This window comes from Henckelia pumila, chromosome 1, assembly GCF_033568475.1.
Source record: "Henckelia pumila isolate YLH828 chromosome 1, ASM3356847v2, whole genome shotgun sequence".
NCBI classification, from domain to species: domain Eukaryota; kingdom Viridiplantae; phylum Streptophyta; class Magnoliopsida; order Lamiales; family Gesneriaceae; genus Henckelia; species Henckelia pumila.
The window spans coordinates 145,502,353-145,574,441 of NC_133120.1; the positions used below are offsets into that span (position 1 = coordinate 145,502,353).

Consider the following 72,089-nt stretch of genomic DNA (forward strand, 5'->3'; position numbering starts at 1 on the left):
CGTGTTTTTCAGAAATATCTTGATGACTTCGTGATAATTTTTATTGATGATATCCTGATTTATTTAAAGAATCTGATTGATCATTCAGAGCACTTGAGAACTGTGTTAAAGACTATGAGAGCCGAGAAACTGTATGCTAAACTGTCGAAATGTGAGTTTTGGCTGAAACAAGTAGTCTTTCTTGGACATATTATATCCAGAGATGGTATATCTGTTGATCCAAGTAAAGTCGAGGCAGTGATCAATCGGTCTAGACCCACATCTGTTCCTGAGATACGTAGTTTTATGGGTTTGGCTGGGTATTACCGCCGATTCAATAAAGATATTTCTAGTATTGCAAAGACGATTACTCAGTTAACTCAGAAGAATGCTCCATTTATCTGGTCTGAAGCTTGTGAATCCAGTTTTCTTGAGTTGAAGAAACGATTGACCAGTGCACCAGTCTTGATGATTCCTTCAGGTACTGGTGGTTTCACTGTGTATTGTGATGCATCTCATCGAGGCTTGGGATGTGTATTGATGAAACGAGGGCATGTGATTGCTTATGCCTCGAGACAGTTGAAGCCTCACGAGACCAGATATCCAATTCATGATCTTGAATTGGCCGCCATTGTATTTGCTTTGAAAATTTGGCGACATTATTTGTATGGAGAACAGTTTGAGATTTATTCTGATCACAAGAGTATGAAATATTTATTTTCACAGTCAGAATTGAATATGAGGCAACGCAAATGGCTTGATTTGCTTAAAGATTTTGATTGTGAGATTAAATACAACCCGAGAAAATCGAATGCAGCTGCTGATGCACTGAGTCGAAAGGTATTTTCTTTATCTTTATCGACGATTGGTGTATCAAATTTGATTGAAGAATGTTGTTTTTCTGGATTAGTATTTGACAAGAATTGTCAGCCTCTTCGACTTTATAAAATTCAAGTTGAATCAGCATTATTTTTGCGAATTAAAGAAGCTCAGAAACTTGATCAGAATGTGCAGAATTCGATTGAAAAAGTTCGATCAGGGCATGTATCTGAATACCAGGTTCGAGATAATATTTTATATGTTCACAATCTCCTTGTAGTGCCTGATATTTCTGATGTGCGACAACAACTACTGAAAGAGGCACATTGTAGTCGTTACAGCATTCATCCTGGTGGTAGGAAGATGTACAATGATTTAAAGACTCAATATTGGTGGAAACAAATGAAATCAGATATCACTGATTTTGTGTCTCGGTGTCTTAATTGCCAACAGGTGAAGGCTGAAAGAAAGAAAACGCCTGGTTTGTTACAGAGTTTATCAGTGCCTGAATGGAAATGGGATCATATTTTTATGGACTTTGTGACGAAGTTGCCTCGATCTTCTAGAGGTTGCGATGCTATCTTGGTGATTATTGACAGATTGATGAAATCAGCGTGTTTTATTCCTTATCGCATGACATATAGACACGACCAGATGGCAGAGATTTATGTTCGAGAAGTTGTCAGATTGCATGGAGTGCCGAAGTCTATTGTATCAGATCGTGATCCTCGATTTACATCTCACTTCGAATCATGTCAGTGAATCTTGCCAACTAGTTGGCAAGATTCACTGACATGATTCGAAGTATGACTGAACAAGTGAAAATTATTCAGAAAAGAATGAAGACAGCTCAGGATAGAAAAGCGAAGTATGCCAATGTTCGACGTCGACCATTGTCCTTTGAACAGGGGGATAAGGTATTTCTGAAGATTTCTCCATTCAGAGGCACTGTACGATTTGGCAAACGAGGGAAGTTGTCTCCACGCTATATTGGTCCGTATGAAATTCTTGAGAAAATAGGAAATCTTGCCTATCAATTAGCTCTTCCTCCGTCCTTATCTGGAATACATGATGTTTTTCATGTATCGATACTTTGGAAATATATTTCTGATGAATCTCATGTGCTTCAATCTGATGAAGCTGAACTCGACGAAACCTTGAGTTATTTTGAAAAGCCAATTCAGATTCTTGTTCGTAAGGAGAAGCAACTTCGAACAAAGACTATTCCGCTTGTGAAGGTTCAGTGGAGTCGTTATGGTATTGAATAAGCAACCTGGGAGACGGAATCAGACATGAGACAACGATTTCCAGAGATGTTTCAATGATGTGAGTTCTCCTTTAGTCTTTCGGTTATATGTTTTATATGATATGCTGATAGTACTTGAGATTTCGAGGACGAAATCGTGTCTTAGTGGGGGAGAATTGTAACGCCTGGAATTATTTAATTCTAATCCGAGAATATTTAATTTGGAAATATTTGGATTTTTGATTTAAATTCTAATATTCTAAAATTATTTAGGATTGGAATTGAATTAGATGATTGGCCGAGGACTGAATTGCAAAGAAGCAAGAATTGGAGGGCTAAATTGCAAATAATCATGAAGTTATCAGAATTTTTAATTCCTTGTCATCATGTTTGCGTGTAAGTGTTAGAGAAAGTTCAGAAATTTGAGAGGAATTGAACAGAGCAAGTCGAGCTCCCTCCTTTTCTTTGCAATCTTCATTTTCAAATTGTCATATCTTTTGATCCGGTTATCCGAATTCGATTCCGAAAGTGTTCTGGAATCCTTGCAGTGAGACATTCGATTTGTTGTAAGTTTTTGTATCTTTCATCATGGTTTAAGAATTCGAAAATGGCAGAGATCAGATGTGATTATGAATTGATGTTGTTTAACTTCTATGTTGTGTTATATTGAAGTCGGGTTGAGGAACGGATGTCGTATCAGTTTTTTATGAATTTCCAGCAATTATTTCGAAAGCTCTATCTTATGTTATGTGGGTTTTGAGTAATATACAGCTGGTATATGATGTATATGGTGATAGACTTGGCATAGTTGAGTTCGGATTGCCGAATTATGCCGATATGCCGTCGAACTTTTGATTTGAAGTTATTTTGCTTGCTTATATGTGAGCTGCCATTGACATGGATTAGAACTGATATTTCCTTGGCAATTATGCTGTGATTTCAGTTTATAAACAGGGGACATCAACTCGGAAATTCCGACTTCAAGACCGGTAGAAGAAAGAAGAAGGTTTGTAGTATTTTGCCTTGAAGTTGGGCTATAACTTGAGCAGAATTTTAATATAAGATGGTGTGGTTATTTATTCAGATTTGGATAGCTTTGAAGACACCTTGAAACCTCACAATCGAAAGGTAAAAGCGGACTATTATTTGAATGGAATTACAACTCGAGATGGTTTGTATCGAGTTCCTTAAATCACATACTTATTTGTTTATTCGCTCTTATGTGAATCATTGAATGAATTTATGATGTTAATGGATGCTATATTGATGTTATATGTGCATTCATCTTGTGAGACTTATTTCTTGAATTTTGAAATGAACGGAAACATTCGATTAGACGATTTGAGGAACTATATATGTATGGCCTAGGTGGTTGAGTTAGCCTAGCGTCTGATTTGTATATATAGTGGCTTCAAAGTCTAGAGAAGTAAGGTAAGTAGCCCCACCTCGATCGGGAGAGTCGGTGGTTTAGCTACGATATCTTCTTCTCAGGATCCCAACTGATGAAATGAGAAAATTCTTTAGCGAACCCTGTTTTAAAGCATGCATTGTATTTTATTTTATATCATGAGTTTGATATATATAATTTGATATGCATGTTAGTTGCTTTTACTAGGAAAATATGTTTCTCACCGGAGTTATCCGGCTATTGTTGTGTTGTATTTGTCATGGCAATAGGCGGGAGTGGAACAGGGCAGAAGCGAGCTTGAAGAACAGAGAATGAGGGATTAGCGTGATGATCCGGTATAGATGTTGAGTTGCTGCCACTTGTTTGATAAGATCAAGAGCTATGTTGTATAGTTATTAGACTTGAATCTTGTCTACTTTACAATATAAGTTGATCCTATGTTAGAGTTGAAATTGTACACTTGATAGACTTGAGTTTATTTCTAGAGTGTTTACTACTTGAATATAGAATTATACTTGATCTTTTAATCACATTGGAACTAGATGTGTTACTTTGGTATTGAGATGTTAATGTATATGTTGTTGCCTTGTTAATGTTTCTTAGAATATGGTGATGTGTTTTTGGACTTGATTCAACATGTCTAGAACTTGATCTTTATTTTTGTGCATGTTTTTGTATCAAAGAATCAAGTTGGGAAGCAATTTTTAGAACAAGAATGAGCTGCAATTCTTGGGCAAGAATCTGCCCAGGGCAGCGCCCGAGCTGCAGAAAACAGCAGCCCGAGCGCACCCCAGGGCAGAGGGTTCTGTTTTGAAGCAAACAGGGCGCGCCCGAGCGGCGCTTTTCAGCCGCTCGAGCGCGGCCCAAGTTTAAAAAAAAAATATCTTTGCAGCTTCGGATGCTTGTTGATTGCTTATATTTAATTCATGATCTTGGATTAATTTTATGATTTGAGAGATTAAGAACCGGGTCGTCACATTTGTGAATAACGGAAAGACTTTGATTTTGAAGGAATTAGGATAAATCTTGTAAAAATGATAATCATTGATGAGCTGCCATTTAGAATTGTGGATGGTGAAGGATTTAAATTGTTTTGTGAAGCTATGGAACCAAGATTTGAAGTACCATCTAGGCATACTATTGCCAGAGATTGCATGAAAGTTTTTATCGATGAAAAAAGAAATTGAAAAGGATTTTGAAAACCCAAAGAGTATGCTTGACTACTGATACATTGACATCAATACAAAATTTGAATTACATGTGTCTCACTACACATTGGATATCTAGTGATTGGAAATTGAAAAAGAGAATAATAAACTTTTGCATCGTTGAGAATCATAAGGGAGAAACAATTGCGAAACAGATTGAAGAATGCTTGATTCATTTGGGTATTGATAAAGTTTTTACAATTACCGTGGACAATGCTACCTCGAATGATAAAGAAATTAATCACTTGAAAAGGAAATGCAAATGGAAAGATACTATCTTAAATAATGATTATATGTGTAGTACCTAAAATCCAATCTACTAATTCGCATATATTAAATTAAATAAATATTATGGTTATTATTTTTAAGTTTAATTGATTTAAATTCTTTATTTGAATTATGTTTTAATAAAATATTAATTATTTATTCAAATGATTTTATTGTGCAAGTTAATCGTTTTAAAGATTTTAAAGATTTAAAATTTGTTTATTTAAATGATTTTTAAACGTTTAAGATTTACCTATTTAAATTATTTGAATTGTCCAGTTTATTTATTTAAAATAATTTAAGTTTATCCATTAGTTATTTAAATTATTTTAAATGTCTAGATTATTTATTTAAAATCTTTTATCTGTCCAAATTATTTTAAGGTCTTTACTTATGCTCGTGTATTTATTTAAATGACTTTTAATCGTTCGTCAAGTTTGTTTAAATTATTTTAATCGCATTGTTATTATTTAAATTTTTATTATATCGATGTGACATCAAAATATTTATGTATTCATTTTTATTTCTTGGAGTTAGTTGCTTTATAATTCCTTTAAAGTTTAAGTTGCTCAAATATTTAAGTTATTTATTTTGATGATTCTTGAGTTCAGTGACTTCATGTTCCGGCATACGGCGACGGAGGATTTCGACGATAAATTCCAAGATTTTATTTCAAGAGTTATAAGTTGAGAGAAATGAGGAAGTTAGATGAAAGTTTGATTTTAGAAGTTTTCGGGTGTCAAAAATTATTTTTATCGCGTTCTTGAGCTTATTCTTTAAATTTTTTAAAAGTTAGAATTTTTTTAAACCCGGATTAGTAAAACCCAATTTAATACTTTAATTTGGGGTTTTTAAACTTAGGTATTTTATAAGTGTAAGTTTAGCAAACAAAAATTGTAGTATTTTGAGTTGTACTTTTAAAGCAACACACACCTACTTTTGCATACTTACACCTATAGATACACACACATTGACACCTAACACTCAACTTATATCACAAAACAAAACAAAACTTAAACCCTAGCACACAACACATCAATGAGCCGCCTCTTTTCTTTTCATTTCCTCTCATTTATTCTCCAAGCTTTGGCCGCCGCCTTTTCTTGCAAATTCCGGCCGCCGCCGTCCTCCTCCCACCGCCGTCGTTGCCGAAAGTCCGCCATGGAAGGTCACCTCTAGCTGCTGGACGAGTTTCAGCTTGTGTTCATCTCATTTCTTTAGGTTTTTGGTTTAGCAAGACAAGTATAGCTTTTCTTTGGCCCCAAGCTAGCTATTTATTCTTTTGTGCTATTGCCCTTGATTATTTTCGAAATGCTCATGATTTTTGGCAAGTTAGGATCGGTTTTTACAAATTTCAGCAAGGTTTTATGAGTAAATTCGAGCTATGATTATGGTTTGAAGTTTAAAGAGTTGTATGATGAATTTTGATATGAGATATGAAGAGTTTTGAATGTATATTGATTTTTCATAAATTTCAGAAGTAATTCATGCCAAAATTCGAGATTTACAAGGTGTGCTGATTGTGTTTGAAGTTGCGTTATGAGGAATTTTTGAATGCCAATGGTCCTTTTGATTGCTCAAGTGTTTATTGCATTTTTGTTGAGTGATTTTGGCATTTTCGAAAATGAGGCTTGTTGCGTGGTTAGGGGCTGCCCTAGTGCTTGTATTAAGTCCCTAAGGATGGTATAAAGTGGTTTTATGGGCTGGAAAGGGTTGGAGACAAGGGAAAAAGGGTGAAAGTGTAGGTGAAGTTGGTTGATTAAGCTTTTGCATGTGGGCTGTTGGATTTTTGGGCAGGGGAGCTTTCATACCAGGTCTGGTCGAGTTGAGGCTTAGTACAAGGTCGAGTTTAAGGTGTTTTGGTCGTGTCGGTTCAAATTGGGCTCGATTCGGTTAAGTTTCGGATAGGATAAGGGTCTTTTAATTTAGAGGGTTGGAGCAGAATTTTTAAGTGCAATGTGTGAGCTGTTGGATAGTTGATTAAACTGAACGTTTTGACCAACTATGGATGGTGAGGGCTGTTCCTAAGTCAAGTTTAGGATGTTGTGGTCGTGTCGGTTCAATTTAGGAGCAAATAGAGTTAGTTTTGGTCAAGTTAAGAATTTCTCAAGTCGGGGTGTCTAGTGCAGAATTTTGATAAGTTTAAGGGCTGCCCGGAAATCCGTTTTGATCGGTTTGCTCGGTTCGTCTTTGGAGGTCATAACCTAGTCCTTGGGTTAGTTTGAAATGTGTGGAGAGTGTCGGTTCAAGCGCGATTTAATTTGGTTAAGGTAAGATCAAGTTAAGGGCATTTTGATTTGATTTCTCGGGTTAAGACACGTTGAGGAAAAATAGAGTCTAAGTTGGGCAACCAACTTAGGGGCCGCCACTTACCCACCTAACATCCTCATTTTGAGTTGAGTTTTCATTCCCTAAAGTTGCATTTTCGTGTGTGTGAGTTTTGCCTTCGAGTTGAGTAAAGTTTAAGCAAGTTTAAGCATTTCTTTTGCATCTCAAGTAAAATTAAAGTTTCAAGTCAAGTAAGTAAAAAGTTTTGAATAAAGTGAGTTGATTTATGACACAGAGGGGTTTGGAGGAGTTGGGAGAAATCCTAATTTCCCTTGCCAACAGAGGGGTTTGGTGGAGTTGGGAGAAATCCTGATTTTCCTTGCCAACAGAGGGGTTTGGAGGAGTTGGGAGAATTCCTGATTTTCCTTACCAACTAAGGGGCAATGTGGCGTCGGGAGTAATCTCAGTGTCCTTGCTGGCATAGTATACTGCAGCCATGATCGATCAAAATCAAAGAAAACGTCATAATCAATGAGCTAAATTCACAGAAAAGAAAAGTAAAGTTTAAGAAAGTTCCAAGTTCATAGTGTGAGTTCATTGCATACATTTAGTCTCATTCTCTTTTATCATACAACTTCTCAGTTCAAGTTTTAAAGTATTATATGTACATTACTTTAAGTATTGTCGCAGTTATTTTTAACCCTTGTTATTACAAAATTTATACTTGTTGAGTCATTAGACTCACTATGCTTGCTTGGTGCAGGTTAGATTATCGTTGAGATCGAGGGGCAGGACCATCGAGTGGACTACGATGCGGGCACGGCACATCCCTCCGACCTATGCTAGACTTCCGCAAAAGTTTACTTTAATTCTTTAAAGTCTTTCATTTTTGTTGATTGGATAAATGTAAGCTTGATGATTTATAGAATTGTTTGTGGGCATGTAAAAGTCAAATTGTTGGAACTTTTGGATGTTGTATTTTCGAAAGATTATGATTATTGTATTTTTTTTTCCTTCTTAGCGTCTATTCTATTTTTGAACTGCTGAGTTGAGACAGATGAGATTTTGTATTTTCAAACAAGTCATGACAAAATTTTTAAAAATCCGTATTTTTTTATTAATTAATTTAAAACAGAGGTTAGGGTCGTTTCAATATGCATGTAAGATGTTGTGCTCATATTGTTAATTTGATTGTGAAAGAGGGATTGGAAGAGAAAAATGAAGTAATTATGAGGATTAGAAATGCTGTTAAATATGTAAGATCATCTCCAGCAATGCTAAAGACTTTCAAGAGGTGCGTGGAAAAAGAAAAAATTGATTGTAAGAGTCTTGTTTGTTTAGATGTTGAAACATGGTGGAATTCAACTTATATGATGCTTGAGGATGCTGAGAAATTTGAAAAGGCTTTTGCAAGATTGGGAGATGAAGATCAAAACTACATGAACTACATTGATTGTTATGAACTGAATCAAGATGAGAATATGGATGGGAAAAAAAAAATATAAAGGGAATGTAATTGGTCCTCCAGTGGAGATTGATTGAATTGTTGCTAGAAACTTTGTCAAGTTTCTGAAAATTTTCTATCATGTGACTTTAAAGTTATTTGGTTCATCATATATCACTTCAAATATTTTTTTCCGTGAGCTTGAAACTGTGCATGTTGGTCTGTCCAATATGATTAATAAGGGAGGTTATCATATGACTTCTCTGACAATTCGAATGAAAGAGAAACTTAATAAGTATTGGGGAAGTATTGATAAAATCAATTGTTGTTTGTTTCTATTGTTTTGGATCCAAGATATAAGTTGAAGTATGCTAATTTTGTCCTTTCAATAATTTATGAGAAAGATGGTCGTTTTAGTATGAAAATGGTAGATAAGATAGAAGAAATGTTAAATTTGTTGTACAAGCAGTATGCAAGCTCAAATTATCAGCAAGGTGGCAAAGATGGAAATACTCAATGCTATAACTATATGTTGGACAATGAAAAAGATGACATAAGTGAGCTACTAGAATCTCAATTTGCTAAGCATTTTGGAAGAAGAGCAATGTGTTGAGAGTAAATCTGAATTAGCAATGTATATACTTGATGGGTGTGAAAAGTCAAGTAAAGATTTTGATATTTTGAATTGGTGGAAGGTGAACATTCCAAAATATACAGTTCTTTCTAATATTGCAAGGGATGTGCTAGCTATGCCAGTGTATGCAATTGCTTCAGAATCCGCTTTTTTTTTTAATACAAGTGGTCGTGTGATTGATCCATTTAGGAGTTCTTTATCTCCAAAAATGGTAGATGCTCTTATATACAGTCAAGATTGGCTACATGACACAACTTCTTTAGCTGATCTTCGCACAAAAATAGAGGATGATTCCGAATTATTTGAAAAACTACAACAAGGTGAGTGTTTTATGTTTTTATTTTTATTTTTCAAGTAACTGTTTTATTACCAATGTTTTATTTATTTTTAGAATTGGAAGGATCGAGTAGTTGTGAAACATAAGAAGATGATTGATTTGAAAGAAGCATTAGGTAAAATTTCTTAAATTTATTGTTAATAGGCAATATACATTATTATTTTACTTTAATTATGCTTATATTTTTATTACTTATACAGTTGGATGTTTTGATTCTTTTCTCCAGCAGATGAAGGAGTTTTAGAGCAAGATCACATATCTAGTAATTAAAGTTTGAAAGTGACAAATGATGGGGATGTTTCGAACTAACTTTGTAATTTTTTTTGAGGAAATACTATGTTCAATGTTCATTTGTTATGGTTGCATGGTTAAATAGAAAGACCATATGAAGGGTCCGAGGCTTGATAAAAAAAACAGCAAACCGATCGCAACCGCAAAAAACCGCCAAAACGATTTTACATATAAAACCGTAAGTAAAAAATATATATATAACCGAACCAAAATTGGCAATTCGGTTTTAATTTTTTCTAAAAACCACCAAATCGCACCGTGATCACCCCTAATGCTTAGATCGGACGCTCCGAAGGATTAGATCGGATGCTCCAATCATATTACGTAAGCAGTGACGTCACAGCCAGGACACATGTTTGGAGGGGGTTGACTGGGGAGTTCGAACGGTCTGATCTTGGGGTTTGGAGGGTCCAAACTGCGCCTATAAATAGAGGCCGAATTCCTCATTCAGAACTCGCACCTTCCTCTCTTTTCTCTACAATTCTAGTAGTCTTTTCGACTTTTAGGGGTTTCTAGGCGTCCTACTAAAGGGCCGGTAGTAGCGAAGAACTACGAAGTAGTAGCGGAGCTGTGCCTAAGTTTTGAGGCAGCCACCATCAGTGGGCTGACGACAGACGCAAGTATAACTTTGGATCCCTATAGAGATTAGAGAGTATATGATATCTTAGTGAAGGATTTAGAGCACATTAAGTGATATAGTGATTATTACTTATAGGCATGGATTTTGAGTACTGGACTGCAAGAGTTGCTAGGTTTCTTGGGTTTTCTCAATAAAGGTACATATGTATTATCCGAGATACCAGGTTGAATATACATGTATTATGTTTGCATGTTTTGTGTGGCATTATTATGTGCATTGATATTATGTGGCATGCATGTACACGTTGAGCTTTATGCATTGATTTGCATAGCCTATAGTAGGGGTTGCACAGCCCCGTATTTTAGTGGATGGATTTTCATGGATTTGGATCCGATTATATCCACGAGTTTTTATGGTATGGGAGTCATCTCCTGATGCGATGGTACAACGTGCTACATACCATGCCGCCTTGACTGAGCAGTATTATGGATAGGTTTTCCAGTACCCTTCATATTGCATGTGCATGCATGGTATATGTATATTCGTAATTCTGTACTGAGCGTTTATGCTCACGTACAAGTGTTTTGTATTGGAAACCCTATTCAATGGGGCAGGACTTAGGTTGGATGGACCCGGTGGCAGTAGTCGTTGGGCTGCAGTGGTTGCGTGGTGATCGTATTTCCGTTCAGGTTGTTAGATTGGACTTTTAGTACCTTCCATTAGATGGGGTTGTATAATATTTTATTTAGCCCGATTGTTCTTCTGGTGTATGTTGTATTTATGGTTTTAAGTTTCCACTAGAGTTTTGTTAATTTCAAGTTAAGACTTAATTATATGCTTAATATCTGATTAGTTAGTGATTCCGATTTGGGTCACTACATTTATTCGAATCAGAACATGCATTAATTTTTGAATCTAGTAAACCATTTTGGGATAACCTCTATTACCTTTGAGCAAATGGCCGATTACGATGAGAGTCATGGGAGTGGTGGTGGACGTTGGGGCGACGATGACGATCGCGAGCATTGTCGGGACCACCATCATCGTCGTGATGATCGCAGAAGTTTCAGTATGCATATTTTTATGCAGATGGGTCCTAATCCATTGGTTGGAGGATAATCACCGGAGGATACGGAGAATTGGCTGGAACTCATGAAGGTTTGCTTTCGTGAATTTCGGTGCACTGAGGAGCAAAAAAATGGAGACTCTTGACTTTCTTGTAGAGGGGAGTGCGTGGAAGTGGTGGAAGTCCACATCTTCACCTTTTGTTGTTGCGCGAGGCACCGCTACTTGGACAAATTTCCACACAGCTTTCCAGATGCTGTATTTTTCTCCTACACTTCGACAGGCGAAGGCCAGTAAGTTGCTGAGTTTACGTCAGGACACGATGACTATTGACGAGTATCAGCAGAATTTTTTTGAGCTATTGTCGTGTTGTCCAGAGATCTCTTCCAATACTGAGATGAAGTATAATTTGTTCCTCCAGGGTCTCAATCCAAAAATTCATGATCGTGTTGCGGTTGGTGATGACATGACGTACGAGGTTTTGGTGAGCCGATGTCATCAAGCAGAGGACAGTCTTCGGCGTAACAGGTCCTTTCTCTATTCTTCTAGACCCGCTAGTTCTTTGGGCCCGAAAGCTCAATATTTCAAGAAACAGGGTGTGTCTTCTTCTTCTTCTGGCTCCGGTTCACGTGGAGTTCACCAATTTGGGAAAAAGAAAGGTCAGGGACAGTGTGCTAATTGTGGAGGCCATCACCCAACTGAGAAAAATTTCAGGTCAGGGGCTTGCTTTCGATATGGTGAAATTGTACACATGAAGAGGGATTGCCCCTAGGCTACTGGAGGATCAACGTCTGGCTCTGGTTCTCACCCTTCCGTTCCTCAAAGGTCACAGGGACAGTCTATGGAAGCACCAATCATAGACCTCGTATTTTCGAACAGCTGTTTTCTCTTAGTCAGGATCAGATCCAGCAGGAGTACGAGGAGGTTATTGAAGGTACATTTCTTATGTGTGGTATTCTTGCATTCGTTCTCATTGATACCGGTGCATCACATTCTTTCATTTCTGCACGGTATGTTAAGCGTCATAGATTACCGTACGTGTCTCTTGATGTAGTAGTTTCTATATCTACCCCAACTGGTCATTATGCTCTGGCTAAGCGATTAGTTTTGGGTTGTTCCTTTGTATTCGAGGGCTTTGAGTTAGCAGCGAATCTTATGATCTTAGCGATGGAAGATTTTGATTGTATCTTGGGTACAGATCTTCTGAAGAGCTACTATGGATTGCTATCAAAAGATAGTGCAGTTTTTTCCAGTGGGAGGCGATCCCTGTTTTTTCTATGGTGAGGGAGCGTGACCCCCTATTCCTTTGGTGTCAGCTTTGAGAGCTCGCCGGGATTTGGAGACAGGTGGGGAAGGCTACCTCATTTATGCTATAGATGCATCCACGGGGGTTAGATCTATCGAGTAATTGCCAGTTGTTTGCGATTACCCAGATGTTTTTCCAGATGATATCCCAGGTTTTCCTCTAGTTCGAGAAGTTGAGTTCGAGATTGAACTCATGTCGAGGACGACACCAATTTCTCGCGCACCGTATCGTCTGGCTCCATCAAAGATGAGAGATTTACAGCAGAAGCTACAGGATTTGTTAGATAAAGGATACATTCGTCTAAGCGTTTCACTCTAGGGAGCGCCAGTGTTGTTCGTCAAGAAGAAAGATGGTTCCATGCGTCTTTGTAAAGATTACAGGTAGTTGAACCGAGTGACGATCAAGAACAAGTATCCTCTACCGCGCATTGATGATCTATTTGATCAGCTACAGGATACTTCAGTGTATTCTAAAATTGATCTAAGGTCAAGATATCACCAGCTGCGAGTTCGTGATGAGGATATTTTTAAGACTGCATTTCGTACGAGGTATGATCACTATGAGTTCTTAGTAATGTCTTTCGGCTTGACGAACGCACCTGCAGTGTTCATGGATCTGATGAACAGAGTTTTTTGGGATTATTTGGATAGGTTCGTTGTGGTATTCATTGACAACATTCTGGTTTATTCTCGCAGCCTGAAGGAGCACACTCAACACTTAAGACTTGTACTGCATGTTCTTCGAGAGAGGCAATTGTATGCCAAGTTTAGCAAGTGAGAGTTCTGGATTGATCGAGTAGTATTTCTTGGTCATGTCATTTCTCGAGATGGTGTTGCAGTGGATCCAAGCAAGACAGAAGCTATTTTGAATTGGTCGTGTCTGACAATAGCCTCAGAGATTCGTAGTTTCTTGGGACTAGCAGGATACTACAGGTGATTCATTGAAAATTTCTCACGGATTGCTCGACCTTTGACACAGCTGACGAGGAAAGATGTTCCGTTCGTCTGGTCGGCAGAGTGTGAGCAGATTTTTGATGAGTTGAGGGGACGTCTGACCAGTGCACCTGCACTTTCTTTGCCTTCTGGATCCGATGGTTATGTAGTCTACACCGATGCATCTCTCCAGGGCTTGGGATGTGTGTTGACACAGAATGAGCATGTGATTTTCTATGCGTCCCTACAGTTGAAGACCCATGAAGGGAATTATCCCGTTCATGAATTAGAGCTTGCAATGATTGTTTTCGCACTCAAGATCTAGTGGCATTACCTGTACGGTGAACGTTTTGAGATCTATTCTGACCACAAGAGCTTAAAGTATTTGTTTACTAAGGCTGAGTTAAACATGAGACAACACCGTTGGATGGATCTTCTCAAGGACTACGATTGTGAAATCAAGTATTATCTGGGTTCCGCTAACCTATCCGCAGATGTGCTCAGCCGTAAGGTATGTGTCAGTTCCATCCATACTAGTGTTGTGTCTAGCACCATTTTGGAATGGTGTTCGTTGGGTTTTAATTTTCACCACAAGATAGAGCAACAGGGGATTCGAGTATTTTCAGTGTTAGCTGAGCCAACGTTATTTGCTCGTATCCAGGAGATCCAAATTTCTGACCCGAAGATGCAAAAGTTAGCTAGGCTTGCTCAGGGTGACAATACATCTGGTTTCCATTTTCAGTCTGATGAATTGTTGTGTTTTTCTGGTAGAGCAGTTGTGCCTAATGATTCATCTTTACAGGAAGAAATTTTATCTCAATCTCATCGTATTAGGTTCACCGTACACCCAGGTAGTGCTAAGATGTACAAGGATCTACGTACGAGATTCTGGTGAAAAGAGATGAAACATATTGTTTACCAGTATGTTTCCCGTTGCCTTGTGTGCCAACAGGTGAAGGCGGAGCATCGTCGACCAGGCGGTCTGATGCTTAGTTTGGAAATTCTAGAGTGGAAGTGAGAGCATGTGACAATGGATTTTGTCACTCACTTTACGATGTATTCTAGACAGTGTGATGCCATTTGGGTAGTAGTGGACATGTTGTCCAAGTCTGCACATTTCCTCCCATACAATCGCGAGTTCAGTTTTGATCGCATGGCAAGATTGTACATTCAAGAGATTGTGTGTTTGCATGGAGTGCCGTTGAGCATTGTCAATGATAGAGATCCGAGGTTCACCTCACGTTTTTGGGGTAATTTCCAGCGAGCCTTGGGTACTACCTTGAGTCTTAGCACAGCGTTTCATCCAAAGACTGATGGTCAGTCCGAGAGGACTATTCGGACATTGGAGGACATATTGAGGACTTCAGTGATGGACTTTAGATTATCATGGCAGGAACATTTGCCGATGATATAGTTCGCATATAACAATAGATACCATCGAAACATTGGCATGGCACCGTTTGAGGCTCTTTATGGTCGCCATTGTCGAACAGCCTTATTCTGGGATGAAATAGGGGAGAGACAAGTTGAGGGATCGGAGTTGATTCAGAAGATTGTGGATAAGGTTGAATTGATCAAGAAGAGGATCAAGACTGCACAGGATAGACAGGCCAGTTATGCCAACACCAAGCGCAGACCTTTGCATTTTGAGACAAGGGAACATGCCTTCTTGCGAGTTTCACCTTTCAGGAAGGTGATGAGGTTTGGTCTCAACGAAAAGCAAGCTCCGAGATTCATTGGTCCGTTCAAGATCTTGGAGAAAGTCGGGGATGTGGCCTATCATTTGGCGTTACCGCCGTATCTATCTGGTTTACCGTCGTATCTATCCGGTATTCATAAAGTGTTCCACGTGTCACTACTTCGTCAGTACATGGCAGATGAGTCGCACATTCTGCATCCGACGGAGGTTCAACTGGATCCTGATTTTTCATATGTGGAGAGACCACTCAGAATTCTTCACAGGAAAGAAAAATTGCTTTGAAATAAGCGCATCCCTCTAGTCATGGTTTAGTGGTAGCGTCGAGGTACCGAGGAAGCTACTTGGGAGCTCGAGAGTCGCATGCATCCTGAACATCCAGAGTTTTTTTGATTATATTTTATTTCCGCAGTTAAGTTGTAATTGTAACTGCAATATTGTAATAAGATGTTTCAGCATTGTGTTATGTTATCCTATTTTTATTTCAAGGACGAAATTTTTTAAGTGAAGGAGAATGTAGTAACCAGTCACCAAATTAAGTTAGTCAAGCGTCTAATTATGATTAATTAGCTAAAACATGGTTATAGGATCCTCGAATGGGTTTAAGAGTTGGGAAACAAATTCAGAAGGATTGGTAAGGGCCTAGAAGAGTTTTGGATTTCGGGTAGTTCGGATGGTCCGAACCAAGTTCGGACGCTCCGAACAGATCGGAGCCTTTGGGTCAAAGTTTGGAGGCCCCGTGCAAATCGGACGCTCCAAAGATAGATCGGACGATCCGATCTCACCCAGATAAGTGGATATTGATTTGATTGGACATGATGCTAAGATCGAACGCTCCAAAGGCTTAGATCGGATGCTCGGATCATATTACGTAAGCAGTGACGTCATAGCCAGGAAACGTGTTCGGAGGGGGTTGACTGGGGAGTTCGGATGGTCCGATCTCGGGGTTCGGACGATCTGAACTGCTCCTATAAAAAGAGGACAAATGCCTCATTCAGAACTCGCACCTTTCTCTCTTTTCTCTTCAATTCTAGTAGTCTTTTTGACTTTTAGGGGTTTCTAGGCATTCTACTGAAGGGCGGTGTAGTGACCCGCACCGTGATCACCTACTAATCAGAAGCTTAAACATGCATTTAACTTAATCAAATAAAATATCAGAAATAACAGCGAAAACTTAAACAATAATAAAAATATTGTTTACAATCATATCGGAAAAAAAACCAGTGTATTAACCCAAATACAACTGAAACAAAAGCTTAGACAATAACCCTGCTGGTCCTCCATCGCCTAAGATCTCCTGGAACCACCCGCATTGTCCAGCCGCAGACCTGCCCCATGGAATAGGGTGTCCAAATACAACAAAGTACGGGACGTGAGCATGATAAGCTCAGTACGAGAGTATGAGTATACGGTGTTATGTGTGCATGTATGCAAGTGAACTGGGTACCAAGACTCTCAGGTCAAGAAGCAAGCTCATAGACCGGGCCCAGAGCATATAGCACGCTGCGCCGTCGCATCAGGAGGTGGCTTATATACCCAGTGGATAATGGTGACCTGATACTAGTACATGTGTCCAACCATAAGGTGACCTGACACAATACTTACGTATCCAACCATCCACAAACTCGTAGGGTGAGCGCCCTACTACATGATACCTCTAAGGTAAAAGCTCAATATGATCATGTATGCAACATACAGTCATGACATGCTGTATATATAAAGGCATATAAAACATGCAATCACATAATCCATGCAAACACATAATACATGCATACTCAATCTGGATATCTCGAATCATACTTCCGTACCTCATACACTAGGCAAGCTAGACCAGCACTATGTCCAAGCCTACAATCCGCACTACAATGCAAAGTACTCATGCATTACCACTTTATTCTAGAAGCCTTAACTACGCTATAACATACTCCCTATTTACTATAAGGAGCCAGAGTTATACATGCGTCCGTCGCCAGCCCACTGATAACGATTGCCCTAGAACTTGGGCACCACTCCACCGTAACCCTGGAGTGCCTCGCCAACCTCTGGACCAAGCCTATGAAGGCCGGAAACACCCCAAAAAGCTCCTAGAATGCTCTAAAATCGAGAGAGAAAGAATATGATTTGGTGTGAAAAATGAGGCTCTCGGATGGCCTATTTATAGGCCACGATCGGAAGCTCCGATTGTAGGATCGGAAGCTCCGATCGGTGCATGTTTGCTACGTTTTGGACGGCCGAGATCGGAAGCTCCGATCGCAGGATCGGAAGCTCCGATCTCCTGCATCTGGCCACGTGTTTAAATCTCCTTGACACCTATTTCTGGTTGAGATCAGAAGCTCCGATCTTCGGATCGGAAGCTCCGACCTGCCCGGAAGCTCCGAACTGTTTCTCATGTTTCCGAACTGGTTTTGGGCCCCCAAGACCCCCGGGACCTACCCCACCATTTTTGGACGTTCTGGATCTGATTTTCCACTTATTTTTACCAAATAAGAACTCATTAAACATGTTTTGACACTTTTAAAATTATATGTCATTTTTTAACATGTTTAAAATCACTTAATCTTGTAAAATGGAACCGGGCTACTACATTCTCCCCCTACTTAAGATATTTTGTCCTCGAACAATCTTAAGTACTGAATGCAGTAAAACACTGAATAAACATCTTTTATTCAAACTGATTCATTTTACAAGTTACAATATGAAAATACAACAATTCAAAATAACTCTGGATAATCTGTACGCATACGACTCTCAAGTTCCCAAGTGGCCTCCTCAGTGCCTCGACGCTGCCACTGAACTAGAACAAGAGGAATGTTCTTGTTGCATAACACCTTATCCTTATGACCTATGATACGCAAAGGTTTCTCCACGTATGTCAAATCCGAGTCCAACTGTACCTCAGATGGCTGTAAGATATGAGACTCATCCGCCACATACCGTCGTAACAGTGAAACATGGAACATGTCATGGATTTTTAACAAATACGGTGGTAACGCCAACCTGTAAGCCAGATCTCCAACACTTTCCAGAATTTCAAATGGACCAATGAACTTAGGATATAGCTTACCTTTGTGACCGAATCTAAAAATCCTGCGAAATGGTGAGACTTTCAGGAATACTTTCTCACCCACCTCAAACTGTAAAGGTCTACGCTTGACATTCGCATAACTAGCTTGTCGATCCTGCGCAACCTTAATTCTCTTCTTGATCTGTCCAACAATATCAACAGCCTGCTGGACTAACTCTGGTCCCTCAACTTGTCGCTCCCCCACTTCCTCCCAGAACAGTGGAGTACGACATCGTCGCCCGTACAACGCCTCAAACGGAGCCATCCCAATACTGCGATGGTAACTGCTGTTGTACGCGAACTCAATCAATGGCAACTGATCTTGCCATGCTGGACCAAAATCCATAGAACATGCTCGCAACATGTCTTCAAGAGTACGAATCGTGCGCTCTGACTGCCCGTCAGTCTCTGGGTGATATGTTGTACTCAAACTAAGAGTAGTACCCATAGCGCGCTGAAGACTCCCCCAGAACCTGGAAGTAAACCTGGGATCTCGATCGCTGATGATGCTCACAGGAACTCCGTGCAATCGAACAATATCCTGGATGTACAGTCGTGCCATCCTATCAAAACTAAAGTCTCGGTTATAAGGAATGAAATGTGCTGACTTGGTGAGTCGGTCCACCACAACCCAGATAGCATCACAATTCCTTGAGCTTACCGGTAAATGGGTCACAAAGTCCATCGTGATCAACTCCCATTTCCACTCAGGAATAGGTAAACTATGAAGCAACCCTCCAGGTCGTCGGTGCTCTGCCTTGACCTGCTGACACACCAAACATCTAGAAACATATAGATACACACTCCTTTTCATTCCTTTCCACCAGAACCTGGTACACAAATCCTTGTACATCTTGTTGCTCCCCGGATGAATACTCAATTTAGAACGATGAGCTTGGGATAAAATCTCCTCCCTCAGAGTATCATCCTTCGGAACAAAAATACGGCCAGATAAACAAAGAAAACCATCTGACTGATAATGGAATCCAGACGAAATATCATCCCTGGATAAACAAGCCAAACGTTGGGTCTTCGGATCAGCCATCTGAGCATCTCGAATCCAAGAATACAAAGCAGGCTCAGATAAGATCGCAAACATCTGGATACTCTGCATACCTTTCTTATGCTTGAAGGTATACCCTGAAGAACAACAATCTTTAATTGCACTTGCCACAGAACAAGTTTGTAGTGCGGACAGTCGCACCTTGCGGCTCAAGGCATCAGCAGTGAGATTAGCAGCTCCTGGATGATACTTGATTTCACAGTCATAATCCTTAAGCAAATCCATCCAACGTCTCTGTCTCATGTTCAATTCTGCCTGAGTAAACAAATACTTGAGACTTTTGTGGTCTGTGAAGATCTCAATTCTTTCTCCATAAAGATAATGACGCCAGAACTTCAATGAAAATACAATAGCTGCTAACTCAAGATCATGCACTGGGTAGTTATTTTTGTGAACTTTTAACTGTCTAGAGGCGTATGCAATCACATGCCCATTCTGAGTCAGGACACATCCCAGTCCCTGAAGAGAAGCATCCGTGTACACTACATACCCTCCAGATCCAGACGGCAAAGCCAACACAGGAGCATAAGTCAACCGTCTACGAATTTCACAAAAATTCTCCTCACATTCTGAGGACCACTCAAAATTCACGCCCTTCCGAGTAAGTTGTGTCAAAGGTCGAGCGAGCTGCGAGAAATTCGCGATAAAGCGATGATAATATCCTGCTAGACCCAGAAAACTACGGATCTCAGCTACCGTCGTCGGACGCGACCAGTTCATTACAGCCTCAATCTTGCTCGGATCCACAGAAACTCCATCTCTGGATATAATGTGGCCAAGAAACACCACCCGATCCAGCCAGAACTCACACTTACTCAATTTGGCGTACAACTGTCTATCCCTCAGAGTTTGAAATACCAGCCTCAAATGGTAAGCGTGTTCATTTACATCATGTGAATACACCAAGATATCATCAATAAATACAACGACAAACTTGTCCAGAAATTCTCTGAATACACGATTCATTACATCCATAAATACAGCCGGTGCATTAGTCAACCCAAATGGCATTACTAGGAACTCATAATGCCCATACCTGGTCCTGAATGCTGTCTTGGATATATCTTGATCTCGAACTCGCATCTGATGATATCCAGATCTCAAATCAATCTTCGAGTAGACCAAAGTACCCTGCAATTGATCAAACAGATCATCTATACGAGGCAAAGGATACTTATTCTTGACCGTTACCCTGTTCAACTGGCGATAATCAATGCACAAACGCATAGACCCATCCTTTTTCTTCACGAATAGAACAGGTGCTCCCCAAGGAGAAACACTTGGACGAATATAACCCTTGTCCAACAGATCCTGAAGCTGCTGCTTCAACTCATGCATCTCTGATGGAGCCAGATGATACGGTGCTCGAGAAATAGGCGAAGTCCCTGGCATCAGATCTATACCGAACTCAACTTCGCGTACTGGAGGAATTCCTGGAATTTTTTCTGGAAATACATCTGGGAATTCGTTCACAACAGGAATAGCTTCTATACCAATACTTCCAGCGAATGTATCAACTGCATAGATGAGGTAGCCTTCCGCACCAGATTCCAAAGCTCGACAAGCTTTCAAAGCTGATACCAAAGGCATCTGAGGTCGCGCTCCCTCACCGTAAAAGAACCAGCTATCATTGCCAACCGGATGAAATTTTACCAATCTCTGGTAACAATCCACTGAAGCTCGGTATGTAGTTAACACATCAATTCCCAAAATGCAATCGAAATCCTCCATTGCTAATATCATGAGATTCACCATCAAGACATTCCCTTCGAACTCTAAAGGGCAACCCATCACTAGACGCTTAGCCGACGCAGACTGACCCATCGGGGTAGAAACAACAACCACTGTGTCTAGTGAAATGTATGGAAACTTATATTTCTTAACAAAACGTGCAGATATGAAAGAATGAGATGCACCAGTGTCAATGAGTGCAAAAGCAGGTATATCAAATAACAAGAACGTACCTGCTATAACTTTCTCATTCTCATCCACCGCCTGATCATGTCTCAAGGCGAATACTTGACTGGAAGCATGAGGTTTCAAATTAGAACCCCCTGTCGACTGTCCCTGTGGCCTCTGCTGCACTGAAGCCTGAGAACCAGAACCTGAGCCAGAACTAGCTCCCCCGGCCTGTGGACAATCCTTCTTTAGGTGGCCAATTTCTCCACATCGAAAGCACGCCCCTGAAACCTTCCGGCACCTGTTGGCAGGATGATTCCCGCCACAATGCTTGCAAAGACCTTGATTTTTTCTGCCGAAATGCATCACCTCCCCGGATCCTGAGGAAGAAGAAGTAGAACTAGACTTCTTGAATGACTGAGCACGGGGACCCAAGGAACTTGCGGGTCTAGATGAGTAGAAGGATCTGTTACGGCGGATGTTGTCCTCTGCCTGGTGACATCGGCTCACTAATCCCTTGTAAGTCATGTCATCTCCCACAGCAACTCGGTCATGAATCTCCGGATTAAGACCTTGCAGGAATAGATTATACTTCGCCTCCGTACTATCAGAAATCTGGGGGCAATAGGGCAATAACTCAAAGAACTTCAATTGGTATTCCTCGATCGACATCGATCCTTGCCACAAACCCAGCAACTCACTTGTCTTCGTCTGTCGGAGAGCAGGAGGAAAATACAGCTTATGAAAAGCCGTGCGGAACTCATCCCAGGTAGCAACTCCTCGGGCTGCAATAAAAGGCGCAGAAGTAGAATCCCACCACTTCCGAGCTCGTCCTTCGACCAGGAAATCAAGAGTCTCCATCCGCTGCTCCTCAGTGCATCGGAACTCCCGAAAACAAACTTCCATACGTCGTAGCCAGTTTCCTGCATCCTCCGGTAACTCTCCTCCGACTAAAGGCTTCGGACCCACCTGCATAAACCTATGCATGCTGAAATGCCTGTGATCATCATGGAGATGGTGATGACGGCCCCGACGATGCTCTCGATCGTCCTAATCACCCTAGCGTCCACCTATGCTGCCATGACTACTCTCGTCACCATGACCCGCCATCTACACGATGATTAAAAGTTAATCCCAATTTCAACAATCTAGATCCCAAGATTACTATGCATGCTCTGATACCATAAATGTAGTGACCCGCACCGTGATCACCTACTAATCAGAAGCTTAAACATGCATTTAACTTAATCAAATAAAATATCAGAAATAACAGCGGAAACTTAAACAATAATAAAAATATTGTTTACAACCATATCGAAAAAAAACCAGTGTATTAACCCAAATACAACTGAAACAAAAGCTTAGACAATAACCCTGCTGGTCCTCCATCGCCTAAGCTCTCCTGGAACCACCTGCATCGTCCAGCCGCAGACCTGCCCCATGGAATAGGGTGTCCAAATACAACAAAGTACGGGACGTGAGCATGATAAGCTAAGTACGAGAGTATGAGTATACGGTGTTATGTGTGCATGTATGCAAGTGAACTGGGTACCAAGACTCTCAAGTTAAGAAGCAAGCTCATAGACCGGGCCCAGGGTATATAGCACGCTGCGCCGTCGCATCAGGAGGTGGCTCATATACCCAGTGGATAATGGTGACCTGATACTAGTACATGTGTCCAACCATAAGGTGACCTGACACAAGACTTACGTATCCAACCATCCACAAACTCGTAGGGTGAGCGCCCTACTACATGATACCTCTAAGGTAAAAGCTCAATATGCTCATGTATGCAACATACAGTCATGACATGCTGTATATATAAAGGCATATAAAACATGCAATCACATAATCCATGCAAACACATAATACATGCATACTCAATCTGGATATCTCGAATAATACTTCCGTACCTCATACACTAGGCAAGCTAGACCAGCACTATGTCCAAGCCTACAATCCGCACTACAATGCAAAGTACTCATGCATTACCACTTTATTATAGAAGCCTTAACTACGCTATAGCATACTCCCTATTTACTATAAGGAGCCAGAGCTATACCTACGTCCGTCGCCAGCCCACTGATGACGATTGCCCTAGAACTTGGGCATCACTCCACCGTAACCCTGGAGTGCCTCGCCAACCTCCGGACCAAGCCTAGGAAGGCCGGAAACACCCCAAAAAGCTCCTAGAATGCTCTAAAATTGAGAGAGAAAGAATATGATTTGGTGTGAAAAATGAGGCTCTCGGATGGCCTATTTATAGGCCACGATCGGAAGCTCCGATCGTAGGATCGAAAGCTCCGATCGGTGCATGTTTGCCACGTTTTGGACTGCCGAGATCGGAAGCTCCGATCGCAGGATCGGAAGCTCCGATCTCCTGCATCTGGCCACGTGTTTAAATATCCTTGACACCTGTTTCTGGTTGAGATCGGAAGCTCCTATCTCGGATCGGAAGCTCCGATCTGCCCGGAAGCTCCGAACTGTTTCTCATGTTTCCGAACTGGTTTTGGGCCCCCAAGACCCCCGGGACCTACCCCACCATTTTCGGACGTTCCGGATCTGATTTTCCACTTATTTTTACCAAATAAGGACTCATTAAACATGTTTTGACACTTTAAAAATTATATGTCATTTTCTAACATGTTTAAAATCACTTAATCTTGTAAAATGGAACCGGGCTACTACAGGAGGGTAGTAGCGGAGCTGTGCCTAAGTTTTGAGGCAGTCGCCACCAGTGGGCTGAAGATGGACGCATGTATAACTTTGGATCCCTATAGATATTAGGGAGTATGTAATATGTTAGTTAAGTCCTTTAGAGCACATTAAGTGATATAATGATTATTACTTATAGGCATGGATTTTGAGTACCTGGACTGCTAGAGTTGCTAGAGTGCTTGGGTTTTCTCAAGAAAGGTACGGGCGTAATACCCAAGATATCAGGTTGAATATACATGTATTATGTTTGTATGTTTTGTATGACATTATTATGTGCATTGAAATTATGCGGCATGCATGTACACGTTGAGCTTTATGCCTTGATTTGCATAGCCTATAGTAAGGGTCGCTCAGCATATTTTAGTGGATGGATTTCCATGGATTTGAATCCGGTTATATCCACGAGTTTTTATGGTATGGGAGCCACTTCCTGATGCGACTGCCCACCGTGCTACATAGCATGGCGCCTTGACTGAGCAGTATTCTGGATAGGTTTTCCAGTACCCTTCATATTGCATGTGCATGCATGGTATATGTATATTCCTACTTCTGTACTAAGCATTTATGCTCATGTCCAAGTGTTTTGTATTGGATACCCTATTCAATGGGGCAGGACTTAGGATGGACGGACCCGGTGATAGCGGTCGTTGAGTTGCAGTGGTTGCTTGGTGATCCTATTTCCGTTCAGGTTGTTAGATTGGAATTTTAGTACCTTCTGTTCGATGGGGTTGCATAATATTTTATTTAGCCCGGTTGTTCTGCTGGTGTATATTGTATTTATGGTTTTAAGTTTCCGCTGGAGTTTTGTTAATTTCAATTTAAGACTTAATTGCATGCTTAATATCTTATTAGATAGTGATTCTGGGTTGGGTCACTACACCAACAGATCTATAGTGCAGGCTTTGATAGCTCGTTTGTATGGCGTGGGCAAAAATTGGGTGGAAGAGGTACCTAGTGTTTTGTGGGCTTATCGAACCACGCCTCGCACGGCTACAGAAGAGACTCCATTCAGCATGGTCTATGGTTCAGAAGCAGTTCTGCCTGTGGATATTGGAGGAAAGTTGGCCAGGGTTCAGGGGTAGATGACGGCAATGGGGAGCGTAGGGTTACAAACCTCTATATGATAGAAGAAACCAGAGAACGAGCCCTAATCAGAATGGAAGCCTACAGGGGCCGGATGGTACGAGCATATAATAAGAGAGTCAGGATGCGGAATTTCCAAGTAGGAGACCTCGTGCTGAGGAAAGCCCAACTAGCAGGAGAAGTGGGAAAGTTGGATCCAAAGTGGGAAGGGCCATTCAAGATCATTCAGAGAATTAAGGCGGGATCATATTACTTGGAGGATGACCAGGGCCACCATATTAAGAGGTCTTGTAACATCTACCATCTCAAGAAGTATTTTGCTTAAATATTGTTTTAAATTTTTTGAATATTTTTGTAGCTTGCGGGCATAACTTATTATTTTTTCATCAATAAATACAATTATTTTTGTTCGTCGATTTTGCATAAAGTTGGTCGGTCCCTGACCCTGCCCACCTAAGCCTAAGTGCATGAGACCTTGACATCATAATTTGGCTCGGTCCCTGACCCTGCACACCTAAGCCCAAGTGTATAAGGCCTTGACATCATAATTTGGCTCGGTACCTGTCCCTGCCTACCTAAACCCAAGTGTACGAGGTCTTGGCATCATAATTTGGCTCGGTCCCTAACCTTGCGCGCCTAAGCCCAAGTGTATGATGCCTTGGCATCATAATTTATCTCGGTCCCCAACCTTGCCGTTTAAGCCCAAGCAAAAGGCCTTGGTACCCTAATTTGGCTTGGTCCCTGACCCTGTCCACCTAAGCCCAAGTGTATGAGGCCTTGACATCATAATTTGGCTCGGTCCCCGACCTTGCTGTTTAATCCCAAGTGAAAGGCCTTGACACCCTAATTTGGTTTGGTCCCCGACCTTGCCCCTAAGCCAAATGTATGAGATCTTGCCATCAACATTTGGCTCGGTCCGTAACCCTTCCCACTGCCTGAGGTGGGAAGTAACAATATCAATATTTCAACCCGGCTCATAATGCAGGCACGATAAATAAAAACTTGATTTTTATAACTAGTTTTCTAGAATATTGTTTAAAATTTAAATACCAAACAATGTTAATACAAAGAGCTTCAAAGTTCAGTTATGCTCTGGCCAGCCGTAACAAAAGTGTACAAAATAAAGAAATTCCTAATGGAGTGGCGGTGGCTCTTGCTCCAAGGAGGGGGAAACTGGTTCACCATTAAGGGTTGCGGCCACTTCTGCGTCCTTATTGGACTTTTTAGGGGTGCGGACTTCGGTGTTTTCCACTTCTGCCTCGGCTTTTGGGTAATCAGCCATGATATTATCCGGGATGTCCTTAATGATTTCTTCCATTTCCAGAAATTTCGGTCCCACATCCAAGGGAAGGAACGGGCCCCAGCCACCTGCTTCATGCAGCCCTGGATACCTACTTTCAAGAATTTGAAGGCTTTGGTCCCCAAGATCTCCAAGAAGGATTGGCTCTGGATGAAGGCTTCTTGTCGGATGTTTTCTTCCCCTCGGTAGGCCTTCAGGGCAGCTCGTGCATCCTTTTCCTCGTCTTCGGACCGAGCCAGTTCCCTCCTCAGCCCGACCTCCTTTGCTTGAGCTTTGTCGCATTCCTCGTACATGGAATCAAGAGCCGCTTTGTGCACCTCTCGAAATTCGGCCAGCTCGCGGGTGGCGGACTTAGCCCACCCTTTTTCCTCTGCGGACTCGGCCCATGCTTCCCTAAGTTGCACAGTGGACCTATCTAGGCTACTGTACAACTGCATCAGCCCCTGTACAATATAGTGTTAGCTCAAGTCAGCTAGAGGAGAATATTACCGAGATAGTCTTACCCTGAGGATGTCATTGCTCACACCGAGAGTGCAAGCTCGTAGACGCATAGACACCAAGTGATCCCTTTCAGCGGCTGACCCAATGGAATGCAGGATGTGGAACACAAGTTCCGAGTTTCCTCCTACGAAGATGTTGGAAGAGGCCGTATACTCAGGAGCAAACCGCAGAGGAAAAGGGATCTCCAACTCGAAGGAAGGTCTAACGTCAGCACCTCTGTCTTGGTGCCCTTCGCCCATCTCACCAGCAACATGGGGCACAGTCTCAGGCACGAGATCCTTGTGTTTCATTTTCCGAGGTCGATTCAAAGCAGCAAGGTCAGGAGGAGTGGATATGGATTGAGTAGAGGTCCTGGGTGACAGAGGCTGTGCAACGGACGTATGCATATCTAGATGCGGTAGGGGAGGTGGCTAGGGCATAGTTATAGATCAAGAACTCGTCCCTTTTTCCTTGTCCAGCTTGTGCGCTAGGATTCTCCGGAGGTCCATCTCAGTAGGACCTGCATGAGACAAGGGGTTAAAATAATGATGTGACTACAAACATAAAATGAAGGGGGGGGACTCATATCGGGTCGATCACTCGAGGAAGTATGTGTTTTCGATTCCTCGGATTCCTCGGCTATGCCTGATGGCTCCGCCTGGATCGCACCTCGGGAACTCAACCCATACTTGAATAAAAAGTTCTCATCAAGGTGTGTGGGAGAGTCATATTCTTTTTCCCCAAGCCCGGCTTGACTACGGACATAAAACGGAGATTGTTTATGAGAAGAGGGGAGCTCGGGTTTGCGGAGTAGCCCGGGAAGCCATTGGCAGGGGCAGTTAGGCATTACGGGTATGCGGAGGAAAAAGAAATGTTCTTTCCAACGTTTGTGGGAGGTGGGGACTTTGCTAATGAATTTTCAATTGGGTTGGGCCCCAATTGTGAATACCCCATCTTTGTATCGACATACATAGTAAAAATGGAAGATAGAGGCATTGATTGCTAGGCCGAGGGAGCCGAATAAGATGTATATTGTGGCCATGTGGCGGAAGGAATTAGGTTGGAGTTGGCTAAGGGGAACGCGGTAATGGCGGGCGATATCTTGGTAAAAGGTAGGGATAGGGAATCGAAGCCGTTCTGCAATTGGGCTTTAAAGAACATCAAATACCCGGGGGAGGTCCGTGGGCTCGGTGTTCAGAGGTGGAAATGATGATGTCCCCATATTTGGGAATGACACCGAGATGTCGGAGGAGGGTTTTGTCCTCGGGTTTGCATTTTGAAATTTGCGCGTGATACCACTGACCCCTAAAGGGCATCACGGGAAGATCGCTTGGAATTACGGGGGGAGCTACACTAGGACCGGAGGATTGCCCAGCACTTAGGGCTAGTGCCCGAAGCTTGGACTTGTGTGTGGACTTGTGTTTGGGGGTACCGAGGCAGCGGTAGGCTTTCCCGGTGCCACGGAGAAGTGGTTTGGGCGACGAATGTTCCACCCAGGCCCTCTTTGGATGGGTGAATTCAGGGCTTCTCTCGGGGTCCTCATCCCGAGGCGAGCCCTTCGCATTAGCCCTCGAGGTGGAGGATGTTGGATACGGTGTTCAGATCAATCAGAATTGATACCCGGTGTAGCGGAAGTTTTAAAATTTTATATGGAACGATTCCATATCATGGGTATCAAAACTTTACGATTAAATTGTGCGTGTAAAAATTAAATAACAATTAAATTTTTACCTTGAATCTCGAAACGAGATTATGGACACCAACAGATAACTCTGCTCTTGTTGTATATCCCAGGAACTGATGGACGAACAATTCTTCAATCAGGTCCACGAACAAAATTCGAATCCCTCTGATAGATTGCACTAGAAAATCTATCAGAAGTTTCTACGAAGAGAATTAACGAATATGATCCATTAAACCAGACTGCAAATTCGAAATTCACAGACTGGATTTCTGAGAGAAAAACACAGAGAGGGGGGCGGCCACTCTAGGTCTCAAAACCCTAGTGTTCAAAAATTATGAGACTTGTGTCTAATTTCTGCACTGCAATAACTTATTTATAATGTGGGCTGCTAACAGCTTAGGGCCCATTAGTCATAAGTTAAAGTCTGACAAGCAAAGCCTGCATATTCAGAAATTAATATAAAATTCATCGTGACTCAGATTGATAAACCAATTTCACCAATGTGCACAGAAACCATTTCTGCATCTTTTAAAGTCAAGATAAATTTTCTGAATCCGAATTCAGTGATTTCCAAAAAATGTCCATCCCTATGTCATTTTAGGAAATCTTACTCTTCTACTCTGATATAAGAAGTCCTACTTCTTTGTTCATTAAATTTAACTCTTTAAATTTAACTATCTCAACGGGAATTAGAAATCCATTACTTGTGTGACCCTCAATGGTTCAGGGATACAGCTAGCCGTGGGCTCACAACTCCTTGCGACTCGGAACAACAATTTCCGACTTGCCCATCGAATCATGGTAAGAGCGCCTAGCAACATCGCCCCATGATTCCCTAGGTATCACTGATAGTGCCTGCAAGAACCAATAGATTTTGGTTAGCGTACAGTACGGTCCCTTCATCCATATATCCCGATCGAATCAACAACTATTGGTAAATCGAGAGTCGTTCGAGATTCGATAACTATGCAATGCATCTTGAAGATCAAATAGTGACATCGCATGTGCTACTAAGAAACCATTTCTTAAAACACATCATGTACTCTGGCCAGAGATTCGTCACACTAATATCTCCCCAGATTGCATAGGATATCCACACTAGCAAGTATGTGGTGAATCCTTGACAACAAAGCATCAACTCCTATATGTGTCGTAACTGTACCCAATCCCGACACCTGATGACCCCAATAGAGTCGGTAAACGAGTCAAAGTACAGTACTAGCATATAGAGTCTCAATGATGTTTCAATTAGTAAGGACTAATGGTGTACAACCAAAACCGCGGACTTTATCCACTCGATAAGTGATAACCACTTGGAAAGTCCGAATAGGGTAGTTCGATCATTCATCATATGAATATCCATTTGCATGCTTTGAACATCTGTATGTTCCATACCAATGAAACGTGGTACTCGGCATCGCAAATGCTAGTCTCAATCTCGAGCGATCCTTATCCTTATTTGCGGACGGCTCAATTGACTAGGAACTGTTTAGAATATACAGTGACTATAAGATGTGTTTCATGATAGCCATCCTCATGTGCTACCACATCTTACATACACTATAGTATATTCAAGGTCTTTATCAAAACAACAATAGTATATCATAATATAACATTATGAAGAAAGATAAAGTCAATGCCATTATAAAAGTGTAAATTATATTAAACAAAAGATTGTTTATACATAGAGTCATAAAAGCCCTTAGCCACAAGTTGGCTCATCGGGCACCCACTCTTTCAGAGGAGGCAGAAGACTCAGACATTAATGAAAAAGAAAGGCGAGAAGGACTTACTGGGGGGGAATTCGAGATGCTAGGCTCTGGAGTGGGCTCGGGATTCCGGGCTCGGGAATCTCTCAAGTGTGCAAGGTAGAATGAAGGTGGAGAGAAGGGGTTTATATAGGAGGCGATGATTCATCGTGGCCATTTATCGCGAGTTGGATGTTGCCCTAGGACAGTTGTCGACTTGGCATTCATTTCCTGTGCACTGCTCCTTCTCTTGTGGCTTTGTGGTTTGCTTGTGGGTTCGGTTCCCAGGCTTTTTACCTCGGGTCAACGAATGTTATTCTAGCCCGACTCGGAGGGGAGGACTTGTGATATATAGACATAGTAGTCCACCTCGGACTAGGATGGGGACCAGGTCGGCCCAAGAGGAGGGTCACCTCGGACCAGGATGGGGTCCAGGTCGGCCCAGGAGAAGGATTACGTCGGACCAGGATGGGGTCCAGGATGACCCAGGAGGAGGGTTACCTCGGATCAAGAAAATGTCTAGACCAGGCCATTTCAAGAAGATAAACAAGTGCCTTGGAAGAGCTAAATTACAGCTCAGGTTCGGTATAGGGGTAAGAGTTACTGCTGGAGGACAGGGGAATGGAGGCGAGATAGTGCCCTTGTTTGTGATCAATGGTTCACTTTGATAAGTGCCATGACTTAGAGGGTTGAGTTGCCCGTAGTGATGAGGGTGAATATAATAGAAGTCGAAGCCCGTGGTAGAGGGACTAGAGGAAGAGGTGAGATGTGTTATAAAATATGGTTTTCTTTATTTAAAGATTTGATATCTTTTGAGATGAGAAATAATTTGAGATAAGAAGAAAATAAGATTTGTATATTGGGGAAAGATAATGTTTTCTATTGGCGGGACTCTCCTAGGGTTCCGAGAATCCTCTATAAATACCAGGTTTGTCTCATAATTGAGGATCATTCTCTCATATACACTATAAGCTCTTCTATTCATTTGAGTTTTCTTCTCCAATAAGCCCTATTCTGATTTAGGTATCGGAGTGGCCATGTCGAAAAACTCTTCCGACGCCCATTCACGAGTTGTTTAGTATGTGCAGAAGGCTGGTTAAAGTGCATATCGAGGTGAACTGGAAAAAGATCTAGCTGGAAGAAGTTGTCACGTCTACCCAACTTTTTCTGATATTAACAAATACGTTTACTCAAATACTTTCTTAATATACTTTAATGGTATAATGTATTTTTTGTTTAGTACCAGATATATAATCCAAAATCTCCTTTTAAGTTTAAATGATTAGATCACTCCTCTTTCCAAAATATTTTAGAACATAAAATTTTCCAAAATATATCTAATAAAATATAACCAAATTGTTTTAAATTTAAATATAAATTATTTACACAAAATTACCTGAAAAAAAATTTTATATATATATATATATATTATTATTATTATTATTATTATTATTATTATTATTATTATTATTATTATTATTATTATTATTATTATTATTTCCCGTCCATTCCGAAGTACGTATCATTAATATATTTTTAAAAAAAAAATTGAGCGTAAAATAAGTATGATTTTAACTAATTAATACGCAACATACATATAGGTTAGAATATCATGTGTTATTTATGCACCATAATTTTTTTTAAAAATGATTGGTTTCATTTTTATTTTTGTACAAAATAAAAATGTTACAATAATTGATTTAGTTAAACTTTATTGTATCTAAAATGATGAGCTAGTTATTATTTTTTTAAAAAAGATGAGCTAGTTGGAAAAAAAATTGAGCAAAAATAATGAAAATTACTGAAATCATGCATTAATAAATGTATGAAGTGATATTTAATTATCAAACATATGGTTGTGTAAATGGGCAAAACAGGAAATTGCGTGCTAGCCGTAACCAGAAACGATTAGCTTAAGTTTCTAAGCCTCTCTTGATTGTGTGTGTATATGTATTAAATCTATTTTTATTATAAAAGTTTGACTGGTGGACAAAATTTTTGCATTGTGAAATTTTATTAATGCTCAAATTTTGTTCATTAGAATAATGTGATGGGTATTTTGGGAAGTTAGATGATAAAAATAATTTATTTTTATTATAAAAGTATGAATGATGGACAAAGTTTTTGCATTGTGAAATTTCATTAATGCTCAAATTTTGTTCATTAGAATGTAAAATCTGATGGGTATTTTGGGAAGTTATATGATAAAAATAAGGGCAATATTGTAAGTCAAATTATTTGGATGTAATTGTGCTATTAATTGTGTCATTAATCATCCTAATTAATTATACCACATTTCTATCATCTATTTACACTTGATATATTTAATTTTTAGTTGGTAAAAAAAAACTAATTTAATATGACAAATTTAGAATGAGAATTAAAATAATAATTAAAAATATTAATTAATATGAAATACTATTTAGTGAAACTCTGATTTATATATATAATATATAATAAAGATTTAAAAATTATTTATAGTAGAGATATAATTAGTAGAATTTTAATAAACTACTAATAATAAAAAAACATAATGAATGCACTAAAATTTAGCAGAAATTAGTAAACATTTTAGTGCATTCCAAAAATTAATAAAAAAATCTTTCTACATAATTAATTATTCTTACATATTTAAAAACCAAAAGAGTGACAATTTTCAGTTTTTTATATACAAAAGTATATTTAATTTTTTGCCATAATTTTCAATACATATTAACTAATAGAAATTTATGATTATAAGTTTAGAATTTAAAAGTTATTTAAAACAATAAAATATAATAGAGATGTGTGAGTAATAATGAAATGTTTATAAACAACATTTTTATCAGCTATTTACACTTGATATGTTTTAGTTGGTAAAAAGGAGAGCAAAAAGTTAATTTAATATAACAAATTTAGAATGAGAATCAAAATAATAATTAAAAATATGAATTAATATGAAATAATATTTAATGAAACTCTGATTTTTATAAAATATAATAAAGATTTAAAAATTATTTATAGTAGTGTAGTAGTAGAATTTTAATAAAATAATAAGAAACATAATGAATGCACTAAAATTTAGCAGAAATTAGTATCCATTTTAGTGCATTCCAAAAAAAAAAAATTCTACAATAATTATTCTTACATATTTAAAAACCAAAAGAGTGACCAATTTCAGTTTCTAATTTATATACAAAAGTATAATTTTTACCATAATTTTTGATACAAATATATAAACACTTAAATGAAGTAAAAATTATTTTTTCCTCAGTATGTCATTTAACTTTATATATAATAATTATACACATATTGCAACTAATAGAAATTTATGATTATAAGTTTATAATTTAAAAGCTATTAAAAATAATAAAATATAATAGATATGTATGAATAATAATGAAATGTTTATAAATAAAATATAATTATAAATAATTGATATTAAAATTGATATGTTTAATTTTTAGTTGGTAAAAAAAAGAAAGCAAAACGTTAATTTAATATGAAAAATTTAGAATGAGAATTAAAATAATAATTAAAAATATGAATTAATATGAAATAATATTTAATTAAACTCTAATTTTTATATAATATATAATTAAGATTTAAAAATTATTTATAGTAGTTATAGTAGTAGAATTTTAATAAAATACTAATAATAAGAAACATAATGAATGCACTAAAATTTAGCATAAATTAGTATAATTTTAACGCTTTCAAAAAAAAAAACTTTCTACAATAATTATTCTTACATATTTAAAAACCAAAAGAATGACCAATTTCAGTTTCTAATTTATATACAAAAGTATAGTTTTTACCATAATTTTTTATACAAATATATAAACACTCTGAACTAAAAATTATTTTTTCCTCGGTATTTCATTTAAATTTATATAATAATAATAATAATAATAATAATAATAATAATAATAATAATAATAATAATAATAATAATAATAATAATAATAATAATAATAATAATACACATATTGAAACTAATAGAAATTATGATTATAAGTTTATAATTTAAAAGTTATTAAAAATAATAAAATATAATAGAGATGTATGAATAATAATGAAATGTTTATAAATAAAATATAATTATAAATCATTTATATTAAAATTGACATGTTTAATTATTAGTTGGTAAAAACAAAGCAAAACGTTAATTTAATATGACAAATTTAGAATGAGAATTAAAATAATAATTAAAACTATTAATTAATACGAAATAATATTTAATGAAACTCTCATTTATATATAATAAAATTTAAAAAATTATTTTGGATGATGGATGATATTGTGACGACGACGATGAAACGAATAATTAATATAAAATAATATATTTTACAATAAATAAACTGAAAAAAAAATAAAAATTTATTGAGGATAATATTTTTAAATTATGAATTCTCATAATATATATACATGTAGGTGATATGAAACAAAAAAAAAAATGATTTTAATTAAAAAACAAAATAAAAAATGGATCGATGAAGTTGAATATAATGAACTTATGATAGTTACATTGATAACACAATTAACTATATTTAAAAATTTAAGTTAATTTATTTTAATTTTTTCTTCAAATTAAAAAATAATTATTACGAAAAAATGAAGCAAGATTGGTAGTTACGTAAATTAACATGCCATTAGGTGTCAAAAATATTGAATTTTTTATATATAATAAAAACAAATATCAAAATTAAATTCATCAATATAAATAAGTCAAATATACTTATTAAGAATAAAACTCTAACTGTAATCCATATTTAATGAGACAAACTCAACATCCAAATATAAAGCCTTTAGTTACTATTAAAGTATGAATGATATATAAAGTTTTTGCATTGTGAAATTTCATTAATGCCCAAATTTTGTTCATTAGAGTGTAAAATGTAATTGGTATTTTGGAAAGTTATATGATAAAAATAAGAACAATATTGTAAGTCAAATTATTTGGATGTAATTGTGCTATTAATTGTGTCACTAATCACCCTAAATTCATTGTACAACATTTTTATAATTTATTTACACTTGATATGCTTAATTTTTAGTTGGTAAAAAAAAGAGAGCAAAACATTAATTTAATATGACAAATTTAGAATGATAATTAGAAAAATAATTAAACATATTAATAAATATGAAATAATATTTAATAAAAACGAATAGATGGTTTGATTATTACTTATTTTATTTCTATTATAATATGAGCAAATTTAAAGTTATTTTAATTTTATATTATATCTAATATAAAAACTATTTTGTTAAGATATTTCCTCATTTTTTTTGTTTACATATATTTTGTTTAACTAAAAAAATTACACCATTTATTATCAAAATTCAATTTGATATAATTTTGAATGTTTTTAGTGCAAATAAATGGAGTGATCAATTAATATATCAACATATTAAATATTATTTAAGTGTTTTAACGCGCGTTCTAAATAATTTTTACAGAAACAATGATGTGATAATATATAATAAGTTTAAAATCACAATAATTTTAAGTTACTATTATAATTTTTTTACTTCTTTATGAAAGTTTAATTTAATTGTTATATTTATATATTAAATCATTCATATAAGCACTTTAACACTCTTAGTAATTCCTAAAGAAAACGGCAAAGTGATAATATATAATAAGTTTAAAATCAAAGTACTTTAAGTTATTATTCTAATTTTTTACTTATTTTATGAAAATTTACTTTAATTGTTAAATTTCTATGTTAAATTCATCATATTATAATTCAATAAATAATTACAAAATTAATATTATTAATATATATAAAATAAAAGTTTGAAAATTCCAAATAAAAGATAAATTAATAAATTATATAAAAAAAAATTAGCACTTAGAAATTTTAGTTATTATGTTATTTGTTAATTATAAAAATTAATTTCATATATTATTATATCTAAATATTAATTATTACAATTATATCATATGCTTTGATTTTTCATTGTTTTTGGCCATTTAATATTGAGTCAATGTTTTTTAAAATATCTATTTTCACTTCTTTATAACTACGTTTATATATCATTTTATGCCCAATGTGTTAAATGTTTTCACAAGATATTTGATTTTTTGGCTTATGATATATTCATGTTTCTAAGTTATATATAGACTCCTAGGTCAATACTTTTTCTTGAATTAGATAATGAAGTTGATGCATATTGGAATATGTGACATGATTTACATATATATATATATATATAAAACACATGTCACTGTATATTTTATTATTAGTATCATATTTAATTCAATTATATAACTAATTTTAATCATAAAATAAGTGATCTTACGTGCTCCTGCTTTTTACAAGTAATAAACATTAATTTTCGAAGTAGCTCACAAAAATGTTCGAATATTTCGAACAGAGCTCGATTCCACGTTTGATTCGAATCAAATTTGAGCCAAACAAATCGAGTTCAAACTCAAATATATCTAAATCGAGCCTTAAAAATTTTCTTCATATTTGGTTTCGATTTGGTTCGTTTATATGCATAATCACATCCACTACAGGAGCTTACATACAAAATGCAAAATGCAAAATGCAAAATGCTACTTAAAAGATATTTAACAAACACATTAGCATTAAGTTTATGGTTTTCAAATCTCATTACAGAACACATGCCTGAAATAACACAACACTAACTGAAAAGGAGTAAAGTATGCGCGGATGGATAGATCGACGATTGTATAGGAGACGTACCGATCTTTTATTAGTAGAATGCATATCACAATGGCATGGCACAATGGCATGGAAGTGATATTCGTATCCTACAAACATGATAGAAGTACCTGCTTTACCATGGTCAATGAGAAGTACCTCAGGCTACTGATTCCGGGCATGGGCACTCCTTTATGTTCCAAATTTCAGTTGCATACTGGGAAATTGTGCGGTCACTGCTAAATTTTCCACTACCTGCAGTGCTAAGAATGGACATCTTTATCCATCTCTTCCTGTCCCTGAAAGCATATTATTAGAATAAATGTCAATAGCCATTTAGTGTGCTTTTCGGCGTCCTGCATAATGACAATACAAGAATTTGTGGTCCCAAAATGATATACCATGAGGCTTTGTGAGATTAAATTCAACCAAGATAAACCAAGTTAATTGAATCAATTTAAGTTAATATAATTAGCTTGATTTTGTTGGTCTAATATGCATTAAGTAGAACAAATACATAAACTAGTACTTGGAAGTCATGGAGAGGACATATCCCTGTCTTGGGGGCAGAAACTGTTGTTACTTATTAGTTATTACCAACTGTAGTGATTTCCAATGAAGACCAAATTCAGCTTGTATGACAAGAAAGGAATCTATCTTTTGGGTTTTCGACATGTCTAATGTGTCGAAAAGAATCAAAAATCATATCAGGAGATGAAAAAGTAAAATTTTCCAGTTTATATGACAGGTAACGTATACCAGTTACCAGTACCAAGGGTGGGAGAATTGAGGATTCCGTAGACTTACTTGTATGCTTCATCCACTTTTTCTTGAGCATCCATGTAGCTTGGGAAGTCATGACCAACAAGAAAATAATCGCCACGCCCATAGCCAGAATTTCCCTCGAGTGACTCAAGAAGTGGATTATAATCATAGCTTCCAAAAGCCCCAGATCTGATAAATTGTTTGGCCTCTTCAAACCGAGGGTCAGGTTTAAACTGCATAATAATAGAAATTAAAATTCTATTATCTTAGAAGAAGCCTATTTCCAAGTATGACCAGAGGTAGCTCATAAGAGGAATGAACATAGAGAAAATGGATTCAATATTCCAAGTATGATGTAACCACTAAACATGTCTTTTTTTTTTTTTTTTTTTGAAGTATTAAATAAGTCTTGTGGATGGTAACTGGTATCCATTTTCATGTTCACTGCAGAAGTTGTTTATCCTCCTATACTTTGTTTATAACTCCATATCTTCTAAGTTCCATACATTACACATGTTAAAATGGGGATATGTACTCATTTGGAATACATGAAACACGATATTCAAATTTGAAAATGAATTTAATCCACTGGGTCGCGAATGATATGTCTCTTCACCAAACTTTTCAAAGCCATGAATAAGGAAAATACTTTCCTTCTCATTGCTGTGAATAAGGCATACTTTACTTTCATTGGTATTTAGAATCATAAACGAGTCCAGAAAAGTGGAGATTGCCAGCTCCATTTCAACAACTAACAATTATTTAAGCTTTTTACTTTCTAATTATTGATAACAGATTGAATGCAGGTATATTTCTCTCCCTGACTTCCTGGCTATCCACATCCTTTTCCTTCACAAATTCGATGATTAATTAATTTACTAAAAGATGCAATTCAAACCTATACCAACAGTTTATTTTTACTTAGGCCTTAATCATAATACCCTCAAGTTAGGTACACTTTCAGTTTTCCGAAATTGAACTCATGCAACCATACCTAGAAGTCCTTCACCTTTTACTCAAGATGCAGGGTTAAGTATGAAAGCTAAACAGGTATCATCATGCTATAAAATTTAACCATGCTAAGGTAGTGTTTGGGAATTCTTCTACGAAGCACTTTTGAGGTTTTTTTTCACAATTTGAAAATTCAAATTCAAATTTTGTGAAGGAAAAGCTCAAAAGTGCTTCTTAGAAGCATTCCCAAACACTGCCTAAGTGGCTTATACAGAACTCACGACTGAATCACGTGCTAAGGACTATGCTTTGTAATTGCGGTAACAAATGACCTATCTGGGTAAGATTAAGTTTATTGTAAATAGCAGGATTTACCAATCCTTTCTCTCTATCTTTACGCAAGCCAGGAACTTCATCTGCTGTAGCTCCAAAAAGAAAGAAATTTGTTTCCCCAATTTCTTCTCTGATCTCAACATTAGCCCCATCTAGTGTTCCAATAATGAGGCATCCATTAAGTGCAAACTTCATGTTACTCGTGCCACTTGCCTCCATGCCTGCCGTACTGATATGCTGCGACAGTTCACTTCCAGGAATAAGAATCTCTGCCACGGACACATTATAATTGGGGACAAAAACAACCTGAAACATTGGAAAATAACAATGAAGTTGATCTGAGATCTTGATATGTTAAATAATGGCAGAGTTTTTTATTTGGTGGTGAAGTAAAATTTGACAGTTGACTTATGAGTTATGTCAGTAGCAGGGATAAAAGAAAAGATTATATTAACATACGTATGCATTGAATAGTAAACCGATTTTCCTTACTTTTTCCAAGGATAGTCATAATAGCATAGTTGATTATTGTTTTAAAATCTACCTAAATGATAGCTAAACCCAAAACCGCTTTACTGCCTCCTATACATTATTCATTTAACAGGACCGTACTAAGAAAACAGATATTCAAATTTCAAAACCAAGAAAATGTACAATTTTTTATTTTCTTCGGTTTTAAATATTGCAAACAACTGGTTGTGGCAGTTTGAATAACTCACTTTATGGCTAAGGTATAATATGAGCTAAAATTTTGCCAATGACTAATTGGGCACTAGAAAACCTTGCTCTTCGTTGTTAAGTCATTTAGAACTTGAGATTGGAATCATATAGACTCAAAAGAAGGTAGGCTATAGCTTTACTGTACCTTTAAGAAGCTATTGACCTCTGGATCGGTGTTGACAACAGCACCTACATCATTTACAAGCTTAACTATTCTTTTAGCATTTGTATATGTAGCAAACGCTTTTCCTCCGATCATGATGGTGCGAGGTGTCATATGTTTACGATCCTCAGGGTTCATCTCCTGCATTATTATCAGGAAAAAAAATTAAGAATAATTAACACAAATATGGGGAAATCAACCAAATGTTTGGAAGATAGAAATAGCAGAAATTTATGGACAATGTTACTGCAAGCAATTGGATGATACGAAGAGAAAGTATGAGCTTTTGAAGGAGTATAAGAAAAAGAGAATCGATTATGTCAGAATATGAAGTATTAAGTCCCAAGCCCGGTCGACGAAAGCCTTAAATGAACCGAGTTTAAATCATTGACAGTTTATGGGTCATGTACAGGACAAAAAGATGGGATGCCCATGAAGTATTTACATTGTATTCATGTTATCAGTTATCACCAACTACCATTGTTTCTTATCCAAAAGGACAATAACAACACAATGATTAGGTTATCATTGAAGATGAAGCCATACTTTAGATGCGGAACATATTCAATGAGATACAGTTGCAAAGTGCCCAGATTTTGACAAGGAGAACAAAACTCATTCAGATATTCATGACAATAGACAAAGCTTCAAGCATAGAATCAAACTGATTAAACAGCACTAGATAAGCACCACAAATATAGTTTTCCTCACCTTCAATTTCTTGTACCTGTAGACAGCACCCAAAATGTTTAATAGCTGCCTTTTGTATTCATGGATTCGTTTGACTTGTATATCAAAGAGTGAATTTGGGTCAATGCTCACACCAGTAACCAGCAGTACATATCGTGCCAAACGCTCTTTGCTGGCAAACTTTGCTGATTCCCATTCAGCATGGAAATCTGCATTATCAGCAAACTAGGGGGGAGAGTAGTGTCAATAATAACTCCAGGAAACATAGAGATGATGTCAATAACAAAAAAAATCATACATACTTGCCGAAGATTTGTGAGTAAGTCGAGATTGGTTACCCATTGATCTGTTTTTAACCATTTGGATATAATCTGACTAAGATCAGGATTGCAAAACCTGAGCCATCGACGAGGGGTTATACCGTTGGTCTTGTTTTGAAATTTGGCAGGCCATATAGAGACATAATCAGAGAATAACTCAGCCTTCAAGATATCACTGTGAAGCTGAGCAACACCATTGACCTGCAGGAAAATGGCGAAGAAGATTAGCTTTCTAAACTCTTCTCAATCGAAAATCTAAAACTAAGAAATCAGACAATGAAACCAACCACACAGATGATAGAGGTTCACTGTAATAGATATTCTTAACCAGCTCTAAATCAGGCTATAAAAATTGCTGGCAAAATACAACGGATTTTGTCTTGAATGAATATGAGTGTAGAAGATGTGTTATCAATTAAATTTTTGTGCAGAGAACAGTGTCACCCTCTCAGATAATTGCCAAATTTTGAATTAGCTAAAAATGTCACTATAAGTAAACTACAGCAACACATAAAATGTCTGACTTCATCAGTTACTAACATCATAATGCTCTCAGTTACATAAAAACTGAGCCGGAAGTTTTTTAATGAGTTATGAATGGACAGAAAGGTTATCTTCTTGCTCTTTTATTGCATTCAAGGGGCCATTAGAATCTGACAGAACAATTTTTTTTGCATAAATGAAATCCATTATTCAACTTTCTGAAACTGTTTCCCATGTAGCCAACAATGATCCACATTTAACGTGCTTCAATTTGCAAAAGAATTTACCGTGTGCGAGGACACTACACACAGATTGGCCATCCGTACTACTGCCTTTTGTGGGTTATCATCCAAAATGCGCAGGGCAGGAAGGTTTCCCTCAAGATCAGGTTCTGTGGACTTTATCATTGCAACGAACTGCACAGTGCAGGACAATTACTCCGTTGGGTTGTTTTAATGCAAAGTATATGAAAACCATAGTAAGTGGATGAGTTTACCCTCTTGTCGATTTCTGTAATGATTTCCATATGACGTGGAAGGAGCTTCCACATGACAGCTTGTGACCATTTTTCCAGGGCTTCAGGAAGGACCGTGTGGTTTGTATAAGCTATGGTCCTGGTAGAATGAACATCAACATCAAATCTTCAAATTGGCTAATCCATTCAGCAAGAAACAAAATCATTCACATAAATCTGTAGTAATCTAGCAAAGTGTGCACCTTGTAGTGATATCCCAAGATTCATCCCATCCAAGACCTTCATCATCCATTAACAGACGCATCAGCTCCGGTATCGCAAGAGTGGGATGTGTATCATTCAGTTGTACTGCAACCTTAGCCGGGAATTCAGACCACTGAATCTCATTCTTTTCGTTCTCCCTCTCCTTGAATCTGGATATAATATCCTGGAATTTTGGTATAGAATATAACAGGTAAGTTTTGACTGTCACATGCCAAACGCGATTGTCCAGGGAGTAGTAGCAGAATAAATATCCTCTGAGTTCTTAATTGCCAGCCATTCTGTGTGAATAAGATGAGATCTACATCAAAGAGCTCAAATCCTTCTAAATGTCAAAGGTCTGTTTGCAGTCTGCAAATATGCTACATGCCGCCAATGTAAACATCACAAAACAAGTTGAACCTTGTCCGTAACGGCAATAATGTAACTGTATGGTAACTATGAACTTTTTGAGTATTTTCAGCACATGCTATCAAAGGAAGCACCCAGCTAGTTAAATTTGTCTAAACAAGAACTCTCTTTTGTAAAGAGCCCATCCAAATTCGTTTTCTAAGTTTGTTGAAGTGAACTGGGGAAATTTTTATCATTTAAACAACAGATGAATGAATAGCGCACTGAAAGAGGTGGTGGTTCAGATAAAATTGAGAACAAGATAGAGAAACCTGTAGCGACGCACTGCACAGGAAAAACTGTTGCTTGAGCCGCAAAAGCTTTCCATCTTCTGTAGCATCCCCTGGATACAGGACAGCACAGATCTGCAAAACAAGCATCACATACAAGCATGCAAAAAGAAGTATCTGATCACATACACACATATCAAACAGGAATCTCAGTCTTATTAGCACAACTAGTTAATTAAGATATGAATACTTTTTTCTGCAACATCAATTTTAGAAGAAAAAACAAGTATTTACCTGCTGTGCCCGTGAATGAAGCTGAGCAGAAGAATCATACTGTCCATCATTAAACTGAAATAAGTCAAAGTCCTCAGCAGTAGCTTTTGCTTCCCAGAGACGAAGGCTGTTAGTGTTCCTGGTTTTGTATCCAGGAATTGGTACATCATATGCGAGAGCTTTCATCACCTCGCCGCCAACCCATTTTCGGCTAATAAAATTTTCAATATCAGCATCACTCATACAATAATCTTTAACAGGGCTAGCATTTGATCTACATCTATAAAATTAGACTCTAATGTAATTAAATAAGAAGCATTTGAGGTTTCACTTACGATCCTGAGGGAAGAACCTCGACGTGGCCAAAAAATTTTATGGGGTAGACAACGTCATGCCGGACCACTTCCCAGGGACTGAACTTCTGCATTGTTAAAAATAGCAAATTGCTCCAGATGTAAAGAGTTAACCCAGTATTAACAAAAGTTAAGAAGCTATCAAACCTCCAACCAGTCTTCTGCAATTTCCTCTTGGCCTGCTTTGGTGATCCGCTGCTTGAATAGACCATATCTGTACCTCAAACCATATCCCCAAGCAGGTAAGTTCAATGTTGCCATTGAGTCCAGAAAACACGAAGCAAGCCTCCCAAGACCACCATTTCCAAGTGCAGCATCTTTTTCCTAATAAGTTCAATTAAATCACCCTCAAATCTAGCAGGCAAAGGTTGAACCACAGATCATGGAAACAGAAAGCATTTCAACCAAATCAGAAAAGAAAATCCAACGGTAATAAATATGCTGACAATTAATTAGCGATTGATAAATACTATTACCGTAAACCTTGGTACTAAATGGAGAAAATATTCATCAGTAAGGAGTAGTTGTGCCTAATTACCTGCTCCACAATGTCCTCGAGTTCATGACCTAGTTGCTTTAGCGCATCAGCATAAGCATCTTGAATATCCAAGTTTCCAACTGCATTGGACAAAGCTCGTCCTTGGAGATACTCCATGGATAAATAGTACGTCTGCTTTGGGTTGGTTTTGTGATAGTGACGATAAGTATCGTTCCATTGCTGAAATTGCAATCATGGAATGTAATTAGCATAAAGCTTAAGAACTGTGGCTTTATTTAAAAACCCAAGACTTGAGTAAAATGACTTCTCTCATGCTATTTAAGGCATGATTCCTACACTTCAAGACTCGATTACCTAGCCAATATGCAAGTGAGAATAAAAAGAATAATTGTTCAGGACAATCCACAAAAATAATAGAAATCAACATAGCAGTCTTTGAACATATAAATATATTTTATGTGATGACTCTCACTGTCATGTTTCTGCCGAATGGATAGGCTTCAAGTTGACACAAGTATACATACAACTCCACGAAAAATTCAGTTAGAGTTACTGTTTGTTAATGACAACAAAAATGATAATTAGTAACAATATAGGCTATAGCTTATCCATGAACTAGAAAATATCTCACAATCTTGGACATACAGTGAACAGGAAAGGCATGGTAAAACATGACACTGAATTCTTACCTCTAACTGTGTCACTGTCAACCTTATTTTCGACAATGGTGAATGCAAACCAAGATAGAAAACACGATATTGAGAAACATCAAGTAGAGGATAAAAACTCAAGGAGAAAACATGACCAAATCTAGAACGACGGACAATCACAAGGACAGTTGGAAAACTTATGGAAGAATAACCTAACAACATGACCTTTCCAAGAGAACTGAATCAATAATTTCTCAATGAAACCAACAAATGGTCCTAATAAAGCCTGCCCCTCATCATCAGACACACACCCACAAAATAATTAAACTTAAAGATTGAGGTAACTACAAAAATAGTGTCACCGCCTACGCTAATACTTAAAGGTCAAAAAATAAATATTCATTCAGAAAAAAAATAAACTCTTAAACATCCTCAAGAAAACAAATAGTTACATATCTCTTTTTCCCAATGGCCACCAGGAATAAAAAGTGCCACAAATAAAGCAGTTGCATTACGGCCGATATAACTTCTTAGTGTTCATGACTAGCAAATTTCAAAGCATCAATCAATTTGATTATACCTGTATGAGCCGATCACGGACACTCTCTGCTGTTGCATAATATGCTTGCTCCAGATCAAACTTGAAAGGTGAAAAATGAGGGCTATATTGTGCATGGTACTTGATGTTTGATGCAATCTCAGTTGGGTCTTGAGCCAGCGGATGTGCAATAGCCGGAACTTTAGATGGAAGTCCAGCATCCACAGTTGCTACACCATTGGTCTCCACTGTAGGTGCCATGTTAATCTACAGTGTTAACTGCCAGATGATAAATGGATACAGGTTAGCTATTTGTCTGCAAATTGAATTAAGAAATATTTTATGATTCAACGCTGATTCCACACGAAACAGTAGAATGACACTTAAAGTTTGAAAGACTGACTAATCAGCTAGTAAGATAGTCTTTCAGGCTGAACTCTCAAGCTGGCTCAAAAGCCAACAAGTGTACTCTGAAGCGGGTCGATCAACCAAACCAAAAGGAATGGAACGACAAGGGAAAGGCTACCGTTGGATAATATGGCTACTATCATCAAACTAATGTACATGCACGGGATAAAATTCAAGTTTCGTAAGTAATTCAAACCAAAGCCCTGTAATTGTCTAGACACAAATCCCAATTAATTCACTGAAAACGCTCAAAATTCAGCACAAAAACATCAACTTACACAGAAAAAAAAAAGCAAGAAACTTGCGAATTTCGAACAAACGAAACACAAAAAATAGTCACCAGCTTCTCACGGGTAGAGTGAGGGAGCTACAAATGCGATATTTACGGCACACATACATATGAAGAAATCATGTGATGTAGCTGAGAGATATTCATAGGGAAAAGTGCCATAAAAGCGAGACAAAAATGGAGTTTTCTGGGTCATTCTCACCTTTTTATTCACGGTGAGGATTTGTGATTATGGTCCATACGAAGAGAACGTGAAATCAAATTATTAATTAAAATATCTGAGGGATAGGAGAATTTGTGAAGAAGAATTGGACACCATTGTAGAAATAAATAAATAAATAAATAAATATCAACGAGACTCTCATAAGAATTTTTATTTTGTTTTTATTTATTATAGGGATATAAAATAGACGTACACTCATATCTATACTTATTTATTAAGTGAGAGCCTCTTAAAAAAATCAATTTGATCTTTTAGTATGACTTCAATTTAAATTTCTAATTATTAAAAAAATAATGGTGGAAAATAACAAATGTAAATATATAATTCATGCTCTTTTAATTATTTCTCATATACTTACGAATAATATTTAACCAATAAACATTTATTTTTTTCCATTAATTTATTAGATTTATTTTCAAAATTAATTTTAATAAAAAAAATCAAATTTTTCGTCACATACAATGGGTGTGCAAATACGCTCGTAAATTATAATATAACAAAGTATTTATTGATAGGGAGGGATCGAAATTGTGGTTAAAATTCTCTCTCCGAAAAAAAAAGAAGAAACTGTGGTTAAAAAGAAATATCAAAGGCAAATGATTTTCGTTGATACTTAGATTGATCATGTTAGGAACGTTGGCCTAAATTGATACCTCGATTTGGTTACATTGTAATCCGAGTAAACTTGACACGTGCATATATATATGTCGTCGCCTGATTTGATGGGTTCCTAATTGTTTAAAAGAAAAAAAAAAATCAAAGAAAATAGTCAAAGAGTTCTGCTAACATAAATGTAATACTCTAATGTTCAACTCAAATGTCTCAAATTGATTTGTCTACATGGGTTCATATGTTTCTATGAATTTCTAATCAATTTGATTACATGGATAAATTTTAAATTAGGTGAACTTCAAATCTAGTATTTTGTTAATTTATGTAGATGTAATGGTAAATTCATTATTCAAACTGTTACCATCTCAATCCCTTGCATCCAAAATGCAAATTTAGGTCAAGAAAAACTAGCTCATTCATATTCTACCAAGAATTGTGCAATAATATTTTCTTGTAATAAATGTCTACCGATAGATTTGAAATGATTTGAGATATATTAATTTTAAATTTCTTGATTTATTTGGATTAACCATGATTTCAAATTTTCTTCTTCAAATAATTAGTTCAGTTAAGATGTCAACTGAACAATTGCTCTTTTTCTGGACTATAGATGTCAATCAACCCACAAATTTAATGTGCGGAAGGAGGTCGGTTGACAGATAGAACACAAAAAAGAGAGCTCGACTGAAATAAAGATAGCACAAGAGATGTTTCTAGATGTTCGGAGATTAATGACTTCTACATCACACCTTTTTTTTTTTTTGGAATGATTCACTAGAAAATTTGAGTATTATAAGCTATTTGTAAGACCCAAATTTAGTCAAGACTTAACACTGCCTCGACTGAAACTCCTAGCACTTAACTCAAATACAATACACAGTCCTCGACTTGTTTTACAAGTATGAACTTTACACTTTGAAAACTTAGCACAATCTGATCTTAACTTGATTAGATAATAACTTGAATGAGTATGTTATATCAGTTGTTGTAAACTTTTCATCTTGAAAGTGCGACTGAAAGCTTGAGTGCAAAAATATCTTAGAATGCGTAGAAAGTTGGAGAGCCTTCTTCAACTGATCTTCAAGTCTATTAATAGGCAATGATCTCAACGGTCAAAAATCCATTCAAATAACCCGTTCCTCACAAGAAATATACGTTGTCTTGTTTGATAGTCTTCGGAGACCATTTCTAATAAATAGTACAACTCTGCGCACTACCACTATTGCGGCGTCTACAATGTACTTTTGTCCTTTTTCCAAAAATGGATAAAATAAAATTCTGAAGAATTTTGAAAATGTTGAGGATGTTTAAGGACTGAGACCGACGTTCTTGAATATCTCTGAAATGTGTCAGTCACTCTTAACTCCAGTTGCGGTCAGATCAGTTGAGCAACCTTGACTAGTCGATAATGTCTTCTAGTTAAGATTCAGTCAAGGTGCCTAGTTCAGTCGTAGTCTTCAGTCGTCAAATACTCGGCTGTAAACAGTCTTCGATTTCTTGATAAATTCAGTTGTCTAGTCCAGTCGAATAATTTCAGTTGCGGTTAAGACTAGGTCACTGAATTCCATTAACTTGTCCAGTTGAGTAACTCAATACAGTTGTCTAATATCGTCTAATTGAGTTACTTTAACTTAGTCACTTAAATTTGCCTTAGAGTATTTTGTTTTAACACCAAAACTTAATAATTGGTTTTCCAGTAGATTTCAAATATATCCAAGACGAAAATCCTTTGAAAATTTTATCCACATCAAATTCATCAAGTAATTAATGCACAACTTTAAAATCTAGAAGACCTCCAAATAGTTACGTTTTCTTTGATGATTGATGGGAAAAATCATGAAATTTTTTATACACTGATCCTGAATTATTGCTCTCAATTAAATTATGTTTTTCTAAGTAAATATTATTCCAAAAATATATCGGTGAGATGACCAAATATTAAATTTTGTTATTTGACATTTAAAAAATAAATAAATAACTTCGATTGGGATGTATTTCGATTCATTGGGATGCGCTTTTTGGATAAAATTGGTATACTATAATATGATTACCTTATAAAGCTCGAAGTCATAAGAAATGAAAATGATGGCAATAATAGATCCCTTTCATAGTTTCATGAGCCATTGATAATTATAAATTCTTTTTTATTACTTAATTGAAATTTATTATATAGTAAAATAACTAAAATAGTAAAGTGAACTGCGTTGTTGCAATTGATATTTTTTTTAACTGGTAAACTCGTATCATTATTATTAGTAAGGAGAAGTCAATGATACAATACTAACCAACCAATATGGAAATTCTCTTATTACCTAACAGAAAGTCAATAATACAATCGTTGTTACCATCGTTATTGATTAACTACATGATATAAATAATGATATGTAGTAATAATAATGTAGTAGTCTGATTCTTAACTAAGTTAATCAACTGCCTAAACATGTTAAAATTGAACAAAACATGATTAAGTAATACTCATTTGTGTTTAAAGAGTTGAAAATCAGAACGATCGAAAATGGTTCTGAGGGCTTCAAGTTATTGGACGTTTCAAAGCTCCAAAGATCATTTTGGAAGCAGTGATGTACTTCAGAGGCAGAGGGTGAGTTTGGAAGCTCCGAACTCACAATCGGAAGGTCCGATTGCCTTTGGATAAGAAATATGGGCTTTCTGATTGGTAAATTGACTCGAGATAGGTCAAAATTTCCGAACTCCATCGGCATTGGTGTGTTGTCTAATCAGAGAAACGCGCTCAGTGGCTAGAGATCGGAAGCTCCGAACGTAGGATCGGTGGTTCCGATCATTGCTTCTAAATAGGGGCCGAGAGATTCATTTGTAACTCACACCAAAAACTTTCCTCTCTTTTTTTTGGTTGATTTGGAGGGTTTTCGAGCATCGTCTTGAGGGCCAGTCGATAGAGAGGTGCTACGGGGATTGAGCAGAATTGTGTCTAGGGTTTGGGGTCATCGCCATCAAAGAGCTAACGACGAACGTAGGTATAAATCAAGACTCTGATTAGCTTATATGAGTAGCTATTAGTCTAGTTAAGGCTTTTAGGAAGGGATAATTGATATGGTGATTATCTTCTTATAGGCTTGGAGTGGAGAGCTAGTGTTGCTAGGTTGCTTGTATTGAGGTACAGACGTACTGTCCGATATATCCTGGTTGAATATGCATGTTCTATGTTTGCATGTTTATATGACATGGCTTATGTGCATATATTATGCCAAGATTATTATGATGCATGCATTATCATGTTGAGTCTGTACCTTGATATAACTCGTAGTAGGGTCGCTCAACCCCGAGTTCTTGAGCGGATGGTTGGACCCATTGTTTATGGGATCAAATCACTTATATCCACATTTTCATTCTGGTGTGTGAGCTGTCTCGTGATGTGATGGCCCAGCGTGCTACATACCATGGAGCCTTTATTTGAGCAAGAGTTTTACCATGATAGATTTCTGGTACACGTTCACTTGCATTAAAATTGATAGCATGTGTATACTCATACTTTTGTACTGAGCGTTGTTAGCTCACATCCTTGTTTTGGTTCTGGACACCCCATTCCATGGGGTAGGGCTTAGGTTGGAGGGTCCGAGTGGGAGCGGTCATTCAGTTGCTGTGGTTCCGTTCAGGTTTCCGTTAACAGATTTTTAGTATTATCTTTCGATCGGGTTGTATAACCATATTTTATTTAATTTCAGTACCGGTTGTATTTCTCCGGTTTCTTTGTTGATCGTTTGAGTTTTTGCTGGTTATTAATTAAGTTAATTTTACTTTAAGATATTTATTTCATGCTTAAGTTTGATTAGTAGGTGATTCCAGAGCGGGTCTCTACATTTATGGTATCAGAGCATGCATTGAGATTTAGGATTTAGGAAAACATTCAGGGGGTTAATTTATGTTGCTTTTGTAGATGTCAGGTCGTGGAGACGAGGGCCACAGAATCGTTGGTGGACGATGGGTGATGATGATGAGCGAGAGCACCATCGAGGACATCGTCACCACCGTGATGGGCGCTGAGGTTTTGATATGCATAAATACATTCAGATGGGGCCGAAACCGCCAGAGGGAGGCGAATCTCTAGAATATGCAGAGAACTAGCTTGAGTGGATGGAGAGTTGCTTCCAGGTTCCACTGTACTGACTAGCAACGGGTGGAGGCGATTAACTTATTACTAGAGGGGTGTGCTCGTAAGTGGCGGAAGTCCACTTCTGACCTCATGATGTTTGAGCAAGGCGTAGCTACTTGGGCTGAATTCCGTATAGTATTTTGGAAGCTGTATTTTTCTTTGGCACTCTGTCAGGCTAAGACGAACGAGCTACTGAATCTGAAGCAAGGCAAGATGACGGTAAATGAGTATCAACAAAAGTTCTTTGAATTATTTCTGTTTTTCCCATATATTGTTGTGAGCTCGGAGGCCAAGTACGACCACTTTCTTCAGGGCCCAACTTCAAAATTCATGACCGAGTAGCTATTTGTGATGATCCGACGTCGTACGATGGATTGGTTAATCGATGTCGATAGGCGGAAAATAGTCTCCAGTGTAATGGATCTTTCTCTTCCTCCCGACCAGGTAGTTCTCTGGTGCCTAAATCCCAGACTTTCAAGAATCTTGGTGCATCATCATCATCATCATCATCATCATCATCATCATCATCATCATCTTCTTCTTCTTCTTCTTCTATAAGATTTGGAGGTGGTGTTTTTCATTTTGGGAAGAAGAAAGGTTAGTGTGAGTATTGCGAAGGACAACATCCGTCCGACAAATGTCGTGGGGAGGCAGGAGCTTGTTTCCTTTGTGGCAAGGTGGGCCACATGAAAAGATATTGTCCGCAATCTATTGGGGGATCAGCGTTTGGTCCTAGTTCCCAGACATTAGTTCCGCAGATGCCATCAGGATAGTCTGTTGGGAGAACCAATCAGAGGCCTTGTGTCCCAGGGCAGGTTTTTTGCACTGAGCCAAGATCAGGTTCAGAAGGAGAACGAGGATGTCATCGCAGGTACATTTATTTTATGTAGTATGATTGCATTCGTTCTCATTGATACTGACGCATCACATTCTTTCATTTTCGCAAGATTTTTTAAGCGTCATAGATTTTCGTATGTATCGGCAGAAGTAGTACTTTCTGTACTACCCCGACAGACCATTCAGCTTTGGCCAAGAGTGTAGTCTTGGGTTGCTCTTTAAGGTTTGAGAGCTTTGAGCTATCGAAGAATCTTATGATCTTAGCGATGGAGAATTTCGATTGTATCTTGGTTATCGACATTTTGACTTCTTATCGAGCTACTGTGGACTCTTATCAGAAGATTGTTCAGTTTCATCCAATTGAGGGCGATAGTTTGTTTTTCTATGGTGAGGGAGCGCGACCTCCTATGCATTTGGTATTAGCTATGAGAGCTTGTTGGGCTTTGGAGGCGGGAGGGGAAGGCTACCTTATCTATGCGATTGACACGTCCACAAGGAGTAGGGCTATTGAGGAGTTTCCAATTGTGTGCGAGTACCCAGATGTTTTACCCGATTAGATCCCAGGGTTTCCTTTGGTCCAAGAGGTTGAGTTCGGGATTGAGCTTGCGCCAAGTACGGAACCGATTTCTCGTGCGCCTTATCGTCTAGCGCCGTCAAAGGTGAAAGAGTTGCAGTAGCAGTTGCAGGATTTGTTGGATAAAGGATACATTCGCCCTAGTGTTTCACCTTGGGGAGCGACAATACTGTTCTTCAATCTGAAAGATGGTTCTATGCGACTCTATATTGACTACAGGAAGTTGAACCAAGTGACGATCAAGAAAAAGTATCCTTTACCATGCATTGATGATCTGTTCGACCAGTTTCAAGGTACTTCAATGTATTCCAATATTGAATTGAGGTCACGATATTATCAGTTGCGAGTTTGAGATAAGAACCTTTCGAAGACTGTGTTTCATACGAGGTATGATCACTATGACTTTTTAGTGATGTCTTTCGGGTTGACGAGCGCACTTGTAGTGTTCATGGATCTGATGAACAGGGTCTTCCGAAGTTATTTGTGCAAGTTCGTCATGGTGTTCATCGACGACATTTTGATCTACTCACGCACTATTGATGAACATGCGCATCACTTAAGAATTGCACTGCAGATTCTCCGAGAGAAGCAGTTGTATGCCAAGTTCAGTACGTACGAATTCTGGATTGACCGTGTAGTGACCCAACCCGGATACACTAATAATCATATGTTAAAGCTTAATTAAGCATGCAATTAATAATTAATCAGAGATAAACTGCAAAAACTTAAATAAATGCTAAACCGGCAGAATACAACCGGGTAAATAAAACCAATATACAACCCAATTGAAATGATTGAATATCCTAACTACTACTCCTGTAGCTCTGTTTGGTCCCCACCTAATCCAAAGTCCTGGTGGAACACCTGCAACTGCCCCATCGAATGGGGTGTCCAGAAAACATAGAAAACACTGGACGTGAGCATTAAAGCTCAATATAAGAGTACGAATATACACATGCTATGAATGCAAATACAAATGCAAGTGTAGGGGAAACTTATCCAGAAACTACTTAGACAAAGGCGCCATGGTATGTAGAACACTGGGCCGTCGCATCAGGAGGTGACTCCCATACCATAAATCCTGTGGGCTTATCACCAGATCCAAAAACATGGAATCCACCCAAAAATATTGGGGCTGAGCGATCCCTATATTGGTAATAACAATAGAATAACAGGCTCAACATGAGATGCATGCAGAATAATATCCGTGTCATAATAATGCAAACATAATCAATGCCACATAATACATGCAAACATAGAATATGTATATTCTACCAGGCTATCTCTGATAATACATCCGTACCTCAGTAAAATACTCTTAGATGCCTCGCATCTAAAGTCCAAAACTACAATGAAAAATACTCATGCATCATCTATTATCCTCTAAAAGCCTTAACTAAGCTATTAAATACTCCCTAATATATTTAGAGAACTCAGGCCATACCTGCATCCGTCGTCATCCCGCTGATGGTGACTGCCCGCAACTTGGGCATCACTCCGCTACTATTTCGGAGACTGTTCGCCAACTCTTGGATCCACCTAGGTGGCTAGAACACCTAAAAATACCCTACTAAAGGAGAGAGGAAGAAGTTTGATTGTTGCAAAAATGAGGCTCTCGGACCCTCTATTTATAGCTGGAGTTCGGATGGTCCAAACACCCTCTTTAGATTGTCCGAACTCTGCATGTAAAACATCTCTCCTGCCAGCACTTTGGATGGTCCGATCCTACTCTTCGGATCGTCCGATCCCACAAAAATACGTCATCCATGAAGTCATCACGGTGATTGATTTGGACACTTGTACACCTTGAGTTTGGATCGTCCGATCTCCTGATCGGATAGTCCGAGCTCTTCCATCCAATCTTGATTGCTCCATCCGAACTTCCCAAGTTTGGATCCTCCTATCCTTGTGTTTGGATCTTCCGATTACCCGATAGATTGGAACCCTCTGAGCCATTTTCAAGTGTTCCGAATCCATTTTTCAACTTCTTAGACTCATTTAGGAAATTCCTTAATCATGTTTTACCTATCTTAAACATGGTTACCTGATTAATTACCATTTAATCACTAATTTTGGATTCAGGTTACTACATTCTCCCCCCTTTAAAAGATTTCGTCCTCGAAATCTAGGGAAACCTCGAGAATGTAACATAGACCAACTTATCACATGTACTGATAGTTATGATTCGACACATCTGGTCAAATAGCTTTTGGCAATCCAGACCTCGCTAAAACCTGTATGGTCTGTCTATTACTGAACTACATCAAAACTCAAAAGAATCGGCTTAGAACTCTGCCCCGGTTCTAACCTCGCAAGTCTTGTCAATAATCCAAGATAATGATGAATTCTACCTTCTGACAACTGTCTTATAATCTGCAATCCCACTAGAATTGCATAGTAATACTGACCACAATCATGAATTCCTTGTCAATTGGAAACGGTACAGTACAACCGATGGACCATTATCTCAAAACCTCATGTTCGACAAAAATTAAAAGAAATTCCCTTTGCTAATCGCATGATCAATCTTCCTCTAACATGAACTAACACGTCTAATGACTGATACTTAATCTTGATACCTTTTTAAGCCATGATTTAGAAACGTCGCTGGTTGCGCAGTCAACTAAATCCTGATTTGTCCTACCAACTTCGCATGATAATCTAAACTCTTTAGCATATCACATAGGAGTTTACCCCGAACTCACTATTCAATCAACTTATGCGATTTCAATCGTTTTTTGTGCCGTAATAGCTGCTAATTGGCTATTAATGTGATTCCTCTTATATCTAACCCGAATATCACAAGGTTTCTGTAGTCTTCTGACTACCCACCGGAAATCAACTCTAACTGAAACAACAATGTTGACTGCGAATCTTAGCGAGGACACTTCTTGCTAAGACCGTAACTTGTCATCAACTATTTCCAGATACACACAATCTCCTCCACTATCATCCGTCTTCATCAACGAGAAGACATGATACATGTGCATTGTATCAATAACTTTCCTGACACTGACATTTCATAGCGACAACATCTCTTGACACCACTCTCTCCTATCTAAAAACCTCACATTACATTTTTAATTGTATGATTACAAACCTGCGGAAATAATTGAACTGATTATGATCAGTCCTGATCCCTATACCTGAATCTCACTACTTGAGATATCATCCAAACGATTCTATTGGCCATCCTGCCACGGAAAATGTAGTAACACAGATTCTATTTTAAGATAATAATATGTTAAGAATGATTAAAGGTTAGTATTTAACAAATTCAAAGGCTGAATCGGGCTTTACAAGCAAGAATTGGAATTTCAAAGTTTGGCCAGAATCGGAAGGTCCGAACCCAGTTCGGACAATCCGAACCCTGTGAATCGGAAGCTCCAATGATGAGCATATTTATTTTGGAGTTAAGGCAAGATCGGACGATCCGAACTCTGTTCGGGCGATCCAAACTCATTTAGCCAACAATGCACGATGACTAAGCCATGAGTTTTGACAAGTGTCAGACATAGAGAATTTTGGATGGTCCGATCCCGACTTCGGACGCTCCGAACCCGACGTGTCACAAATGCAAGCATTGATCTGGATCGGACGCTCCGAACCCGAGTTTGGAGGCTCCGAACGTGGCCGAACCTTGGCCTATAAATAGGGGTCATTCAATTCAGAATTTCATATCGAATTCCCGAGTTTCCTTCTTCAGTTATATATAGTGTGAGGTATTGTAGCGACCGGACCCGGATCCACTACCTAATCAGAGTTAAGAGAATAATTAAGCATGCATTAAATAAAATTGCTGCGGAAGACTTAAATACAAGCAGACCGACAGAATACAACCGGCTAACAAACTCGATTTATACAACCCAATCGAATTACTTAGATAAAAACCTACAGCTAAATACTGTTGTCTTCAAGGTCGCTGGCTCCTCTAGGCTCCTGATGCTCAAATCTGCACCTATACCTGTCCCATCGAAATAGGGTATCCAGATATACAGAAAATACTGGACGTGAGCTCTAAGTTCAATACGAAAGCACGGATAAACATACAAATATGATGCATGCAAATGACAGGGTATCCATATCTGGGATAACTGTATACTAACTGCTCAGACTGGCGCCTGGGATATAAGCTCGTCACATCGGGGTAGCTAACCACTGTGTGCGACCACTCATTCCTGAATCACGAACGCGGACCACGGAGTCCTTCAGGTATTAGTACCTAAGGGTACTCGATATCAAACGTCCTCACAGGGCTGAGCAACCCTAACTGGCTCATCTCGAAAGATATACAGATGTACAGGCACAAGATGATATGCACATGCCGCATAACAATAATAACATGCAAACACATAAATGCAACATATAAGCATGCATATCCGCTGTCAATCTCAGTCAGTACTTACGTACCTTTCTGAGGCAGTCCTAATAGTCTCACTCTAGGTTCCAAGCCTATCATCAAGTCTACAATGCAAATACCCATGCATCATTCAATAAGCTCTAAAAGCCTTAACTAAGCTATTGCATACTCCTAAATAATTTAAGGAGACCATAGCTATACCTGCGTCCGTCGTCAGCCCACTGATGGCGACTATCCCGCAACTAGGGCACTCCCCTGCTGCGAATCCACAGCCTCAAACACGGCTCTACAACACGAGCACTGCTCCGCTACTATGTCAGACACTGTCTGACTATACTAAAACAAATATCCTACTCCAACTCTAAAATAAGAGTACCCAAAGCCCTAAAATAGGACCACGAGGGCGAATGAGAGAATTCGGAATTGGCAAGAAATGAATGCCTCGGACCTTATATTTATAGGCATCGATCGGAACCTCCGATCCTCGATCGGAACTTCCGATCCTGCCATCGAAGCTTCCGAACATCCTCATCTGCCACATGTCAAAATCTCACTGGTTGACTTCGAATAGGGTTTATCGGAGCTTCCGATCCTGTTCGGAGCTTCCGATCAACCACACGTCATGGATGACGTAATTCGATCGGAGCTTCCGATCACCTTCGGAGCATCCGATCCTAACTTCGGAGCTTCCGATCTCTCTGACCCTCCGGACCATTTCTGATCATTTTGGGTCTATTTTCGGGCTCCGTTAATCCATTTAGAAGTCTCCTTAATCATGTTTTACTAAATCTAACATGATCACACAATAATTACTCATTATCGTTAATCCTGGATATGGGCCACTACATTCCCACCACCTTAAAAGGATTTCATCCTCGAAATCTAAGGTAAACCTCGGGACTATAGTATAAACCATTCGTCCAATTCATTAGTAGTTCCAGTTCAAAACATCTGGTCAAATAACCTTCGACAACACCAAACCTCGCTAAACCTGCAGGGTCTGTTCATTCACTGAACCACATCAGAACATAAACTCGATTTATAATTCGCACTGATTTTAAACTCGCACGCTATTAACGATCACTCCGGAAATCACTGCCTTCTTATCAGCAATCCTGTGAGAATCGAGTAACACTACTTACCAATCTCAGTTATCCATCGATAACCGCAACAACACGGCACCTTCGGTCCAAATTGCCGACTGTATCAGCCACACTGCCTACAAATCTTAGCGATGACACTCCTGCTAAGATCGTAACTAGCCATCAGTTATTTTCTAGACATGCACGAACTCCATCGCTGCCCACGATAAAACCAGATACAACACATATTATTTCACTGGTCTAACGGTAACATCGCATCCCTTGACGTTATCGCAAAGTTCTAAACAAATTGATCTAGATTTGAATTTCGATCAAATCCTAGATATCCTTCTTCCAAAAACTCATGTGAGTTACTCTTTATCACTAAGGATAAAATATTTCCCAAAACAGTACCTTATGCGAATAGAAATGGCAACTACCGTCCACCAGTTCGCAAAGCAATCGCATCAGTGCCACCACTCTAACCATCTGAAATCCTCAGACTGATTGCGATAAACCTTGATCCGAATCCCGCTATCGTAGATAGCATCTACTCGATCGCATTAGTCATCCTTCCATGGATAACAACAAAATCCTGACAATTCCTGGCATCTAGTACGTACTTTCAGTACTCACCCTGCCATTGGCCAACGAATGTTCCCAAAGAACAACAACTAGCAAACAGAGATTTCTAACCCCAATTGTGACAAAATCCTTATTCACAATTTCTTATCTAAATGCATCCTTCGAGGTCGTCGCCTCGAAATTCACTACCATCCTGCTGAAACCCTCAGATGGACCAACACCACCCTCAACATTAGTAGCCTATATCGAATGCTTACTTCTATCTCGGAACTAGAGATAGTATCGACGAAACGATTCCGGTTATCATGTTCCAGATAACCAAACCCTTGGCTCACTAGCGGGGATAACCAAACTGATTCATCTTGATACCGCACAGAATCTATCAATACTAGTGGCAATTACGTTATCTAACCCTTTCAATGACACAGCATATCAAAACGCACTGGGATATCAGTGACAACAATCCTGCCAGACTCAGAAACACAAGTCTCAGCTGTTGTCTCGTCCCATGAAACAACTAATGCTAACCTGCTAATGTTCATTGAAATCCATGAGCACTTGTCGAATCGCCTCTCAAGAACAAATCTTGAGAAATCTGCTGGAAGTCCTCAAGCTACACATTCTGACTAACAGTCCCCAAAATTTGTCCACTGACAATCCTGGGACAATCACTGAATCCTATTTCCGCAAACTGGATAAATCATTGCTAAAACCAAGCAATGTTCAGATCAAAATCCGTCAATGGTAATCTCAGTAATGCTATTAACTAGAAAATGATCACAAGAGCCAACCTATGACTATTCTCATGATCTGCAGAATCCAAAAAGCCCCGATTCTCGCATCCCTGGAGATTCCTTAGCAACTAAAGAATTCCCTAAATGCACTTGAATCGCTATATCAAAGCATACCATACTTATAGTACTATTCCCAATACTTCTTGATTCACTACATCCCAATCAGTACCAATTGGAATAATCTGACCGATCAAGTTGATCTACTGTAGCTCTCGCTCTGCCTGACGATATCAACCCTAATCAGACAATCACAGATCAATGAAACTCTCATGGCCGATCAATATCGATGATCTCACTGCCACACATCCGCAGATCCCAAATACTTGGAATCAAAAGAATCACAGCTGATTCAATCACTCATCTTAGACAGAGACAGACAACAGTTACAAGTAATCACTAGTGCTAAACCTGCACCAGTCTAGACATACTATCCACTGTCTATATTCATTCAAGATGATCATAAGGACTTGTTCAACCCAAGCCGCAATACAAGTCCAAAAGATTCCAGCTATTGCTGAACATGTTCCTGATAACTATATCTCTTGCTAAGACTGCAACAAATCGAAACTGAGGTTACTTGCCGCGGTGTCCCACCTGAAATCACCACCAAGTGTACACTGGCATAAATCATGCTATCCTCATGCCTCAAATAGTCATGTACAATCCTTAGCATCGGATATAATCTATCACTGAAGGAAACCATCATTGCTGAAAAATACTCATCCCCGAGTCCAATGTTACAGGAAGTTCACAAACCATCTCCTGGATAGCCCCTATCACAAGAGCATCCAAACACCGACTAGATCCACTAGTCTATCAGTATCCAATAGGCTAAAACTATCTGCTCAGAGTACGCACTTGTCAAGGAAATCTCTCCAAGACTGGTCCTTATGACAAAACTACAAACCAATATCTCTGACGACAGTCAGTCGATATCTAAACCGTTGATACCTAACCAGGCATCTAATCCAATGTCATACCCCGTCGTGACTGTTACCAAAACTCTAGACTAGGTAGCCTTCCCACCGCCAATCCTGAAGCACGAAGGCTTCCAGGTATTCTCCGAATTACAAAAGACTCCCAGAGTAACACTGGCATAGGGTCGCGCTCCATCATGTCTAGTCATGATCATAGTCCACAACTCTCGATATGTACTCAACTTGTTCCTGATGAAATCCCATCATCACGAATTCCCAACCTATGAAGGTCAATCAGGCTACTGTTCTACGGAAACAACCTAGAACGAAACTCAAAATTTCAAACAAGATCAAAATTCCCATGCCCCCAGATGAATCACCTCATCACTGGCACTAACCCAGTCAAACGACTAATTAGGTCAATCCTAGGAAAACACCTAGACTAACCCCATGTCAATCCGTTACCGCTGGCTTACTCAAAATCCATGAGCTATCCTAGTTGATTAGTCAACTAATTCCAAGCCAAACTTTATAAAATTACTTGCAATCAATCACGAATTGCTGAATAAGTAACACATCAAGTTTGTACAATTTCTTTATTACAATCCCATGTAATATTATTACAGTATTCCGAAAATACAACAACATGTACATCCAATAACTTGATATGATACAACCAAATTCTGATGATATATTACAACTGAAATACTGTTTACAAATACATCAATACAGTATTTAAAATCATCGAACTTGTCTTCTCTCCTTGAGCATGAAGCTTCCAATCGACACACGCATCGATACAAGCATACTTCCGTCCAAGTCTCTATACATGTCCTCCTGCGAAGAACTCCGGAGAAATGGCACGTGTTAGCTAACCAGCTATGCTCTGCGTCAGTGCATGTCAGTCGAATTCTTCTGCTCACGATCTACCATCAGCGTTCTTCTTGTAACCAAATCATGCTTTTGAACATGAAGTTTCTTGTATGCCTACCAAAAGCATCGATACAAGCATACCGGCAAAACCATGTTCTGCACGAGTTTACAGACCTTACGTTCGAAACCTGTCATGCCTTAGGTACTCAAGGTATCTCCTGTGAAGGTCTATCTGACAATCTCTCCAGCTACGAGTGGAGAATCTCTTTGGACTGAAACCACATGGGTTTTTATACACCATTCGTTCCAAAAATCCCTCAGAGATATCTGACGCTATATACCCAATCTTCTCTTCCAGTCTTCCTTGGCTGGAATCCATATGTTCTTCGATCAACATCCCAATGCAACGAATGATGAACCGTCCACAGCAGTCAGTCTATCTATCTATCGATATGCTACTACTGGTGTTCTCATCACTGTTGCATTCCTTATTGTAAAAACTTATGCCGCAAACCTCGGCAATGAAGAACCAAATATTCTTTCGCTAGGCCTCAATAAATCCTACAAGGATAATCAAGAAGTCTTATTATCAATTTCCTAAGTCCCTTGCATGCAGCTCTGATACCAATAAATGTAGCAACCCGACCCGGATCCACTACCTAATCAGAGTTAAGAGCATAATTAAGCATGCATTAAATAAAATCGTTGCGGAAGACTTAAATACATGCAGACCGGCAAAATACAACCGGCTAACAAACTCTATTTATACAACCCAATCGAATTACTTAGATAAAAACCTACAGCTAAATACTGCTGTCTTCAAGGTCGCTGACTCCTCTAGGCTCCTGGTGCTCAATCCTGCACCTACACCTGTCCCGTCGAAATAGGGTATCCAGATATACAGAAAATACTGGACGTGAGCTCTAAGCTCAATACGAAAGCAAGGATAAACATACAAATATGATGCATGCAAATGACAGGGTATCCATATCTGGGATAACTGTATACGAACTGCTCAGACTAGCGCCTGGGATATAAGCTCGTCACATCGGGGTAGCTAACCACTGTGTGCGACCACTCATTCCCGAATCACGGACGCGGACCACGGAGTCCTTTAGGTATCGGTACCTAAGGGTACTCGATATCAAATGTCCTAACAGGGCTGAGCAACCCTAACTGGCTCATCTCGAAAGATATACAGATGTACAGGCACAAGATGATATGCACATGCCGCATAACAATAATAACATGAAAACACATAAATGCAACATATAAGCATGCATATCCGCTGGCAATCTCAGTAAGTACTTACGTACCTTTCTAAGGCAGTCCTAGTAGTCCCACTCTTTCTAAGGCAGTCCTAGTAGTCCCACTCTAGCTTTCAAGCCTATCATCAAGTCTACAATGCAAATACTCATGCATCATTCAATAAGCTCTAAAAGCCTTAACTAAGCTATTGCATACTCCTAAATAATTTAAGGAGACCATAGCTATACCTGCGTCCGTCGTCAGCCCACTGATGGTGACTATCCCGCAACTAGGGCACTCCCCTGCTGCGAATCCACTGCCTCAAACACGGCTCTACAACACGAGCACTGCTCCGCTACTATGTCAGACACTGTCTGACTATACTAAAACAAATATCCTACTCCAACTCTAAAATAAAAGTACCCAAAGCCCTAAAATAGGACCACGAGGGCGAAGGAGAGAATTCGGAATTGGCAAGAAATGAATGCCTCGGACCTTATATTTATAGGCATCGATCGGAACTTCCGATCCTTGATCGAAACATCCGATCCTTCCATCGGAGCTTCCGAACATCCTCATCTGCCACGTGTCAAAATCTCACTGGTTGACTTCGGATAGGGGTGATCAGAGCTTCCGATCCTGTTCAGAGCTTCTGATCAACAACACGTCATGGATGACGTAATTCGATCGGAGCTTCCGATCGTTCATCGGAGCTTCCGATCACCTTCGGAGCATCCGATCCTAACTTCGGAGCTTCCGATCTCTCTGACCCTCCGGACCATTTCTGATCATTTTGGGTCTAATTCCGGGCTCCGTTAATCCATTTAGAAGTCTCCTTAATCACGTTTTACTAAATCTAACATGATCACACGATAATAACTCATTATCGTTAATTCTGGATATGGGCCACTACAGGTATACACTTGAGGGCCCTATCGGTTTATAGAGAGGTTCTGCAATAACAAAGGTGTTGTTATAGTCTTCCAAAATGAGCGACTCCAAAGGGCTAACTACGGACAAAGTTATGGTTCGGGAATATTATTAAGTTTTGGGAGTATTTATTAGTTTAGTAAAGTCTTATAGAACTTGTGTAGTAATACGGTGAATTTTTGATTATAGGCTTGGAACCTAGGTCCTATTAAGACTTGAACTAGCCTAGAGATACATACACATTGACTGAGATTTCCAGCGAGTATACATGTTTATATGTTGCATTTTCTTGGCATTATTATGTGACATGATATATGTTTTAATGCTTTTCATATTCATATGTCATGTGCATATACACGTTGAGCCTGTACCTTGATATACCTTGATTATAGAGTCGCTCAGCTCTATACTTGTATATAGTCTGTCACTGGGAGTACCGCGACGATGGGGACATGTATGTCTGATTACTCCGTTGTATTAGACGAGTGTGGTTGTACCCAGAGATTGATCCGCGAGGTTGCAGCACTCATGTGGCGCCTGTACTGAGCATGACTTTTTAGATGACCCGTTACCAGTTATCACGATTGCATGCATCATATACATATGCTTACTCATGTTTATGTACTGGGCGTTAATTGCTCATGTCCTAGTTATTATCTTGGACACCTCATTCCACGGGACAGATCACAGGATGGATGGAGCTGGGAGTTCGAGACAGGACTAGGGAGCAAGAGCCTTCAGGGGATATTTTATACAGCAGGATTTGATATAGCTATATAATTTTTTTCTTTAAGTTATTCGATATGGTTGTATCACTACTGAGAATAAGCTTTGAACTATTGTCTTAAGTTTGTTATGTAAATTATGGGTTATGTTTTCGCAAGTTTTACTCTGTTAATCGCTTTTGATATTAATTAAGATTAATGCATGTCATAGTGCAAGTTAGTAGGTGATTCAATGAGGGTCTCTACATTTGTGGTATCAGAGCATGCATAGATGCTTAGATTTTGGGATTAGTACTTGGGATTTAGTCTAGTCTTGAGTAATTATTGCACATTTGAGATTTTGAAATGTGCAAATCTTTTCAGATATGGATGATAGAGGAGATAAGAGTCATGACAGTGTTGGCCAGGCAAGAGGTCATCATCATCGCCATCATCATGAGGATAGGCATTGTCATCACCACGAGGGTAGACGTCGCTATTCTATCAATAAATTTCTACAAGTAGGACTGAAACCCTTGATGGGAGGCAAGAATCATGATGAGGCAAGGAGATGGATGGCTAGGATTGAAAGTGCTTTTCGAGCTTTCGATTGTACTGAGGAGAAGAAGTTGGAAGTTCTTGATTTTGTTCTGGATGGACGAGCACGCTTATGGTGGGATGCCAAGGCTGCCTAGGAACGTACTGAGAAAGGTCGTGTGACTTGGGAGGATTTCGTCAGCAGTTCCAGAGACTTTATTTTCCTCCAGAAGTTCGCCAGGCATGATCGATGGAGTTTCTGACACTGGGCAGGGATCCATAACTATTGATGAGTATCAACAATGATTCATTGATCTATTACCTTATAGTCCCCATATTAATGAGAGTGATGCGTCCAAGTATGATATCTTTCTGGCTTGAATCAGGATATCTATTCACAGATTGTTGTTTGTGATGATCCGACATCATACGAGACTCTGGTTAATCGGTGCCAGCAAGTGGAGAACAACAATAGGTGGGCACAGCTAATGATGTCAGGATATCCTGGTGGATTATTTGGGCCTGGGGCTCAATCTATTGTGCAGTCTGGTTCTACTTCTTCTACTACTACTACTACTTATTCTGGTTCTCGAGGCATGTTCCAATTTGGGAAGAAGAATGACCATTGTAATCATTGTGGTGGGAAGCATCCTACTGCAGCTTTTCGGAAGGCATCTGGTGCTTGTTTTATTTGTGACGATCAAGGGAATTTGCGGAGGGATTATCCTACTCATATGGGAGCTGCTAGTGGATCGGGATCACAGGCTGGATCTCAGGCTTCTACTTATCCACGTCAGCCGCCAGCACCACCTAGTTCTTCCAGTCTTCGCCCACGTACTCAGGGGCAGGTATTTTCTCTTTCTCAGGATCAGGCTACAGAGGGAGCGATCACATGTTGGCAGGTACCTTTTTGTTATGTGGTATTCTTGCACTTGTTTTAATTGATACTGGAGCATCGCATTCCTTTATTTCTAGCCGTTTTGTTAAGATACATAGATTAACTTATGTATCATTAGACCTGGATTTATTTGTATCTAATCCATTGGAGCAGGAGGTAGTAACTAAGCGTCTAGTGATGGGTTGCCTTCTAGAGTTTGAGGGTCATGTGTTGTCTGCTAATCAGATTATTCTAGCGATGACAGATTTTGATTGTATTTGGGAATAAATATGCTGACTTTGTATCACGCTACTGTGGATTGTTATCAGCGTCTGTTACAGTTTCATTCGGATGAGGTGATAGCTGGTACTTCTAAGGTGAGGGAGCACGACCTCCAATGCCACTTGTATCGGCTCTGAAGGAATGTTATGTCTTAGAGCCAGGTGGGAGAGCTACCTCATTTATGTAGTTGATATGTCCACGAGTAGTCCGGGTATTAATCAGTTACCTGTGGTCAGCGAGTTTCCTGATGTATTCCCTGATGAGATTCCTGGTTTTTCTCCGGTTCGAGAGGTTGAATTTGGTATTGATATAGTACCAAGAACAACACCTATATCCCGAGCACCTTATCATCTGGCACCGTCAGAGATAAGGAAATTGAAACAACAGTTGTAGGATTTGCTTGATAAGAGATATATATGCCCGAGTGTTTCTCCGTGGGAGCACCTGTTTTATTTGTCAAGAAGAAGGATGGATCGATGCGATTATGTATTGACTACAGGAAGTTGAATCGTCTCACCATCAAGAATAAGTATCCTCTGCCAAAAATTGATGATCTGGTCGATCAATTATGTAGTGACCCAACCCGGAATCACTAATTACTCAGAGTTAAGCATGCAACTAAATCTTAGAAGCGGAATAAAATGAATCCAACTTAAATAGTTAAACTCAAATACAACCATACATCGGCAGAACAATCGGGCCAAATAAAATATTATACAACCCCATCGAAACAGTAGTACTAAAGAGTTCTCCCTAAAAACACCTGCCAGGAAGACTCTCCACGCATCCACTGCAGCTCAACGACCACTGCCCCCGGATCCGTCCAACCTCAGTCCTGCCCCATGGAATAGGGTGTCCAATACAAAAACACTTGGACGTGAGCCTAACGCTCAGTATGAAAGTACGAGTATACACATGATATGGATGCAAATACAAATGCATATGAAATGGGTATCGGAAACCTATCCAAGATAGAATACTGCTCAGTCACTGGCGCCATGGTATGTAGCACGCTGCGCCGTCGTATTAGGAGGTGGCTTCCATACCAATCAAACGTGAAACGGGAACATGATCCAAAAACTGTGGATCCACCGTTCACTATAATAACTGGAGCTGAGCAACGCCATACTACTGGCTATGCACATCAAGGCACAAGGTGTAAGAGTGGGTGCCCAGTGAGCCAACTGTGTGGCTATGGGCTTTGTTGACTCTTTGTATAAACAATCTTTTGTTTAATATTATTTACACTTTTATGGCAATGACTTTATATTACTTCATATTGTTATATTGTGATATACTATTGTTGTTTTGATAAAGACCTTGAATATACTATAGTGTATGTAAGATGTGGTAGAACATGGAGATGTCTATCATGAAATACATCTTATAGTCACTGTATATTCTAAAACCGTTCCTAGTCGATTGAGCCGTCCGATAATAAGGATAAGGATCGCTCGAGTTTGAGACTAGCATTTGCGATGCGGAGTACCACGTTTCATTGGTAGGGAACATGGAGATGTTCGAAGCATGCAAATGGATATTCATAGGATGAATAGTCGAACTACCCTATCCGGACTTTCCAAGTGGTTATCACTTATCGAGTGGATAAAGTCCGCGGTTTTGGTTGTACACCATTAGTCCTTACGACTTGAAACATCATGGAGACTCTATATGCTAGTACTGTGCTTTGACTCGTTTACCGACTCTGAGGGGGTCATCAGGTGTCGAGATTGGGTACAGTTACGACACATATAGGAGTCAATGCATTGTTGTCAAGGATTCACCACATACTTGCGAGTGTGGATATCCTATGCGATCTGAGGAGATATTAGTGTGACAAATCTCTGGCCAGAGTACTTGATGTGATTTAAGAAATGGTTTCTTAGTAGCACATGCGATGTCACTAATTTGATCTTCAAGATGCATTGCATAGTTATCGAATCTTGAGCGACTCTCGATATACCAATGGTTGTTGATTCGATCGGGATATATGGATGAAGGGACCGTACTGTACGTTAACCAAAATCTACTGGTTCTTGTAGGCACTATCAGTGATACCTAGGGAATCATGGGGCGATGTTGCTAGGCGCTTTACCATGATTCGTTGGGCAAGTCGGAAAGTGTTGTTCCGAGTCACAAGGAGTTGTGAGCCCACGGCTAGCTGTATCCCTGAACCATTGAGGGTCACACAGTGTAATGGAGTTTTAATCCCCGTTGAGATAGTTAAATTTAAAGAGTTAAATTTAATGAACTAAGGAGTTGGACTTCTTAAATAAGAGTAAGGGAGTAGGATTTCCTAAAATGACATAGGGATGGACATTTTTGGAAACCACTGAATTCGGATTCAGGAAAATTTATTTTGACTTTAAAATGTGCAGAAATGGTTTCTGTGCACATTGGTGAAATCGTTTCATCAATCGGAGTCACGATGAATTTTATATTAATTTCTGAACGAGCGGGCTTTGCTTGTCGGGCCCCAGCTTATGACTAATGGGCCCTAAGGTGTTAGTGGCCTGCATTATAAATAAGTTATTTCAGTACAGAAATTACACACAACAGGTCATTTTTTTGAGACAGAAAAATCGAAAACCCTAGTCTCTCTCAAACATATTTCGGCCGCCCCCCTTTCACTCTGCCCGAGAAAATTCCGGTCTGTGATTTTGAATCGCAGTAAGGAATAACGAATCAGATTCGTGTATTCTCTTCGCAGAAAACTTCTGATAGATTTTCTAGTGCAATCTATCAGAGGGATTAAACCTCTGTTCGTGGACCTGATTGAAGGCGTTCATCGGTTCCAGGGAGAGACAACAAGAGCAGAATTGTTCTGTTGGTGTCCATTAATCTCGTTGCGAGATTTGAGGTAAAATTTATTTAATTGTTATTTAAATTTTACACACACGTAATTCAATCGATGAACGGTTGATACCCATACCATGGAAACGTTCCATGAAAAATTTTTAAACTTCCGCTGCACCGGGTATCAATCGTAATTGGTCTGGGAACTCGCCAGTTTTCCAACAGTGGTATCAAAGCCAGGTTGCTCAGATCAATCGATTGAATTAATCAATTGTACAAAATTTTTGAGTCTCGGTTTATGAAACAAAATAAATATTTTTAAATAAAAATTTTTTTTTTCGGGGCAAAACCCGGGCAGCGATTGGATCGCTGCCCGGTGGGGCAGCAATTGTTGCTGCCCCGGGCGGCGCACGGCGCCGCCCAAAGGGGGCGCACGGCGCCGCCCAGGGCGGCGACCGTCGCCGCCCAGGGCGGCGCACGGCGCTGCCCAGGGCAGCGCTGTGCGCTGCCCAGCGCAGCGCTGGGCGCTGCCCAGGGCGGCGCACAGCGCCGCCCAGGGGCGGCGCTCGGCGCCGCCCAGGGCGACGCACGGCGCCGCCCAGCGGCGGCGCCAGGCGCCGCCAGGGCAGCAAACGTTGCTGCCCTAAGGGGGCAGCCGGGCTGCCCCGGCCCGCGCCCCGGGTGCGGGCCGGCCCGGGAGTGTCCCGGGCGGCCCGCGGGAAAAATTATATTTTAATTTTAATATTTAAAATTTTATTTTTGGTCCGGTCAAAAAAAATTGTTTTTGATTGGTTCACGAGATTTCGGATCGAATTGTTCGAGTCCGTAAATTTTAAAATTGATTTTGGATAAATTTGAATTTTTGGAAAATTTTAATATTTTATCCGTAAATTGAATTTTGAAATCAATTATTTTGGTACAATTGATGATAAGATATGATCTTATGATATATTAGATAAAATATGATTTTATTTGTAAAATTGGATTTTATAGATAAAATATGATTTTATTTGATATGGAGATAAAATATGATTTTATATGTGAAATGTGATTTTATATATAAAATATGATTTTATCTTGTTTAAATTTGAATTGCCACAGCATGTTATCCAATAAATTAATTTTGAATTAAATGTTATTGGATAAGGATGATCGATTGCCATGACCAATTTTGTAGGTGTATGTTAGGAATTTACATTTTGTCTTTATTGTTGTTGGTTTTATTAATGGGCCTGGTTTATGGCCCGATATGAATGTCATATGTAATAAAAGTGGGCTTGGTTTATAGCCCGTTCCCACCCCCTAAAAATGTATCCCCTACTTGTCATTGTTATTTAATTGTAAATACATTAGATTTAGTGGGAGATCAAGATTTGAAGATGGTGGGCCCAGCAGACAATGAAGACTGAAGAAATGTAAATTGGAAGCATATGTAATAGGATTGCATTTGCATACTGCATATTACCTAGGATTGGACTAAGACCCGTGATTGGCAACCACGGGTCAATTAGAAATGGAATCGATCATCCTATATAATATGTGATATTATGATTGTATGCATGTTTAGACATAAATTGCGTGAATCCGGCAATGCATGCAATAAATTAAATATGATGAGACAAATATTTTTATAAATAAAAATCCCTCATTTTAAATATGATTTAAAATTTATATCAAGATAAATAAAGGAAATTTAAATATTGTTTAAATGTTCCTACCTTCCATCAACGGTCAATGTATGTGATGCTACCCGCGGATACGGTCCGGCTCATATTATTGGGGGGGCCCGTTCGTCGGAAAGCTGTACATTGGATCGACAAATGTTGTAAGTTGGGTGGAACTCCCATGGGATCGGCTCATATTATTGGGGGATCCACATGGCGACCGTCCATCACAACTTAATATTGATGGGTCATCTTGACATGTCACTTTAAACGGCGTCATATTATTGGGCCCTTATTGGACATGAGGTAAATACATGGGGGTTGCTTTGGAAGCAATTGGGCTCTACCTTTTGAGAATTATGGTTGGCTGATATTATTCGGGACCATAAGTTTGTCAATTGGACTCCATGTTCTCACTAAGGAAAAAGTTTCCCGTTTTCACTAGAGGGTGGTGAAATCGTTAAAATAGTGGGAGTGAGATTCATAAAATTAAATTCGCCTATTTTATGTCTTAGTAAATTGTTAAACAATCATTGATATATGTCTGTTTTTCCTTTTCAGTATTTCATACAATGAATTCGCGAAATCCTTTATTCTCGATCCTCGAACAAAACAAGCTGACTGGCGCCAACTATACGGAATGGTTCCGGAAGTTGAAGATTGTCTTAACTTCGGAGAAAATGCTCTACGTGTTAGAGAAAGCACCTCCGAAGGAAGCACCAGCTGACATAAGTCCGGAGGAATTGGCCAAACTTGATGCATGGTGTGACCATGACATCAAGACCAAATGCTATATGCAAGCCTCGATGTCTGATGAACTCCAGAGGCGATTTGAGGACACGGTGAATGCTGCTGACATTCACACGCAACTCAAGGAACTTTTTGGGGCTCAGTCGAGGGCTGAAAGGTTCTCTACTGTTAAGGAGTTGATGACGTGCCGCATGCGTGAAGGGACTTCGGTCCGTGATCATGGGGTACGAGTGATTTGGCTCATACAGAAGTTAGCGACCCTTGATTTGGTGTTGGAGCATGAACTCAATGTGGACTTGCTGCTTCTATCTCTTCCTTCTTCATTTGATGGATTCGTGATAAATTTTAATATGAACAAGATAGAGGCCACCCTTGAAGAGATGGTCAATATGCTCGTTACATATGAATCCACACTTAAGAAGGATAAGCCAGCTTTCTTGGTGGGCTCCTCATCTTCTGCTAAGAAGGGGCCAAGTATGAAGGGCAAGAAACGTTCTGCCCCACCCAAGAAAGTGGAACCCGAGAAGAAGCAAAAGACAAAGGCTTCAAACGATGGAAAATCCAAGGATATTTGCCATTACTGCAAGAAGCCGGGTCATTGGAAGCGCAACTGCAAGGAGTATCTTGAGCAGTTGGGAACTGCAAAGGGTATGTTCTATATCGAAATAAACATGTCACTTAATACAACTTCTTGGGTATTGGATACCGGATGTGGTTCTCACATTTGCAATGATTTGCAGGTGATGACAAGAAGTCGCAGGCTTAGAATGGGTGAGACCCAGCTGAGGCTCGGGAATGGTTCCAGAGTTGAAGCTACGGCCATTGGAGATGTTTGTTTGATTTTGCAGAATGGTTTTAAATTATTGTTGAGAGATGTTTTATTTGTGCCAGATTTAATTAAAAACATTATTTCTATTTCTATGCTTGATAGAGATGGTTATTCTTGTAATTTTGTGAATGGGATTTGCAGTATTTACAAGAATGAATGTTTAATTGGAAATGGACAACTTGAAAACGATCTATATAATTTAAAACTAAAAGACGTTCCAGTAAATTGTATTGACAAACCGGCGACAACAAACAAAAGGAAAAACGATAGTCAAAACCCGGCAAACCTTTGGCACGCTAGACTAGGTCATATTTCCTCAAGGAGGATGAACAAGCTAGTGGGAGAGGGCATGTTTGATATGTCTGATATTAACTCTCTACCTACTTGTGAATCCTGCCTAAAAGGGAAAATGACTAAATCCCCTTTTAAGGGAAACCTGAGCGTAGTCAAAATCTGTTGGATTTGATCCATACAGATGTTTGTGGTCCATTTAGAGTAGGGACTCAACATGGCCACACCTACT

At 38.7% G+C, this 72,089-nt stretch overlaps 2 protein-coding genes across 5 annotated transcripts; one reads left to right on the forward strand and one right to left on the reverse strand.

Annotated features, from left to right (window-relative positions):
- Nucleotides 1–8,349: 8,349 nt before the first annotated feature.
- Nucleotides 8,350–8,700, forward strand: LOC140874166 (zinc finger BED domain-containing protein RICESLEEPER 1-like). The gene has a single exon (XM_073277445.1). The coding sequence runs from the start codon at nucleotides 8,350–8,352 to the stop codon at nucleotides 8,698–8,700; it is 351 nt and encodes a 116-aa protein (XP_073133546.1).
- Nucleotides 8,701–36,943: 28,243 nt separating this feature from the next.
- LOC140891531 (alpha-glucan phosphorylase, H isozyme) lies at nucleotides 36,944–46,277 on the reverse strand. 4 transcript variants are annotated; one of them, XM_073300318.1, is made up of 16 exons: nucleotides 46,166–46,277; nucleotides 45,309–45,545; nucleotides 44,118–44,297; nucleotides 43,727–43,903; nucleotides 43,562–43,647; nucleotides 43,248–43,437; nucleotides 42,996–43,088; nucleotides 42,315–42,499; nucleotides 42,094–42,211; nucleotides 41,885–42,013; nucleotides 41,097–41,315; nucleotides 40,816–41,019; nucleotides 40,087–40,245; nucleotides 39,264–39,527; nucleotides 37,980–38,170; nucleotides 36,944–37,471 (listed from the first exon to the last, which is right to left on the reverse strand). In XM_073300318.1, the coding sequence occupies exons 2-16, from the start codon at nucleotides 45,525–45,527 to the stop codon at nucleotides 37,333–37,335; spliced, it is 2,553 nt and encodes an 850-aa protein (XP_073156419.1). In that variant the 5' UTR covers nucleotides 45,528–45,545; nucleotides 46,166–46,277; the 3' UTR covers nucleotides 36,944–37,332. The 4 variants fall into 4 exon arrangements, with proteins under 4 accessions (XP_073156419.1, XP_073156346.1, XP_073156197.1 ...); XM_073300245.1 differs by having other exon boundaries at nucleotides 46,072–46,198; XM_073300096.1 differs by lacking the exon at nucleotides 46,166–46,277 and adding an exon at nucleotides 46,015–46,150.
- Between the last annotated feature and the right edge of the window lie 25,812 nt (nucleotides 46,278–72,089).

What these genes read in the sequence shown, in the direction of transcription:
- LOC140874166 (XM_073277445.1), top strand. Translation starts at nt 8,350, where the DNA reads ATGCATGTAAGATGTTGTGCTCATATTGTTAATTTGATTGTGAAAGAG.
- LOC140891531 (XM_073300318.1), bottom strand. Translation starts at nt 45,527, where the DNA reads ATGGCACCTACAGTGGAGACCAATGGTGTAGCAACTGTGGATGCTGGA. An exon ending in TCGAGGACATTGTGGAGCAG is followed by an intron (nt 43,904 to 44,117) that starts GTAATTAGGCAC and finishes TGAACTTATTAG; the next exon opens with GAAAAAGATGCTGCACTTGG. An exon ending in GAGGTTCTTCCCTCAGGATC is followed by an intron (nt 43,438 to 43,561) that starts GTAAGTGAAACC and finishes AAATTTTATTAG; the next exon opens with CCGAAAATGGGTTGGCGGCG.